This window comes from Castanea sativa, chromosome 12 (assembly GCF_040712315.1).
Source record: "Castanea sativa cultivar Marrone di Chiusa Pesio chromosome 12, ASM4071231v1".
Taxonomy (NCBI): Eukaryota; Viridiplantae; Streptophyta; class Magnoliopsida; order Fagales; family Fagaceae; genus Castanea; species Castanea sativa.
This window is the reverse complement of record NC_134024.1, coordinates 17,551,421-17,620,696: the sequence shown is the minus strand read 5'-3', so window position 1 is coordinate 17,620,696 and position 69,276 is coordinate 17,551,421. Positions and strand designations below refer to the sequence as shown.

Genomic DNA, 69,276 nt, shown 5'->3' with positions numbered 1-69,276 from the left:
CCGCAGGAGAGAAAGGATTTCAGGTCGGACAGGTACCACAATAACAAGCCGAGGAGAGATTACGTTGGGCAGTCCGGCTCGGCAGCACCTCAGGCCGTGAGCACTGTGTTCCGAGAACCAGTACATCAGTTGCTGGAGAAATTTTGTAAGGAGCTCTTCTTTAAATGGCCTGGTAAGATGTCAGGGGACCCTGCGAAGAGGAATCAGAACCTCTTTTGTCAGTACCATCAGGATGCGAGTCACACTACCGAGAATTGTCGGACCCTTTGGAACCACTTGGAGCAGCTTGTCAGTAAAGGAAAATTGAAGCAGCACTTGTGTCAGCACAGGTGGACGGGGCGGTCAATGCGAGTTCGAATAACCGGAGGAACGGTTCATCTCGGCCGGCGTTAGGAACAATAAATGTTATTTTTGCTTGCCCACACAGACCGGCTCGGGTCCCGCGAGAATGATGGCGAGTTTCACATCCTCGGGCCAAGGAACCAAGGCGCCAGGCCGAAGAGGTTGAAAGTGACCTTGCCCATCTTGGGATTTTCGGAGGAAGATAAGGTTGGTACCATTCAACCCCATGACGATGCTCTTGTGGTCACTCTTAGAATAGGGAGTTATGATGTGAAAAGAGTGATGATTGATCGAGAGCGGCGGTGCGGATATCATGTACCTTTGATTTATTTAAGGGAGCTAAGGGCGACGTTGGAAGATCTTACTCCTTATGACTCGCCACTCATAAGCTTCGAAGGAAGGGCGTTGTGCTTAAGAATGGACGGATTCGTTTGCCGTCCAATGCGGCTCGAAAACGGTTGAGGTGGATTTCATTGTGGTCGACGCGTACTCCCCATATACACCATCCTCGCCGAGGCCATGGCTGCATACTCTGAGGCTTGTCTCCTCTACCTTGCACGTTAAGGTTAAATTCCCCTCGGGAGAGTACGTTGAGGAAATCCTCGGCGACGAATAGTGGCCGAAGTAATGCATATCGGCCGCGGTGCTTCGGCCGGTCGAAGGCCGAGTCATCAACTTTGCCCATCCAAGAGTCATAGCAATTAACGGCTCCGGATGCATGCGGAGCGATGACGAGAGATGAAATTTGTTTGTGAGGAGTTAGAAGTTTGTAATAGCGGATGACCCGGAGAGGTTCTTCTAAGTTGGCATACGTTTGCCACACGTGAGAAGATGGAGTTGTTGGAATTTACGAAGAACAATATAGATGTTTTTGCGTGGGACCCCTATGAGGCTCCGGGCGTAGATCAGAGCTTCATCGTCATCATTTAAACGTCAATCACTGCCATTGTGCCGAGAAGGCGACCACCTCGGCGTTCTTCCAAAGAACATTCCGAAGGCTGAAGCAAGAGGTGCTCGAGCTCGAGAGGGCTGGAGCTATTAAAGAAGTTTTTACCTTGAATGGTTAGCGCATACGGTTGTGGTTAAAAAGAAGAACGGCACATGGAGTATGTGTGGACTTCACGGATTTGAACAAGGCCTGCCCCAAGGATTCGTTCCCAATGCCTCGTATTGATCAACTGGTGGATGCCACTGTCGGACATCCTCGAATGAGTTTTTTGGACGCCTTCCAGGGTTACCACCAGATTTCCTTGGCATTGGAGGATCAAGAGAAAACTGCTTTCATTACTCCAACCGGGAACTATCATTATAAGGTTATGCCATTTGGGTTGAAAAATGCTGGGGCTACTTACCAAAGAATGATGACCCGAATGTTCGAACAGCAACTGGGGAAGACCATTGAAGTATACGTGGATGATATGGTAGTGAAGAGTAAGACAATACCTTCACACATGAAAGATCTGGCCGACACCTTCCAAATGCTAAGAAAGTATAAGTTGCGCCTTAACGCCTCAAAGTGCTCTTTTGGCGTGGGGTCTGGAAAGTTCTTGGGATATATGATTACTCATAGAGGCATAGAGGTAAACCCAGTGCAGGTTAAGGCTATTCAGGATTTGCAGCCGCCTCGGAACCCAAAAGAGATCCAGAAATTGACTGGGATGATTGCCGCATTGAATAGGTTTATCTCTCGGTCTGCTGACCGATACCGTCCTTTCTTCCGGTTGTTGAATAGGTGGAGAGGGTTTCAATGGACTGAGGACTGCGTGTTAGCTTTCCAACAGCTTAAGCAATATCTTTCTCGGCCACCCATTTTGTCTCGCCCCGAGGTGGACGAGGTTTTGTTCGCTTATCTGGCAGTGGCTATCCACGCGGTGAGCCTAGTCCTTATAAGGAATGAAAGTGGGGTGCAAAGACCGGTCTACTACGTTAGTAAGTCTTTGAATGAGGCCGAGGTGCGCTATCTGCCCTTGGAAAAAGTGCTTCTGGCCGTAGTCCACGCCACGCGCAAACTTCCTCATTATTTCCAGTCTCATACTGTGGTGGTCCTGACCCAATTGCCTCTCAAGGCGGTGTTACGCAGTGCTGATTACTATGGTAGGGTGGCAAAATGGGGAACCATTTTGGGAGCCTTTGATGTTAAGTACAAGCCTCGCACCTCGGTGAAGGGCCAAGTCCTCGTTGACTTGGTGGCAGAGTTTACCGAACCATTGCTGAAAGAACTCCAAAAGAAGCACACATGGATGAAAAATCAATTGGTGTGATCACGTGCAATGCCTCGATTTGGAAAGTGTATGTGGATGGGGCGGCTAATCGAGAGAGGTGCAGTGTTGGACTTGTTCTAACGTCCCTTGAGGGAATTGTCTTCGAAAAATCTTTGAGATTGGCATTCTCGGCTACTAACAATGAGGCCGAATATGAAGCAGTCTTGGTAGGCATGCAGATGGTACGTAGGATGGGTGGAAAGGAAATCCATGTGTTCTCGGACTCTCAATTAGTGGTTGGCCAAGTGATGGGGACCATGGAGGCTAGAGACCCCAGAATGCAGGAATATTTGGTCCAGGTCAAGCGTCAGCAAGCTGAATTTAACTCCTTCGTCTTAGCTCATATCCCTAGGAGTGCAAACATCCATGCAGATTCTTTGACTACGTTGGCGACATCCTCGGCTCAGGACTTGCCCAGGGTTATCCTCGTGGAGGATTTGTTGGAGCCAACTCTTACCGTCGCTAGTACAGTTCACATTCATCTGATAAGGCCTGGACCTAGTTGGATCAACCCGGTTATAGCTTTTCTTAGGAATGATATCCTTCCTGAGGACAAATCTGAAGCAGAAAAGATACGTCGAAAGGCGCCACGTTTCTGGTTGTCCGAGGGACGAGAAGGCTGGCAAACGCTTGATCCTTCTCGACCGTGCTTAGCGTGTGTGCACCGAATCAACGGAAGCATTGCGGAGGAACTGCAGAATTTGTGGAAGCCACACTAGGGGAAGGTCCTTAGCCCATAGAGCTCGACTGCGGGTTATTGGTGGCCCAATATGCAGAGAGGCTCGGGGACTATGCCGAAAATGTGATCAATGTCGGAGGTTCGCCCCTAATATTCATCAACTTTGGTGGGGTTCTTAACCCTCTCTCCGAGTCCTTGGCCCTTTGCCCGATGGGGATTGGATATAGTGGGGCCATTTCGAGAGGCTGGGAAACAAAAGATGGCTTCTTGTGGGAACGAGTTATTTTACTAAATGGGTTGAGGCCGAGCCCTTAGCAAATATCGGAGATGTTGATTCCAAGAAATTTATCTGGAAAAATATTGTCACCAGATTCGGTATACCACACACACTTGTCTCAGACAATGGCGTTCAATTTGACAGCAAGGCCTTTAGGCAATATTGTGGTGACATGGGTATCATAAATAGATACTCCACCCCAGCTTATCCATAGGGAAATGGGCAGGCCGAGGCCGTTAATAAGGTCATAGTTAGTGGGCTTAAGAAAAGGTTGGACGATGCAAAAGGCAGATGGGTAGAAGAACTCCCTCATGTTCTGTGGACGTATCGGACCACACCGCGCAGGTCCACGGGAGAAACGCCATTCTCTATGACTTATGGAGCCGAGGCGGTGATACCTCTGGAATCTGGTTTTCCCACCCTAAAGACGAGCTCTTTTAGCTCGGAGAATAACAATGGACTTCTGGAGAAAAGTCTTGATTTACTCGAGGAACGACGCGAGGCAGCCATGGTCCAAATGACTTATTATCAACAGAAGCTAAAGCGGGGATATGATGCCCATGTGAAGCTAAGGCCACTAGCGCCTGGGGATCTTGTATTAAGAAAGGTTGTGGGCATTTCAAGGAACCCAGCGTGGGGTAAGCTCGGACCAAACTGGGAAGGCCCCTATCGAATTGTTTCAGTAGCAGGTATAGGGTCGTATTGGCTAGCTGATTTAGATGAAAGAATTGTACCACGCCCATGGAATGTAAATAACCTGCGAATGTATTATTATTAATAAAGTGTGTTTTTGTTTGTAATCAGTTCAAAGTTGTAAATACCGCAGGAGTTTCCAATTACTACTCTTAAGAATCAAACAGAAACTTGGTTAAGTGTAATCCTCGGACCACAAACCTTGTGGAAATTGATATCTTTTCATTTGTTAAAGAGAACCTTAGTTATGCCGGGTCCTCGGACCTCCTACTTTGGGAAAATTAACATTTGAAGTTACTACTCTTAAGAATCAAACAGAAACTTGGTTAAGTGTAGTCCTCGGACCCCCAGCAACCTTGTGGAAATTGATATCTTTTCATTTGTTAAACGAACCTTAGTTATGCGGGTCCTCGGACCTCCTACTTTGGGAAAATTAACATTTGAAGTTACTACTCTTAAGAATCAAAACGAAACTTGGTTAAGTGTAGTCCTCGGACCACAAACCTTGTGGAAATTGATATCTTTTCATTTGTTAAACGAAGGAACCTTAGTTATCTTAGGGTCCTCGGACCTCCTACTTTGGGAAAATTAACATTTGAAGTTACTACTCTTAAGAATCAAACACGAAACTTGGTTAAGTGTAGTCCTCGGACCACGAAACCTTGTGGAAATTGATATCTTTTCAGTTGGTAAACAGAACCTTAGTTATGACGGGTCCTCGGACCTCCTAGGTTGGGAAAAAATTCATTTGAAGTTACAAGCTGTTAAGAATCAAACAGGAACTTGTCTAAGTACAGTCCTCGGGCCGCAAATCTTGTCACTGTTCTTATTCTTATCACATGTTATAGGGAAATTATTATCTCTCCATTCGTTAATTTGGATCTTAAGTTCTTCATTTTTGAGTGACAAATCAATTCTTGTGAGGAATGGTCTTTGGACCTTACGCCCTACTGAAAGTAACACGTCAGGTTACAAAGGTTTAACATCTAAGGTTATGTGAGTTATCTACACTGTGACATTATTTAATATCTAAGGTTATGTGGCAATTTAGAAGTCCTAATGGTTTGCATGGTGGAGTTATATTTATTATATTTTCCCTGTCAACTATTTGTTATTGTGAACTTTCGTGGCAAACACAAGAAGAATAAAGCAAAACAAAGGCAACAATATTGAAAGCCAAATAAAAATGTTTTTCATTAATTATATACAAGGAAGGGGAGTACAAAAAAATTCCTAGACTAGGCCCTAAACTAGGGAAGGGGGGTCTTGAGTGGGGCTGTTGCCGGCCTCGGTACTCTTCAATTCCGGCTCGAAGGTGGACAAGACTTGTTTCCCTTTGTCGTTGAAGGAATGAGGGCTCACGCTCTGGATGCGCTCCTTCTCGGCACCACCGCACTCGTCCTTCTCTTTATGGGAACCTTCGAGTTTTGTAGGAGCGAGACGAGCTCTTCCACCACGGGGAGGAAGGGCGGGAGGCGACACGGGAGGGTCTTCAATTTCACCGTATGTCTAGGGGAAACCAAATGTTCTCGGGCTTCCTCGGTTCGGAAACTTGAGGAACCCCTGCTTGCATTCATGGCCTCCCACCGGACCCTGCGACGGTACTCGACGCACTGAGCCGCAAAAGCCTCTGTCAGCTCCTCTTGCGTTTTGATAACCCCCTCCTGATAACTGGCCTTCTTCTCGGCCTCCAGGGCGTGCTTGTGGGCGTGAGCTTCCTCTTTCGCCCGTGTAAGCTCATTTTCCAAGTCGGAGCGTGCCTGTTGGACTTGGGCAAGCTCGTCATCCTTTTGACGGAGGAGCTTATGCTGCCCCTCTACTTGACTCCCCATCGTCTTCAAGCTGGCCTTGTCGCCGTCTCTCTCTCTTTTCAGGTCGGCCAGCTGTGAAGTGAGCTTCCCTTTCTCTGCTAGGGCCTGGTCCAGAGACCTTTCTGCCTCTTGTCTTAACTCCTGCTCCATCCCAGCGCGCTTTCGAGAATCCTCCATGAACTTCTCGGCCGCAAAAACCTCTTGGATGGACTGCAAAAATGTTAGGAGGGTCAATGCAGTAAAGTGTTTATAAATGAATACAGAATATAAGTGCGAGGTGGAACTTACCAGAGCTAAACCCCTTTTCAGTGAGAGGAGCAGTGCCGGGCGGGCCATCTTCTCCAAGGATTCCATATCCTTGGGCAACGAGAGGACGCTCCCAACACCTCGGCTAGATGGTGGGCGTGGCCTTGTTGGACTGCCACGATCTTTGGAGTGGCGAGGAATAGGGCGCGCGTCTAGCCTCGAGTCGGGAGACCGGTTGGGCGGGTGCTCGTCGCACCTCGGCCACTTCCACGATCTCCCCACTCTCAGCGAGCGGGCACGCCACTGCCTTTGTCCGACACATTTGTTGGGCCGGCGGCGGTTCTTTGTTTTAGTTTCTTTGCTTTCTCCCCACCGGCCCCCTCGGCGTCCACCTTTCTCTTCTTCTTAGAATCATCTGTGGGAGGTTTTGTCTTGGCTGGAGGAGGGGGTGGTGGCAAAGCAGGGGGAGCTTGGGCCCCTTTTGCTCCTTTCTTTGCCACTCGGGCACCTCTATCGGTCATGAGATCCTTAAGCTTGTCCATCTCTTCTTCGATTGAACTGTCGTCTGGACGCGCTATCACTAGACCCGCGATCCCAGAGGCCTCGGCTTCTTCTTCCTCCTCGTCGGAGAGGATAACAAATGGGTTTCCGTGAGGTCGTGTAGAGTCCTCGAGCTGGAAATGTTCTATCTCCTCGTCCAAAGTGTTTGAAGAGGACACTCGCTCCTCTAGGACAGCAATGCCCTGAGAGTGCACGGTGAGAGGGATCGCCGCTATGGGCTGTGTGTACAAAACGGTGTGAGGTGCGTCAGGGAGATCGTGGTCGTCCAAAAAGTGGGGTCGGGCTAGGTTTATCTTCTTTCGCCTTCGGTCACCCGCGATTATGGCGTTTTCTATCTCCTGGAAGTCCGAAGAAATGGGATCGTACCCTAGAATCAGATGAGCAGCCCTGAGTTGTAGGTCCTCACTGACAAACACCTCGGAGTGCAGTACTCGGTTTAGATCTGCAACGTTGCAGTGGCTCAAGCGTGGGCGCACGTGTTGCTTATCTGCAAAGAAAGACATCAAAGCAAACGAACATGGTCAGATTCACACAACATATAATAAACTTAAATAAACATGAATACATGTGAATACGCATTTTTATGAGTGTTAGAGGACGTTGTGCGGTGGGGAGGTTAATCCTAAGGTGTCGCACCTGGATCTCCCCACTCAACTGGGCAGTGGAGGCCGTCGTGCCAGTTCCTAGAGACGATCAGGTAGTCATCCTTCATGCCTTTGTTGGATTTGGGCAGACAGGAGATTAGCCTAACGACGCTGGAGCGGGATTTAATGTAGTAACCTACATTGGTGAGTTTATGGCACTCGTACAGAAAAACGACATCGTGCCGAGTGAGGTTTAGACCAATTTGCTCGTTTAGAGCATCGACGCTACCCAAAACTCTAAAAACATTTGAGGTGCAGCGATCGGGACACAACGGTGGTTGCGGAGGTACTCCACAGCTACGGGCTTCATTGGGAGGGTCATCCCCCACCTCTGCAAAGGCTACCATTGGGATGATAACCTCTCCAGCCTTTCTAGAGCCGGCCACGGCTTCCGCCGGAGCAATATTTTAAACCTACATCGCCGGGAATGTGATACTTGGCTGCGAAGCCTTCCATTCCGGCGGCGGTATCAACTAGACACTTAAATTTTCCCATCAGAGAGGGACGAAAGACTAAAATCTAAAAGGGAAAATGTCTACAAGGATAGCCGAGGACAAGATCCGAGGAGAAAAGGTTAAGAAAAAAAGAATCAAAAACTTACGAATCTCAAGTTGTGCAAATTTCCACGGTTTTCTGCGGGTAAAGTATGTTTACTGATGTTTTGATGGGATTAGTCCCTGATGAATTAAATGAAGGCGCAGGTTCCCGAAGCGTCACGGTGTGCGAAAAGCGGCCTCGAAATTTTATTTGTCCCGCCCAAATTTTCGTGAAATAACGAGGACCGTTGGATGCCCATCTCACCGTTGAACGTGGGGGACAAGGTGTAACTTATAGTAATAAATGCGCGCGTTTTTGAAAATAAAACCACCAAGTGGCGTCTTCTGGAACGCGAAACGGTTTCCGCACGTGCAATCATTCACAAAGTATGCAGAGTTAGTTCTCATCGGATCAAAACCCTATTTTTCTCCTCGGATGTTGAAAATTAGAGTTTTGAGGGGCTATTGTGGGGAGTAAAAGGACCCAAGTGGGCATATGGGCCTTTGGGCTGTAACATGGAGGGCCGACCTGCTCCAGGATTAAACTCTATGAGTTGGCCCATGCGAGGGAATCGAGAATACGGTAGGAGAGTTTCACCTCGGACAGATCCGAGAGAACTCAAGATTTCATTATAAAGGTCAAGGCACAACTCTGGAAAGACTAATGGTTAAAAGGGGACATCCTGAATCTTCTAGATGCACCAGTATTAAAGAAAATATCAAGGGCAAAAGCTACCACCTCCGCATTAAAGGCTCTGCACCTACCTCCCTGGCCGCATTAATGAGGAGGTGACCCCTGAACAGTGAGGTGGAAACTTCTAGTCACTGTTCAAAAAGTATCAGGGAAGGAAGTATAAAAGGGGGGTAAAGGCCAAAAAGAAAGGGGGATCGAAACAAAGAAAGGAAATTAAGAAATTGTAATATTTAAGGAAGAAAGAGAAATAATAAAGAAGTAGTCCTCGGCTAGAGTCCGAGGAGATCCATTTGCAATTATCGTTTGTTAGTTACCTGTATTTGTTTCTAAAAGCCTGTTAACAAGCTCCCAGTACTTCAAACCTAGGTTTCAAGCCCACACTCTACAAATTTTATTGTTTAAGGCTCATTGGGCTTGAGCCCGTGATTGTTTTTGGGTCCAAGTGCAATTGTGCACTTACATAAGTTTGCAATTATTTCATAAAGTTTATTGTTATGTATGAGATTTGGATCATTGAAGTGAGTAATTTATTTAAGTGCAATTTAGGTTTTTTTTGCACTTATCATGTTGTGAAATATTATTTCATATCAATTTTGGGTGCATGTTGTCATGATCAACATGATGATTTGTTGATCTTTATGATGCTCTTTTAAGTAGTGAATATCAAAATGATATGGGAGTGACCATACAGGGCCGGCCCTTCCACTAGGCTAATAAGGTCATTGCCTAAGGCCCCCAAGTGGAAGGAGGGCCCCAAAATTTTGGAAAAGACAATTTTAGATGAAACTCAAAAAATCTAATACATTTAGGGTTGGCTCTTCCACTAGGCCAATTAAGCCATTGCCTAAGGCCTTCAAGTAAAAAGGAGCCCCAAAATTTTGGAAAATGAGTAGTAGGGAAAAATAAATTTTAGTTCCAGATGAAACTAAAAAAATCTGGTACATGATCATCAGCTAAATCAAATCAACCTCTACCATGATCGTGAATATCTCAAAAAGCCAGGGAATGAGTCCTAAAGTTGTTGCTGCTATGAAGGACTGTGTGGAGGAGCTTTAGTGATTCAGTGTACGAGCTGAACAAGTCTATAAGAGAGATGAACGATGTTAAGGGCTCTAACTTTCAGCTTATGATAAATGATATACAGACTTGGGTTAGTGCTGCTTTGACGGATGAGACTACGTGCACTGATGGGTTTCAAGGGAAAACCATGTGTGGTGGAACGTGAAAACCCCTTGTGAGGGGCAGGATTGTGAACGTTGCACAATTGACTAGCAATGCCTTGGCTTTGATTAATCGATATGCCTCTCTTCATGGTTAATTAGCTTACCTTAAGTGTGATTATATCATTTTATTTTTGCATAATATAGACCCGAAAAAACAAAAAACCATAGGACTCGATGCCTATGCAATATCATATTTGGTGTTGTACCCACGTATGAAACTGGTTGATGTATGGTGTAAGTTGCGATCGGTGGAGCTAAGAGCTTGAGATTATTTGTGTTAGAAAGTCGCATTAAAATAGTGACTAGTGAGTTCTTCTCTGCTTAATATCTGTGAACAAGTTGTAAATTGCAACTTTTGCTATTGTAAAATGCAAAATCCAGTAATGGAGATTCCTTTGTAGTTTGTACAATTGATCATATATTTTTTAATTGGGTTCAAAATTGACGCATATCTGTGGGGGAGAGTAACAGAGACAGAGAGGACAGGAAATGCAAACATTTCACATTCTCTACCCAAGAATATGCAAATGGGGATCTTTTAGCCCAAAAAAAAAAGTGGGGATCTTTGGTATTTTATGTTTCTTCAATGAAACCATGTGAAATTATCCAAAGGGCTTCACATTTATATTCTTTTTCTATTGATTTTTCATTTGATAAGTCCACTCATCTTGACTTGTGCCAAACTGTTTAATTCCCTACCTGGTGTTTACATCTTTTTACAATAAGTTGAGGAAGGCAAATATTGGATGTGGCTCTCTCTTAAAGCAATACTAATGCACCTTCATTTTCATTTACCATTTAAGTTTATAGCTTGCAAGGATAATGCCAATTGTTGATAATAGTGTGCCAATTGCAAATTGCTAGGACAGCGCCGATTGGTGCCATGTTCTTATGGTGCAATGCAGTTGCTAATAAATAGACTTTGACAAAACAATGGTGGCCTAATTGAACCCTTTTCCTAGAATCTATTAGGGCTACACACACATCACTAAGAAATATTACAGGAGGTCCCTAATTTATGCGAATTAATACAATGGAGCTAAAGTCATTATTACATCCTAAACCTGAAACATATACATTTTTGTTTCCTGGCTAGCTCTGCTCTTGGTCCCAAAATATACCAACTTCATTAGTTAAGCAAAATAATCCTAGCATCATCATGATTATTACTATCAAAGAGCTTTTCAACATTTGACTTGTATTCATGTTGAGATCTCTAGGTAGCAAGTACCATACCCTGCAACAAGGTGCAACCAAGGTTGGTTGCCTGCAATTGCAGTCACTGTCATATTCCCCCTAGGTGCATAATGCTTTTAGGATTTTGAATAATAAAGCATTAAATATATCTTAAATTGAACTGTTGACAAAGTCCCTAATATATTAATCCTGAACAACAAAGTGTTTTAACTTGAACTTGATGGCTATACTGCCACCACTACCATTTTCCATTAAGCTCTTAGGCCAAAAACAAAATGGAATCAAGGATAAACACAATGAAGAGAAATCAGGCCGTTAGACAAGTTAAGATGTTTTAGCCCATTATCAAGATAGGGGCTACACTTGGCCTGTTGCCTAGGATACTTAAACCTACTACCATACCCACACGAGTGTATGACATCACTTATTAAGGGTTTATCCCATTACCTACCAATAGGATTCAGATTAGTTGACTATGGCAGTACCTTGAGCATAAGCTACGAAATGAAATATTCATTCTAATTATGGGGCTCAGCAGGCTAATAATCAAAAAAGTAAAATGAAGGAATCAGTCTTTCTTAATTTATATAATTTATGAAGCACTCAAAAAAAAATTTCTTTCAGCCGTTGACATGGAGAGTTTGTTCTAGGTAAGAAGTGGTTAAGAGGCCCTTTTGGGAGGAGACATGTTACCAATAAGAGAAATTGTTGTTCCAATTGTAAATATTTGTATCAGCAATCCTGTGAAAGTTCAATGAAAGGAGATGAAACAAGCAATCCAAAATGAAAAATAAACATCACACTTACAATCGGCATAAAAAGATAAATAACTCACCAATTAGAATGCGAGCAGTCTCCAAAAGTTCAAACTTATATTTTTCCCAGTTACTTGGATCTTGGATAACCTACTCAGTAATTAAAAATAACAATCAGGAAAATTTCAGAGGAATAATATGGAAGCTCCAAGAGTAAGTAATTGGTTCCCACTACATATATAAAATCCTGTAAGGACATCCATCATTGAGTTCTTGTGCTTAGTAACTATTTTACAAGTGATTAAATGCCTGGACATACGAGAAGGGAAGATTTTACCACAGGATAGATCTGATAAGTCACAAGTCAAGTTTGAATAGATTCTATACAATTACAAAATATTAGCATCTTGGAAACATGACAACATGCAGCACATGTCTTATACATATTTTGTTAATAGTTACACAATCATTAAAGTAAAATTAAATATAAAGTACAACTACTGGCATTTATACACACTAACACCTATCTAAGTAATTAAGTAGAAACTAGCACATTGCAAACAGACATCAAGCATCTAACATAAGATGAAACAGTCATGTATTCAATTACATAAAAGGTTATAATGATAAATGAGTTGCAGCAGTTTTGAGTTTCTTGCTTAAAGAATTTTATTTTTACTGGAAAAATTCAAATAGGAAAGAATTATATTAAGGTAACAGAGACAGGGCTTGCTCAAGTTACGGGGTTTGTAGGGCATAATATGGAGAGGATTTATCTAAATTATGACTGAGTGGACATCCACTTGGTCAGTGACTGAGGTCAATCAAACTAGAACACTTTAGTTTAGTTGATTGAAGAAAAGTACAAAAATATGGGGTTATCTACCATTAGCTTCAATTTCCTTTGTTGACCTCAAAAATTCAGATAATGAAACAGTTAATTAGTGTTGACAAGAAGTATATTTGTTTAAAAACACATGTCAAGGACTTTGACTAAAAGCTAATACCAAAAAGGAGACTTCCTTCAATCTATAAGTAGATTTAAAGTGGAATAGTTTTTTTTTTTTTTTTTATTTATAATTCCCCAAGTAAACTTTGAAGACCTACACAACATCACTAACAGCTACATTAAGGCAATGTTTACAGAATCAAAAGCCTATGACTATGAACACATTCTCCATTATAAAGAGGCTGCACAATACTAGCAGGGTCTACTTGCTTCAGCAAACACGCTGTGGGTGGGATCAGCTAGGGTTCTTCCAGCTCAATCGGAGTCCACTGCATTGGGGATTTCCTTTTCATTCCTTACCCCAAAAACAGAGAGTGGGTTGGGGGAAGAAAACTATATGATGCTGCAATATATAGATCAATCATAGGCAATAACAGAAGAAGAGGAAGAGAAGTGAGCCAGTCAAATGGCTAAGGAGCATTCAGAATATGAGAAGCTCGAGATAGGTGAAAGTCACATAAACTAAAGAAAAATTTGATAGGAAGAAAACAAAGAGGTGAAGATGGGGATCATTACGGAATTGGGACTTAAAGAAAACTTTATCATTTTTACTGTATTATGTGTTACATTATAAATATGAGAGGATGCACAAGTTGAAGCATTCATTTTCTTCTTAATAAGGAAGATAATTTTATTGAGATAGAGGAGATGTTATGCACACAAGGTGTACACATATACTCCTAAAAAATAAAAACAAAATTTGAAGCTTTCATGACCAAAGGATATTGAAAAGCTAAATACTTTAATTAGATTCACTGGCTCAAATCTAAAATCTCCTTGAGCTAAATAGAATTCAGACAGCGTGATGAAGAGCCTGATTTTCAGCAAAGCTCTAATCATTAACACACAAGTTTAGCAACTAAAATAAGTCATCTAGCTTTTACTAAATAGAAACAAGAACACCTACCAAATCACTTTGTTCCTATCTAGCACCATACTAGATCTGGTGAAATCATCAACTATAAACACTCAACACAACCATCCTCAAAAATAACAAACTGCAGAAGACTTTCAGCAATATAGGGATTTTTTTTTTCCTTAAGCGATACTGGGTGAAACGAAAGGTATAATTTTAGGAAAAACAAATTCTAAATTTGTTAAACATATATCGTGGAGTCAATTTTAGCAAAGAAATTAATTTTTGTCTGTAGTTCCTCTTCAAACAAGTTCAATTTTTTGCAACAAGACATGTAAGTATATAATATGTGTTATCTATAAATCCACTGTGAACTTGGATTTCTATGCCAATGACTTCAGGAATTATTAACTTTCTTTTTATGAATTACTCAAGGTTTTAATTAAAGAACTTCATCAGATCATCAAACACTCGTTTGCAATTATTTAGGGGGTCTCTATCTTGTTTCTCTAAGCTTATTTTGCTTGATTTTTTTTTTTTTTTTTTGGAGAATCAAATATTCTTATTTATCTTCCATGATTGCTTTTGAAGTTCTCAATGATAATCAACTTTGAAAAAAAAAAAATCAACCTTCTTACCTCTAATGCAAAATTGCTCTTAGCTACATAAGCAATCCAGAGAAGTGTTGCTGCAGTAGATGCAACAATGTAAACTTTTAAGAAACTCACTCGGCTACGTCTTCGACCTTCAAAACAACAAGCACATAGATACAGTAATTGGAAACATATGCACAAGTACACAGTAGCTCGAAAAAGACGCATAGAGTTTGATTAGATACCTAATTCCCCTATTATGAAAGAAAGAAAACCAATGACGATAGTTGAAATAGCAAGTCTATCAGGACCCTCCTTTAATGTTGTCAGAAATGTGTATACAGCTCCAATTGAATGAATGACCGCCTGTAGTAAACATTGCCAAAAAAAAACATCAACATAAATTACAACAGCAACCACTTGAGATAAAAGCTGTTGGATACAAAACTATACTTCATGAAAGAAAATGATAAAAGTTATCACGGCCAATGAGCTCTAGCTCAAATGGCACCTCCTCCCCTTGCACGAATAAGGCAGAGAGTGGGCTCTTGGCTTCAAGAACCAATGCGTGTGTGTGATGACCAATAATAAAAAATGATAGAAGTAATCACTTACATATTGGGCTATTTTGATTTACGCTACTACCATTATCAGTACCATCTCAATTGAAATAACCCCGAAAATCATGCTTTGCTAATCTAACAATTCTAAATGTTTAAAAACCTAGACCACCTGAACAGATCCATCCTTTACCAACATTCCACCAGGCAGAACTTTCCCCAACTCAAATTTTACTAGCCAGAAGCAATAACTTAACACAACTTTGGTGACAATGTTCATTTACCACAATAGACTATGTCAAATTCTTCACAATTCTTTCCAGTAAAAATCGGATTCTACTAGAGCAACCACTACCTTATAACTCACACCGTGCAGGAAAGAAACGAAAAACAGCTGAAAATAGAGTTCGAAAATACCATCTTTTCTTGCTTAGATAAGTTCAAACATATAATCTTATAATTGACTAACTATTGGTTCTTTAAAATGGTTCCCTATATGATCAAAAATAATTAAATTGACTATCTAAATTATGCAAAACTTAGATACAAGTTCTCACATGCAGAGAAATAAGACACATAAAAATTCAATTATTAAAAATAAAATTTGCTTTCCTATATACATTTAAAAACTCAGGACAATAAAAATACATGCAAAATATAGAACAAAAGAAATACATTATCAAAAATGGTAATTGGCTATATATAGATTTGAGAGAGAGAGAGAGAAATGTATGAACCTGAATGAAAATCAGAGCGTAGAGACGAGACTTCCCTTTTGCTACCTTTTGATACCCTAAAATTTAAGGAAAGAAAGCATTAGGATGAAGAACCCAAATACTCTGTGTTTGGTCGCAGAGAAAATGCGAGAGAAAGTAGTAGTTCAAGAGAATTTTCAAATCTTAAAGACACAAATTTCCTTTCCATGACTTTCTCGGGAACCAAACAGAGAATAAGAAAAAAAACAAAGACTTTGGGGAAATTGAATTGAGAGTGAAGCTTACGTGAATCGACGACCATACGATAGGAGAAATCTGAGCCGTCCGTCCCAGAAGGTCTTCCAAATGCTGATTTTCTCTGCTGCATCTTGTTCTAATCTCAACTTCTTCTTCGTCTTCGAATTTTCTTTTTTTAGACCACTGTTCAGCTGTGAAATCTTTGAGATTTATGGGGCATTAAAATCTATATAATGAGGGCGTTTGGATTCACGTCCAGCCCACGTCCACGTTTTGGAGATTTTTTTTTTTTTTTTTTAAAGCAGCCGCACATATTGACTTTTAACTATGAACAGTATACAAAATTACTGTTCATGAGTCCCACAAATTTCACTTTTCATCAACTTTTTCATTAAAAATGGGTCCTACAATACTATTCACACATTTAAAAATTATTTTACTACAGTGTTTTCAGTTTTCATTTTTCAGTTTCAGCAAAATAAGTTCTATCCAAACAGACCCAATATGCAAATCTAGCTGGCCCAGTCAGAATTTGCCACATCAATTAAAAATTTTGATAGCCACCTAATCGTCTATCATCCATCATGTACGGATGTACCCAAAATAATATATAATATATATATAGCAGAAATAAATTCATTATACAAAACAACCATATATTTCAAAATCTTTATTAACAAGATTTATTACTCTTAATTGACTTTGGTAAATAGGGGTTTCAATAGGTGAAAAATCAGATCCAGAAGGAGCATTAGATTTTGCATCATCTTCTCCTTCATTAACATTTCTGTTAATGTTAGAGAGAGATTCAACTTTAGCTGAATAAAAAGCAATGCTAACTTGGGAGTTGTTGCTCGCAACTCCTTTTAGCCTTAAATCAAGTTTAACATATTGTAATATTATAAAATCTGTTCACATGTTGACTAAAAGTGAAGAACAAGATAACTTGTTGTTAACTATAATCACTGAATTGCAAAAAGAATATATTTGCAAGTTTAAGCAAAACTTAACAAAGGATGAAAAGGTTAAAAAACTTAAATCTAAAATAAGTTTTAAAGAAACTTTAGAAAAATTTAATAAAAATATAACCAAAGATATAACTATTAACGACCTTCAACATGAAATTGCTACTGTTAAATATATATATATATATATATATATATATATACACACACACATTTTCCCCCTCTGAAACAAAAATATCATCATATGCTATAATAGCAGTTAACCCATTCTTGGGGTGGCAAATGGGCAGCTTGGGTGTGTAATTACCCATTTATTCATTTATGACCTATTTACATATAAATTAATTATCTATTACTAACTCAATCCATTTAATTAGTAACCCACCCATTTAACTCAATACGATCCAAATACCTTTAAAACTACTTGAATACCCTTTTGACCTCCAAAATTACCAAAATGCCCTTAAATACCTAAAATGACGCAAATACCCCTACACAACCAAAATTACCAATATACCCTTGGACATCCAAAATATCTCCAAAATCTCTAAAATGAGCAAAATATCGCCAAAATCTCTAAAATGAGCAAAATACTTATGAAACCTCTAAAATAACCAAAATACCGCGATATCTCTAAAATTATCAAATATGCTCAAAAACCACTAAAATGACCAATATATCTCCAAATTCTCTAAAATGAGCAAAATACCCATGAAACCTCTAAAATGACCAAAATACCCCCAATATCTCTAAAATCACCGAATATGCTTAAAAGCCACTAAAATGACCAAAATACCTCCAAAATATCTAAAATGATAAAAATACCCTACAAAACCTCTAAAATGTCCAAAATATCCCAAAAACCTACAAAATGACCAAAATATCTCAAAAACTAAAAAATGACCAAAATACCCATAAAACCTAAAAAATGACCGAAATCCCCCTAAACCTAAAAAATGACCTAAGTACCTCTGAAACCTTAAAATTACCAAAAATACCCTTGAAACTTGAAAACAAATTACCAAATTACCCCCGTAACCTAAAAAATGACCAAAATACCCTCAAAACCTAAAAATTACCAAAATACCCCCTAAATTAAAAAAATGACCAAAATACCCCAAACCTATAAAATGACCAAATACCCCCCAAAACTTAAAAATGACTGAAATACCCTCGAAACCTAAAAATTACCAAAATACACCCTAAACCTAAAAAATTACCAAAATACCCCCTAAACCTAAAAAATGACCAAAATACCTCTGAAACCTAAAAAATGACCAAAATACCTTCAAAATATAAAAAATTACCAAAATATCCTAAAACCTAAAAAATGATCGAAATACCCCAAAGCCTAAAAAAATGACTAAAATAACCCCAAAACCTAAAAAATGACTAAAATAACCCCAAAACCTAAAAAATGACTAAAATAACCCCAAAACCTAAGAAAATGACCAAAATACCCCCGAAACCTAAAAATTACCAAAATACACCCTAAACCTGAAAAATGACCAAAATACCCTCTAAACCTAAAAACTAACCGAAATACATCTGAAACCTAAAAAATGACTGATATACCCCCAAAACCTAAAGAATTTCCAAAATACCTTAAAACCTAAAAAATGATCGAAATACCCCCAAAACCTAAAAAATCACCAAAATAACCCCAAAACCTAAAAATGATCAATAAAAACCCTTGAAACCTAGATTATGACAAAAATACCCCTAAACATGTAAGATGACCAAAATACACCTGAAACGTCTAAAATTACAGAAATAAAGGTTTGGGGTATTTTGAATGTTTCAAGGATATTTTCTACAAATTAAAGGTTCTAAGAGTATTTCAGTCATTTTATAGGTTTCGAGGGAATTTCGGTAATTTTTTAGGTTCGAGGTTATTTTGATCATTTTGTAGATTCTAAGGGTATTTTAGTCACATTTAAGGTTATGAGGGCATTTCTGTCATCTTTTAGGTTTTAGGGGTATTTCAATAATTTTTATATTTTTTGGTTATTTCGGTAAATTTCTAGGGTTCAGAAGTATTTTTGTAATTTTTAGGTTTTGGGGTATTTCGGTAAGTTTCAGGGGTATTTTGCTCATTTTTGGGGTTTTATGGGTGTTCAGGTCAATTTTTGGGTTTGGGGGTATTTTGGTAATTTTTGGGTTTTGGAGATATTTTGGTCATTTTCTAGAAATTTAGATTTTATGTTGTTTATTTAAATTCTAGATGGGTTTTAGTAGGTATTAGTGGGTTTATCCATGAAGACCCACATAATTAATTTACCTAATGGGTCTTTTACCCATTAACCCAAATATTCAAATGGGTTGGGTTAAGACTTATCTAAATTAGGTGGGTAATGAGTGGGTTCATAAATATGGATAAAAATTGTCACCCTTATATGTTTTTGGCTTAGAGCATCCACATTGATGGAGCCATAAATTTAGCACTACAAATATTTATTTTATTTTTTTTACCAACTCACTTTACAAAACACACAACATTAGTAGTTTTAATAACACAATAAAACAATATAAATAGTCTAAAATAAAATCATTTTCAACATAAATGCATGACGTATATATAAATTGAAAATTATAATACAAACTCAAAATAAATAAAATATGAAATCTTAGAAGGACACACCAAAGGGACTTAGTGTAGTGGTTAGTTAGTCTGTAGGTACTGACTACCTTAAAAGAAGGAGCTCTCAGTTTCTATACTTCTATCCCTAGTCTCATCTGTTTCTATATATATATATATATATCAATTTTTTTATCCAATACTACTTATATCACATTAATAATTTGTAATTTCCTTTTTGAGAAACTAATAACTTGTAATATTTTTTGGTTCTTGTATGGCTAATATTTGACATCAATTTTTTTTACTCAATAATCACTTGTGGCATAAGTAATTTGTAAAAAAATATTATTACTCATGGTATAACTGTATAAGTAAAATATTGCAGAGTATCATTTTCCTCGTCGATAAAAATATTATTATTTTTTGCTTCAAATTCATTCAAAACAAGGCCAACGGCAAATGAAGCGAAACCTGCAAAATTACAAGAAATCACCCATTTCAGCCTCTCTTTTTTACCCAAATAAAGCATATAGACAAAGAAGTTGAAATGGCAGATATTTTCCACCCGGGTCCTTCAATAGTCCATGATGATGCCTCAAGTGGTTGAGAGAAATAATAAATTGAGGACGTATACCTTAGTGGCTTTAGCAGCTGTATTTTACCTTTCAGGGGGAACACTCTCCTATCCACAGTTTTGTTTTATGGCATGAAAAGATTAAAAACAGTATATTTTCATCTTTCAAGTACTCTCCTCTATGTATTTTTCGAGATTGGTGCATATCGGATTCTATCCTATCCCAATCGCTGGTACCAAACAGTAAAGCTCAACGATGACCAATCAATTTATCAAGTCCGTTTGGATTGGCGTCTGCATATTGCGTCTCCGCGTTTTTGCCTTTTTTTTAACCAGTGCTTCTTGCACTGTTTATAGGACATGAACAATACATTAAAGCAAGTAAACAGTGTTTTCTTATGTGAACAGTAACCCAGAAATTATATTATTTTCAACAATAAGTTTTTAGTTTTCAGCACAATAAGTGGGTATCCAAACACACACAAAGTAGAACAAGAATCCACTTTAGTATATATAGTTGTTTTTTAACTTATTGTTGATAGTTTTCCAAATATCAGTGCACGTTGGGAAATAGTTTTATTTTGTTTTATATAAACATTGTAGCTTGATATTTTAATTGATGAGTTGGTTTCACTGCTGATACAAAGATTGTTGATTCATTTATATCTAATGTTGGCATGTGTATCAAGTTGCTAAAACGAGCATTCCAACCAAAAAGAAAAAAAAAAAGTTGCTAAAATGAGAAAAATATTAGTTCCTTATTACCTATTATATAAGCATATAATTCCAATGCTTACATTTGGTGTATGCATTTCAAAACTCGTAACAAAGCCTTTCACGATTATTTTAAGCCACATGTCTATATATTTATATTCTGTTAATATATTATTTTTTGGTGATTGTGCTACTTTATATACCCACCAAAAGCTTTGTAAACTTTCTTTGTGAGGTAAGTCTAAATCACCAGCCCACTTCCTTCCTTCCATAGCACAATCTATTATCTACACAACATTTTTTTAACTAAAATTATTACGCGAGAATATGCAACAAATGAGAATAAGATCACTATTAGATCCCAGATTTGTTCATAAACTAAATTTCATGGCCACGTCATAGTAAATTTATCAAGTTGAATGAGTTAGTAGACTTGTAGGTGCTCATGTTTGTGGACGACTTGTAAGTTAAAATTATCTGCAAGTGCCCATTAGATATATGTTATATGACCCATGAGACTTGAGGTCATAGTAACTTTTAGTGGGAGTTTGCCATGCCGTGCTATTCTAGCAGTTGCGATGCACGAAAGAAAACTATTATGTATGAAGATAAACAAACTATCCGTTTGTATTTTAAACACTTAATATTATTATTTTGCAATAGTGGCAAAGTCCTCATGTTTGGATAGGCGAGACAAATTCAAGTTAATTTAGTCAGTTGGACTGCTAGAGCTCTAAGTTATATGGTTGGAGTATCACAATTACCAGTGAGCCAAGTTGGGATGTAAGAATTATGCTCTAAGTTATTATTATTATTTTTTTATTAGTAAGGTTTAGACCCAAGGAAGGTGGATTGGAGATTCAAACTTCTGACCTCACTTCAAGAGTCACTTCAAGAGGTTCCCAACTGACTGTGGTATCCCTTGGGGTTAACTCACTATCAAAGATCTTATTATAACCTCATCAAATAATTACCTACCAAAAGGTATTTACAATCACTACAATTATCTCAAACAATCAAAATCAGCATGAGAACAAAAGCATTGCAAATTTTCAAACTAGGCTTTTATGTTAAATTATTAAAAGCAAATTACAATTCTTAATTTATAACCTTGGTGCTAATTCTTGTATTAGATTCTTTATTTGAGCGGGAGCATTTCACAACTAGTTGACATGGTTAATATCATGGTCATATTAAAGTGAATGTCACTTATTAAGTTATTTAAATATCATGTGAGCCAAGTAGGAGAATGTAAGATTTTAAAAAGACTTTTTGTGGCCCACATTTAAGTGATAAATGAAAATTCATGTCATAAGGATTTTATTTTGAAAGACACTATGGTGATTAACAATTTTTAGGTAACTTTCAATTGGTGTATTCCCTTTGATTAATAAACACCTTGAAGTTATAAGTTTCAAACTCCTTGATGAAAGGAGGGTTATGGAACAAATCTTAATAGCAAGTTTTCTTTTTCTCTAAACACTAAAACAACTATGACTGGAAGTATGGAAGTATGTTTATATTTGTTTGGTTTCCACCACACTCTAAATTTTATTATTCTTACAATGAGGTCCAAAATCCGAATTTATAGTCACTACTAAATACAAGGGATAGTGTTAGCGAATCATTAAAGGTTTCAAAAATCTCATGATTTGCCTGTTAAATCCTTGCTTCTAGTTACTCTGAAAATTGGATTCCACAAAACCTTATAATTGGTTAAAGAGAAAGTAAACAGAAAATAGTGTAACATTGCTGCTCTTTTGTCAGGAAGTTTATTTTAATACCTCCAATGATGGTTCACATATACAGCAAGACTCTAGGTACAGGACAAGAAATGGTACATAACATAAGATTAAAGAAAACTCTAGAAGCTGCAACAAAGGAAGAAATAGACGCTCAATGATGGCCCCTTTCATGGTCATCATCCATCTCATCAGCATCCTCAAATCGTTGATCGTTGATTTGAAGCTGTAGTGGAACAAAATAAAATCAATCAAACATGCTTTAAAAGTGTAAAAGTAACCAGGATTGGAAGATACTGCAAATATTCGGATTTTTGAAGGCAATCAGATAGATATATACAGTATATCATCAAATCATCATTACTGCATTAGCCAAACCTACCAGCAATAAGTAATCAATAACCAATATCAAAGCAAATTATAAATGGCGTGGTCGACTAAATGAAAGATCTCGACAAAATATGTGGTTTCTCAATGATCATGATATTAAATGCAAATATCTACCTATCACTTTGTTGAGAATAAAAAATATATCTTCAGAATATACGGTTGCAACACCTCGCACACCCCCGCCCCCCCTCCCCAAAAAAAAAATCAATTACCAAGTTCTTGCAAAGCCTTCAGAAGATTCTTGCACTCAAACAGCAGCCTAAGATACTAAGCACGTTGCACATTGCTTTATTTGATCTATGGTCTAACAAGTTTTTATCTAGCCCCCACCAGTTAGAGGCCTACCCAGATCATATGAAACTCTAATCCTCAATCCCATACCAAAAATTTGAAGAAATCAAGTACATATTAAGAGAGAGAGAGAGAGAGAGAGAGAGAGAGAGAACTCATGAATATCATAGGACATACAATGGTGAATATGGCTATTATTTCATATGGCACTAAAAGTAGGTGCACCAAGACAACATAAAAGATGCACCAACAGGCCTACCTCAAGCACCGTACGAGCTAGGTCATGATCCCCATTTGAATGACCAATTGAGTTGGTTGGATCTTGAGAGAAATGATCGCCTTCCTCTGAAAATACAAACATGTTAAAAAGGTGTATATTAATAACACAAACACACGAGCATCAATTTTAACTGTCCACCCAATACCTGCTACTTCATCTACCATTTGATCAGCACTAAAAATCCAATTGTGCTCCTCTTCTTCTCCTGAAGAAAGCATACACAAAAAATTAAAAGATATGCAGCTAAAGAAGAAAACGAGATTAATACAACATCAAGAAAAATCAGAAATTCAAAACAATGTCCAATTCAGTATAAAAGAATGATACTCACCATCAATTGGTTCAGGATTGAGCTCAGCACATTCACAGAATATATCAAACAGAGTATCCACTATCACACAAGCAACATGGATATTAGTTACCCTTTACCAATATCAAGAAGAAAAATAAAACTGTAAAATGTAAAATGGCATTATTGTTCTCACAAAAAAAAAGGGCATTGCAGTTATTTTAGCATTAAGCTGCAGGACGAAGTAGAGAAGATGGAAGAATACATTGGCTTGGATCTGATGGAATGAGCCTCATCTCTGTGATCTTGGATAAATCCAAGGTATCGCTACTTTCTGAATCCGAGCCCTCAGACTCGTCTTCATCAGCTTCTGTTTCAATCTTCAAACAAAAAACACAAGCAATGTCATAAATCAAAAGGGGATAAAGTTGAAAATTTCTATAATGGAGAAAGACAAATGGAGGTCTAGTAATTTTAGACGGGACAGAATTGATGCAATGATTAACTCAATGTACACAAGTAACACAACTATACTGAGAAATTCTTACTAAAAAAGGAAAAAATATAAGGAAAAGTTTAGATGTGCCCAATCTATAAGGAAACGTTCCAGGTATGATTTGCTTATGGGAATTGATTAGCATGTAACCTGTACGTTAATTTATGAATTTCATTATTGATCAGAATTATCTCTTTGCATCGAAGCTCAATGACATGACAACCAGAACTGATTTGAAATTTCTTTTTTGATACAAAGTTTTTTTGACATTAAAGATTGTTTTGGGTTTTATTGAAGACAAGGGACATGGGCAAGACTTGAAAGTTATTTTGAGATCTTCTTGGAACCTTAGAGAGTCTTAGCCCCTTAGGTGTGCCCTTTTTTTTGGTGCTAGACAGATTGGGTTCAGTTTGAGTTAGGGGAAACTCCTAAACTCTCGTCTGTGTAAAATAGATCTAGTGCATATTAAAAAATGCAACCTAATTTGATGGTCATTTAGTAAACTCAGTATATCTACTAGTAACGTGATGTTGTGATGTGGACTCATTACAATCCCAAGGAATGAAGGATCAGAATAGCCAAGCTCTTGATTACCGAGATTCTGTAGAATAATTTTAAACAGATAAAGTTCTATCACATAGGTCAAAAGTAGCGGAGATCATAGGTCAGCTGGACTTGGGTTGAGAGTCAACCTATCACTTGACCAGAACATAATAAATGAAGGGAGCGAACAACAGATGCCTACCAACACGTTTGGAGAAGTTGACCTTAGATAGGGTGCATAATCAACTCATGATCAACATCCCATCAAATACGGATCATGAGTTCAAGAAAAGATGGTACGCGCTAAACTCTAAGCCAAGAGTCACTAGCATATGCAAAGATGAAATACTTCAGAGTTTATTACAACTTAAAAGACACCTTGATGTTTCACCCAAAAAGTAGAGCATTGGCAATCAAGCCTGAAATGCTTAGTTTCAAAGCTATATTGGGCTATAGTCATGGTACATCATGATCAATAATCAATTGTTGAATTTTATAAATTGGTAACCACATTCCCCAAAATTAAAAAAATAAAACAATAATTTTTTAAACCCAATTTATTGACAATAAACATTTCAACCTAGATAAGACATTTTGAACAAGATAAACCCGAAGCATAATCATCAAATAATCATTGATGACTCAGTAAATTGATGGAGTTAAACAATATCATACCTGCGTATATATGCAAGGAGAGGGATAGGCCTCGGGGTCCCTTGAAACCGCATGCAACGACAGAGACAAGAAATCAACTGCATAACCTTTGGTCTTATCCACATCACTCAACCACACAACTTTCCTGCAAAACCCCATCAACACGTTGAAGCATTCAACACACTGCATAAAATCTTTTCATTAACACAAGCAAGTAGAGTACCCTACCTACTTCCTAAGCCAACCAAAGACTACCACTAGGCCTACATTGGTTTCAGTGATTCTCCTTTTAGACTCTATTGACTGGCAAAATTGAGGAAATTTTATCACATATCATTAACTAGCTTAGCACCTCCACACCAAGAGCATCGTCAACTAAGAAGCTAGGAAGCACAAACATTTCATTTAGGTGCCGTACCCGTGCCATACTAGTGTCATACCGGCCATTTCATGTTATAATTTTTCAGAAATGGCTTGTGTTGGTGTGTCATACTGTACCCAAGTCCGTGCAGTTTTTATTTATTATTAAAACTAAAAAAAAAAAAGTGTATCCCAACGTATTTCAATAATTGCAGTGTCCATGCTTCATAGATTGCAGCTCACCCATATTCATGAAATCTAAAGTAATTTACATCAAAATTAGCGTTTTTAGGTGTCCAATAGGAACACATAAAATCCTCAATTTTCTTCTCCATCCCCAATTTCTTTTTACTAGTGCAAAAAGTAGTGGATTCACACAACATATATACATACATATTCACAGAGAGAGAGAGAGAGAGAGTACTTGGTGGAGATGTAGAGAGTGCCAGGGGAAACAGGAACGCGATTCCCGAGAACGATGGCGACAGAGTGCTGTACGTGCATGAGCTCCTCGCCGTTATCGGAGTCCAGAACGGGTTCTCCGGCACCGTCTCCGACTCTCTCTGTGAATTCTCTTAACCCTAACACCATTTTCGCTTTTTTCCTCTCTCTCTCTCTCTCTCTCTCTCTCTGTGTCTCTGTGTCTGTGTCTGTGTCTGTGAATAAGGGCTAGGGTTAGTGGAGTGGTGGTTCAGTTCTGGTTCTGGGTTTCCTAGGGTTTTGGGGGATTTTGGTAAAAGCGCCAAATTGTATTGCAAAACGTATGAAGGCGACGACGACCATATGGGCTTCAAATCAACCGTCTGTGTGTGAAAAGCCCAATTCCAGACCATGACGACCCAAAACGCCGCGTATTGACTTTTTTTTTTTTTTTAATAACTCATAATAATAATATTATGGTAGCTGGTTAGGATAAAGTTTCTCTCCAAATTAGTTTAGAGAGAAACCCTACAAACTCATTATATATATTTATATTGAGTATGAATTTTGAAAATCTAACCGTTAGATTGCATGTTCTTATTACATCCTTAATGCTTACAAAATTTCAAGAAAATCAAATATTAATTGCTATGTCATCAAATAAATGTTATAATTTTAAGTTTTTGCAATCTAAAGTTGTATATAAAAAATAAGTTAATTGATCAAATAGTAAATAATAATCTGATTTGAACGAAATTTGATATGCACCTTAAGAACATGAAAAACATAAAATTCAATGGTTAGATTTTTAAATTTCACACCCAAAAAAGAAATATATTAGAAGTTTGAAGAGTTTTTCTCCAAACGAATTTGGAGAGAAACTTTGTTCAGCTAGTTAGAGAATGTCAATGAGATATAGAAGATTACTTGAAGACATAGACTAGAACGGAAGATTAGATAAAACAAACTAACTAGATATTATTAGATTGAACAAGTATTTTACATATAAGAGAGTAAGAATTTTTAAAGTTAAGTTATGTCTTCCTTAAATATTGAGTGACTATTTATAGGTCACAGAATTTAAACAAAATTCAACATTTTTGGTTAGCTAATGGCTATTTATAGGTGATGATGCGAGGAAAATCAGTAGGCTGGATGCTTCGGACTGGAAAGGACTACTGGATCTTTCTACGGCCTGAAAAAGAAAGAAAAGCGTATCAAAGGCGACCGGGGCTGCCGGCCAAAAGTCCTCCGATGGCAAAGTTAGTTTTTTCCTCTAAGTTATTTGAGTTCCAACTTTTTTGGAGTAAAAACTGAACATACCTTGGCCTTGTCTGAAGCAGCCTTTATATAGTGTTCTTGTAGACGGTTATTGAGACAGGAACCTCTCCTGGATTCAAGGAGGCTTAACGTAACTGCCATAACCGTTTAGGAGTTACACTTCTATTCCACAACGGGTACATGACCGTTATGCGTGGGATAAGGGATTGTCACATTATATTCGGAGATTCTCCTAAGTATGATACCCTCGTCCTGGAATTCCTTCATCGAGCGCGCCTGTTAATTCTAAGTGTAACATCCTAGTCCACGAATCTTTATATGGACGAGTCCTCATAAGGTAGGCTGTGCGCATCCCATGGACGAGGGATGTAGCTTCGCTATCACCCTCTGGACGTCCTTGTCCGTTACTCTCGTCTTGAGGATAACTTCTGGATGGCTGTGAAGGTGGCGACCGTCCAAGGACGGGTTGAGTGTTTTCATCCCACATCAATAGGTAGTCGGTATAACCACCGTTAATAGTATGGACAGAGTTTCTGCAGAGAATAATAAAAGCTTCTGACGGCTATGGATAAAAAAAGTAAAAGCTTCTGTAAAGAATAATGGAAGCTACTAATAGATATGATTTTTTCATTTTATAATAAGATCCCAACACTCCTTATTTATATTAAAAACAAAAAATCGCCCACAAATTTTTTCATAATTTGTTCCAATATATTAAGGCCAAAATTTTTCTTAATTTGTTCCAATTTATTAAGGTCAAGTTGAAGTTGTCATCGAAGTAACTTTACTTTTACATTAGGAAAATGCTGGAACCACAGAAAATGGCACAACCTTGTGCCACAACTCGCCACGTGGCAAGTTGTGATTGACGAAAGTGTGTCCTCACATGGCCCACATACACTCCTTCACCAGTCACAACTCGCTACATGACGAGTTATGGCACAAAGTTATGTAATATTTGATGGTCCTAACACATCTCTTTACATTATGCTTAAGTTGTGTAATATTTGGTGGTACTAGCACATCTCTTTACATTATGCTTTTTACATGATGCTATTAGAATCGCTCTTCCCTTGTCAACAATGAAAACTGCCATGTTAATATTTGTGGAAAAAGAGTTACTAAAAATTTGTTCTTAAAATAAATAAATAAATAAATAAATATATATATATATATATTCAAAGTTACTCAATGAAACTACTGGGCATAATTAGACTTTTTCTACGTGGTATCAAATTATCATTTATGCGTTTGATTTAAGTTATATAGTGTTGAACTTGCATAACTTGTATTTGATTGACATCTACTCTAGAAGAGAACTTGATTTCGAGTCCCTATCCCACTTAGCTTGATTTCAAATTTTATCCAATGATCATTTGCAAAACTACCAGAACAAACTTGCCGATCAGATGAGCTCAAGTCATTATGGGCCTGTTTGGTAGAATGGTTCAAACTCATTCTACCAAAAAATTACAAATAACTCAACTCAAACTTCTCTACCAAAAGAGCCCATAGATAAGCCATCCGAACCCACCTCTAGTTACTAAAACAATCCAGTTATTAGTTTCAATAACAAAAATAAAAAAATTAGGGCACAGACAAATTAGGGCTTTAAAAACTGCGACTCTTTCCTTTAAACAAAATTTACCCAAAAAACCTAAAAGTACAAAACCAAAAATACAAATATTTCAATTCAGTTTTTAACCTTTAAAAAGGTGTATTAGAGCATCCACACCAGCTCCTCTATTTTACACATTCACTTTTACACTAAAAACCCACTTTTTCTATTTTACACATTTAATTTTACAAAACCTCAACATCAGTTCATCTATCTTACCATCCTTTTTAATTAAATAATTAATTTTCTTTAATATTTTATTATTTTACACCAACTAACTCTTAAATTACCGCTCTCTCTCTCTCTACCAGCTCATTTCTCACTTTTGCTCTCTCTCTCCAAATCCATCTCTCAGACTCTCCCTCTCCCTCTCCCTCTCCATCAACTACCTCTCGGATCACCACCTCAGATCAGCGTCCGCGAGTCCGATCGGCGAGCTCAGATCACCAACCGCGAGCTCCGATCGGCGATCCGAGAGCGATCGGAGCTCGCGGATCGGCGATCGGGGCTCTTGGATCGACGATCCGCGCTCCGCGATCGGGGCTCTCGGATCGGCGATCCGCGCTCCGCGATCGGGGCTCTCGGATCGGCGATCCGCGAGCTCCGATCGGCGATCCGCGAGCTCCGGTCGCCTGTCCACCAGCTCCGATCGCCGATCCGCCAGCTCCGATCCAGCGTCCGCCAGCTTCGATCCACGACAAGACCCACGAGCTCCGACCAGTCAAACACCGATCCATGTTTGTTTGTGTATGTCTGTGTTTTTTTTTTTTGAGCAAAGTTTATATCTGTATATTCTGTATTGTGAAAAAGATGAGAGGATGAGTCTGTTGCAAACGGATCAGAGAGAGAAAAAAAGGAGCGAAGGAAAATCATAAAATATTGTATAAACGAGCTACAGTAACCGTGTATATTTACACGGTACTGTAGCTCGGAGATGGGTTTACACTATTTTAGCCAGTTTTAGCTCTACTGATGTAGCTCAAAATGTGTAAAATTGAAAAAAATTTGTATTATACATGATTTTAGATACACTGATGTGGATGCTCTTAGAATGGCCCCTACGCCAATTCCTCACACCTGAATTACGCACAGAAATTGGGACAAATGTTTAACTAAGCCCAAAATTTAGAGCCTGGAGTGGTTCAAACTTCAAACCCCCCTCAACCAAATTTTAAACAATCTTATTACACATTTTCACACTTTTTCCCCCACACGTATTTTAAAAAACTACAAATAACATTACTCAAACTCTTCTACCAAACACCTCCTTAATATCCAAAGATATTGGGAGTGTTTGTTAAAGAACAGTTTTTTTTTTTTTTAATGTATAAACATTACACGTATTTTCACATTTTTTCCCCCACAGGTATTTCCTACAAAACATTACTAGAAATTTCTTACCAAATGGGTCCATAATATTCCAATGGCCCAATTTTTAACTTCAGCCATGGAAATATTCTACAAAAAATAGCCAAGTATGCCTTCACAGATGGCCTAACAAATAATTTTAAATTAAAATTTAAGCCTTCAGCTCCGTTTCACAGAGAAACTAACAAATAATTGTAAATTAAAATTGAAGCAAAATTAAGGATTTATATATCTCTAAAACCAGAAGGTTTAAAATTAAAAACTACTAGACCACAAAAGTTAAAAATGGAAGTACAAAAACACAACTAAATAAACAACGACAGCCAAATACAAAATCTTTGGTTCAACTTTCACTACTATTATAGAAGAAGCACAAACAAAATCTTCTGACAGTTATAAATTGTCTGGACAAATCTTTCTGGAATTTGAAGACCCATCTTGCCAACACAGAATACCCATACCTTCCAAGGACAACTAAAAATATGCTGAGCTACATACTTCATTTAAGCAACAAGGGTACTGGCGGTGGTTGACTCGCTGCATAAATAACAGGTTGGTTAGTGACGCAGTTCTTTAGGTCCACAAGAAAAAATCAGCAGGGAAGATGGAGTAAAATAAGAAAACACAACTGTGCACCAGATTCACATCCAACCAATATGCAATTTCAATCCACAGTAAGAATAGAATAAATAAAATCTGATGGCATGTAACACACTAAAATAACGGTATCTAATTTTTAATAATCTTTCGTTGGATAACTTGAACAAAGTCAACAGAGTTAAAATTCCACTAGCTATAAATATGCTTTAATCTTTCCCCAAAGGAAAACCAATAAATAAATCACCACCACCTAATGAACGACATCACAGCCATAGGCAGCATATTCATACATGATACAAATATAATTTCTCAAGACCACTCCTCTACCCAAACCAAGCCCTTCAACCCCACAAAATAATAAGGAAATAAATGCATTGGAACATGCAACAACAACACAAGATTTCAATTTCTTTTATGCACAAGCCTTCAATGATAACCTTTACAATAAGATTCATACAATTTGAAGCTCCCAAAGCACAGATCAGATCTCCAACATAAGCAGCCATAGAGAAAATTGAAAAAGAAAATTTTCAGTAATTTTAGCTTTCAATTAAATTAAAGATTCAAAGAGAAAAAACCCAAGATAATCAACTACTCACTTATAAATTAATCATTTAACTATACCCTGAGTATCTAGAGAACTGTTGACATATTACAAGAAGACTTACTATTTCCAGACTGGAGGAAGCTTCTTTGTTTTCTTGTAGTAGCGAGCAAGCCTGTGAATCCTGCTCTCAACAAGAATCAACCTGAACTTTGAATCCTTATCCTTCCTATTCCTCTCCAAATGCTTACGAATTGACACAGCCTTCTTGATGAGATGGTACAGGTCCTCTGGAATTTCTGGTGCAAGACCTAACCAAAATGAAAGAAAAAAACCACTTAAAAAACCACAAAAACCAAAACTCAACATTTCAAAATAGAGATGGTATCTTGTATAACAGTATATGCACCAACACTTTCACATGCATGAGGGATCCACACACGAGGGACCCACTTATATTGAGAAGATCACTACAAATACCAATTATTTGAAATAATTTTTTGCCTGAAACTTGAATCAAATGACAAATGCTACATACATTCTAATTCGCAAACCCAACAAGTGATTAAAAAAATACATTGATAGCTAGCTCATATTAGATTCCAACATCTGGAGTTCATCAAATAGTTTCTTTAAATTCCAAGATAACCAATTTTGAACTGAATAAGAATTAAAAAAAATTATATCCTCGTCTCAAGCGAGCTCAATTTCAATTCCAACATATGGGCTTCATCAATTAATTCCTTATAATCTCAGCATTTTCATATACAAACACCAACAGTTAATGAATAAAAAAAACCCACAACTCAAGTTAGCTCTAATGCGATCTCAACATTCTTTGGTTTCATCTAATAACCCCTTTTCTTCAACTACACAAATACAGAAAACACATAAAACTCTTCTTCACATCTAACAACTCTTCCACTCTTCACATATAGTTACAATTTTTTTTTAAATTCAGCTAATAAATAACAGCAATATCTATCAATAACCATGTTCTTATATAGATCAATGATAACTTCTCTTTGGTGTTCAACTACTCATTTGCTTAAATACTATTAATCGGAATTCTGTTTCTTTCATTCTACGGTACACATATTATCACAGTACCTAATGGTCTCACACTAAATTTTCTCTCCTAAACCAAACAAAATTTTCTCAGAAACCAAACAGCAGCTAATCGTAACTGTTGATCTTTTATTATAAAACATATAATTTCTCCTCATATTCACAATGACAACTACATTTTCTCACCTAAACCAAACGAAAATTTCTCAGAATCTAAACACAGCTCAAATGTTACACCAAAAATAGAAAAAAAAAGAAAGAAAAGAAAAGCAGAGAAAACGCACCGTGAGCCTTGAGAACACGGAGGATCTTGCTTCCGGTGACGCTCTTAACCTGAGCGATACCGTGAGAGTCACGAAGAATCACACCGATCTGTGATGGTGTCAAACCCTTCTTGGCGAACTTGCATATGTTCTCCTCCACCTATATATATATTTCCACCACAATTAAAACTCGATCAGAAATGACACACAAATACACAAATCACATATAGAGAGAGAGAGAGAGAGAGAGAGAGAGAGAGAGAGCGAGAATTAGGGTTTTGAAAAGTACATCTTGAGGAGAGATCTTGAGCCAACTCGGTGGAGTTCTCTTGTATGGCAATGCTGAGGCTGAAATACCCTTACTGAAAAAATCACAGAAACCACAAATCACATTCAAATCCAAACACACACACACACACACACACACACACACATATATATAGAGAGAGAGAGAGAGAAGGAGGTACCCGCGGCTGTGCATGCGACCCATGGTGGCGTGGCGGCGGCGGAGGAAGTGGAGCTCTGTTGTAAGGTTCTTCTGGTGAGGAAGTGGAGCTGCGGAAACCCTAGACTTATAGTTTGAAGGAAGATGAGGATTGCTAGGGTTTATATAGTGAGTTTAGATTATGGTTTTTGTCCTTAGCATTTTATATATTGACGGAGGTGTCCTTGGGCGAATGCATTTTGGGCTGGGCAAGGGTTCGGTTTGGGCCCATATGAATTTCGATTAATGTAGGCACACAAAGAGTATGAGAGTACTGACAATGAAACTAAACTAATAAACTAGAAAAAGTAAAAAATATTAATTTTACAATGTGTAATGCATGCATATATTGAGTTACTTGGCGCAAGCACGATGTGTAATGCATGCATAAATTGTACTATATTAAAAATAAAAATGAAATATATAATCAAAATAGTTAGAATAAATTATTAATCTTTGTTTTAACTTATTGGAAACTTTTTGTAATCAAATTTTAAATTTTTTGAAACTTTGATAATAGAGTTTTATACAAAGTATATGGATACTTTTGGTAATTGAATTTTAGTTAAAATTAAATTCAAAACTTCATGAAACTTAATAAGTAAAATTTATTTCAAGTAAACTATTGGCATAAAGTATATTTTGTGAATAAAAAAAAGAAAAAAACTGTGTGTAGACACTTGTCTCTTAGAGAAGATAGTCATTTGATGCGGCCATGACATCTTGGACCCAACTTTTATTATATTTGCTTCTCCAAAAAAAAAAAAAAAACTTTTATTATATTTGTTACGATATATTATGAGATTCATATTTTGTTCAGAATCCAAACACAGGCTTATGAAACGTTATTTAATATAATAGTTTTCTCCAAACCAAACAATCATTTTCTTTTCTTTTCTTATGTAATGGAAGGTTTTTTTTTAGAGGAAATTTGTACTTTGTTATCATATTTGTTATAATATAATGTGAAATGCATATTTTGTTGAGATTCCAAACTTAGGCGTACAAACACTATTAAGTAAACCTTTTCCTTTTATGCTTCATATAAAAGTTTTTTTTTCACCAAAAGGCCTTATAGTTGAATTGGCACCTTCCCATGCACAAAGTGCTTGGCGGTCTAGGGGGAAAGGGTTCAAGCTGCAGGGTTAGCAGCATGTTGTAATTATCTCTCTAAAAAAAAAAAGTTTTTTGAACCTAACAAAAAATTTGGTTTTTTTATAGAAGAATTGATTTTTTATTTATTTTATAGATCAATTGTTGGGGGTGGGGGATTTTAACTCTAAATGTCTCTATTTGAAATACCGAGTGATGCTTAACTAGTTGAAGTACAAAACTCTTGTATTTTTCGAGATTAACCTAATAATGAAAGTGTTTTTTAGAAGACTCTTGGTAATGAGTGTTAAGTTCAAAAGTATATGGTTAATCCTTAAGGTTTGTATGTTTTAACTAAAAATGTTAATTTATTTTTATTGCCAATTTATTTATAAATTTTTAAGATAAAATAATGCTTTTTGTAAGACTTAATTTTTAAAAACAAAATAAGTTTACGATAATAACACAACTAAAAACATTGTAGTTGAGATATTGTTCGAATCATACTGAGAGGTCCACTAGAGATCATAAGCTGTTAAAAAAGAACAAGATGTTTCTGTTGTAACTTCCAAGCTATTGGAAAATAAAGAAATAGTTAATATATTCAACATAATAATTTATTTACAAAATATCATCTCAATTCATTCTAGTTCACTCGATCTAGGATGTGATATAGTTTTGAAGGATGAGCTCGATATGGATAATTCCAATAAGATTTAATTTTTGAACAAAATTATATTTTTTGATTTATTTCGTGACTAAACAGGAAAGGGTACATGTTACACCATGATTTTTAATCAAAAGAGGAATTTCAAGAAATGGAGAATATATTCACTCTATCAATAATCAAGCCAAATCTATTGTATCATAAGGGATTTACCTTTTTTTATTTATTCCTGTGAATTGCTCTTTTTGGTAATTCAAGTAGGAAAAAGAAGAACAACAAATGATGAAAAAATAAATTGCTATGGTAATTTGAAAAAAAAAAAAAGAGAGGATGTGATATAGTTCCAAAGGGCGAACTAGTTATGGACAATTCCAATATGATTTATCTTTGAATAAAAATCAGTTTTCTGATTTATTTTGTGATCGGAAACAGGAATGAGACATTACACCACAATATTGAATCAAAAGAGAGATTTTAATAAATGATAGACATATTTATTCTATCAATAATTGAATTAGATCTGTCGTATCATAAGGGATTTTACATTTTCTATTGATTCCTGCAGATTGCATTTTTTGGTAATTTGAGCAAGAATAAAAAATAACAACAAATGATAGGGAAAGAAGAGAAAAAAAAAAAGAACAAATGAAAAAAGGGGAACCAAATTATTGGTAACTCGAATAAGAAGAAGAATGAATATATATAACAACAGATGACAGGGGAAAAAAAAAAGAGAGGGAGAGAGAAAAAAAAGAAAAAAAGAGAGGAACAAGTGATATTGTGCGAGTATCTACAGGACCTAAATTGTCAACAGGTTCTCCAAGCACGTTGAAAATTCATCCTAAAGTCGCTCTACTGACTGGAACGCTTAAAGGAGCTCCAGTGTCAATCACTTCCATTCCTCTCATTAGACCATTTGAAGCACACATAGCTACAACTCTAACTCAATTATTTCCTAATAATTGTTGTACTTCACAAGTCACATTAATTTGTTGATTGATAGTATCTCAACCCTTAACTACCAGAGCGTTGTAAATATTAGGCATTTTTTCGGGGGGTGGAGGGGGGGGGGGAAGTTACATCCAGTACCGGACTGATGATTTGAGCTATACGTCTCATTTTTTTTTTTCAAGTGCGGAAATCCCAGGATCAGAAGAAGTTGGATTTATTCTCATAATAAAATATAATATGTCGATTTTTTTTTTTTGTGAAAATTATTGAAATAAAAAAATGTTCGATAGGAAAGCAAGTTAATCGATTAATTCAATAATAATGGGGTTTCTCACTGCACTAGATTTTGTTGGTACCATCTAATCCAATTCAATTGTTTATTTATTCAATTTCAATGAGTTAATTTTCAAGTTCAAAATCTCAATCGGATCAATAAAAGTCTTGAGAACCAAATTATTGGTAATTAATTTTATTTATTCAATTTCAGTGAGTTAATTTTCACGTTCAAAATCTCAATCGGATCAATAAAAGTATTGAGAACCAAATTATTGGTAATTAATATATATATATATATATATATATATATATAACAGGAATATTGGTAATTAACATATATAACAAATGGGGTTAATTCAATAAAAAAAAATGTTTGATAGAAAAACAAGTTGATTGGTTAATTCAATAATAATTCCATAATAAATGGGATTTCTTAGTGCACTAGATTTCGTTGGTACCATCCAATCCAATTCAATTGTTTATTTATTCAATTTCAATGAGTTAATTTTCAAGTTCAAAATCTCAATGGGTCAATAAAAGTCTTGAGAACCAAATTATTGGTAATTAATATATATAACAAGAATATTTTTTGACAGAAATATATAACAAGAATATTGGTAATTAGTCGCTAACCCATGCTATGCACTGGAACTTACCTATTTGTGAGGTAGACTAAAATAATTTTACAAAATCTTAAATTGATTAAGAAACTACACCATTGCATGATTTGCTCTTGTATAATTTCAATTTGTGTTACAAATTGATGAAGAAGCCATTGCTTGAACGTGCAATGACTTACAAAAAATTTGTCAGACAATTTCAGATACTACAAAAAAATAACTCAAAAATTCAAATATTAAAACTTTTGAAAAACCAAAAAATATTAAAGAAAAATTATCAATGTTTGAGTTTGAGTTTAAGTTGGACTTGTTTGAGAGATAGAGTTTCACTCCTTGTTAAATTTAGATTAACCAAAAATAATTTTGTTTGAAAAAAAATTATGAGTTTGAGTTTAAGTTGGACTTGTCAGAGTAATAGAGTTTTACTCCTTATTAAGTTTGGATTAAACAAAAATAATTTAAAAAAAAAAAATGATGAGTTTGAGTTTAAGTTGGATTTGTTAGAAAGATATAGTTTCACTTATTGTTAAGTTTGGACTAAATAAAAATAATTTTATTTAAAAAAAATGATGAGTTTGAGTTTAAGTTAGGCTTGTTAGAGAAATAGAGTTTCACTTTTTATTAAGTTTGGACCAAATAAAAATAATTTTAGTCGCTAACCTGTGCTATGCACGGAAACCTACCTATTTATGAGGTAAACTAAAATAATTTTATAAAATCTTAAATTGATTAAGAAATTACACCACTGTATGATTTGTTCTTGTATGACTTCAATTTGTGTTACAATTTGATGAAAAACCCATTACTTCAACTTGCAATAGCTTACAAAAAATTTGTCTGTTTCAGATACTGCAAAAAAATAACTTAAAAATTCAAATATTAAAACTTCTGAAAGACCAAAAAATATTAAAGGATTAGATGATTCATTGCTTAGAAATTATTGAAACAAAACGTAATATATATGACTGAACAATAGAAAAATATAAGAGAAAAATGAGTTACATTTAAAAGATAATCCATGACTATAACTATTAAAAGAAATCAAAAGATTCAGAGCTTACAAATTATAGATAATCAAAAGATTCAGAGCTATAACCATAATTGCACCGCACTTTATTTTTGCAGTCACATGTGCAGTGCAGTGTGGTGCGGTGCAGATATGGTTTTGGCTAAACTTTAAACCGCACCGCACCGCACCGCACCTCACTTTTGCGGTCACATATGCGGTACGGTGTATAAGATGCGGTTTGAATAATTTGAAATTAGTATATTTATCAAATTTTGGGCTTTTTCTACCCAGCCCAAAACTAATTTTTCCCTTTGTTTTGGTCCAAGTTTTAAACTATTAAGTTAGTTTTTCTTTATTTTTGGTTGGTTTTCCTAATCAACACTTGCTAGGGTTATCAAACTAATTTTTTTTTGAAAACTAGGGTTATTAAATTATTAATAATATATTTAATATTAAAAATACTTAAATATATTAATATACAGAGAGGGTGCGGTGCAGTGCGGTTTGTGTGGTTTTCTTATTGTAAAACTGCAAACCGCACTGCACCATGCGGTATGGTGCACTATTACTTGTGGTGTGGTGTAGTTATGCCATTTTGCGGGCGGATTTGGTGTGGTTTGTGCGGTTTATGTGGTTTGGTGAACACTCCTAGGTCTAAACTTTAAACGAACCTTATCAACATGTGGCTCATGCTAAAAAAATGTGGAGATTAACATACTTATACCATATTCTCTCCACGTCACAATGATTCTAATTATCATCCGAACAATTTTATATAGCAATCATTAGGTGGAAGGCACCAGAGCTTATCTACTTGGATGAATGCTTATACATAGATCATATACATTGCGGACAATCAATTCTTGTCATGTAATGGGGCCTTGTTCTTTGTCATATTATGAGGGGAAGGGGGGAGACCAGACCATTGTTTAAAAACTAAAAATAGGATGCTTCAGTTGATGGAGGAGATCGGATATGTAGTTACGGATCGCAAGTACATTAAACAAACCAAATTGTTATCTTCTCTCTTTATAACTCGCATATTTAGAGATAAATTATATCAACGTTTGAGTTTGAGTTTTGAGTTTAAGTTGAATTTTTTAGAGAAATAGAGTTTCATTTATTGTTAAGTTTGGTTTAAAGAAAATAATTTTATTTAAAAAAATGATAATTATGAGTTTGAGTTTAAAATTGGACTTGTTAGAGAGATAGTGTTTCACTTTTTGTTAAATTTAGAATAAATAAAAATAATTTTATTTAAATATTATGAATTATGAGCGTTTTTAGAGTACTTGATTATGATTATGATTATATATATATATATATATATAACAAGAATTCGAACAAGGGGCGTAGAGCAACAGGCCCGGCCCGATGAACCATATATGTATAATAAGAAAAGCTGTTTGTGGGGAAAGGGAGTAGAGCTAAAGGCCCGGCCTGATGAACCAGCGGGGCTCGTGAGACTTGGTGTGCCAATAAAGGACACTCGTTGCTCTGACAAGCCAACAAGATCGACGCCTCCCACTCCGAAACAACTGGAAATGAGCGACCGTTTACAGAGGAATCTTTTCTTCTCTGTAACTCCGTCCAATTTACACACCTCACCATCGCACTCCAGATCGGGGTACGGAAGAAGCCCACGAAGAGCGAAACACCCCATGGTCTTTGGGCCAAAGTGGCAGCCACGAACTGAACTCCAGAGCCCAATCCCTCCGAAACAGCTTAATGCCCCCACTTGGGTTACAAGCCCGCGTCACAGAGCTCAGCAATGTTCTGTTCTGTGTGAGTGTATATGAATAACCAATCTGATTCCTACGCAACCGGTGTGGGACTAAATATTACAGCATTTTCAAGACTCACTCACACAACCTGGACAATGGAAAAACCACAAATCATCAAAGAATGAAGATAATTAGCAATTTTTTTTATTGAAATAATTAGCCAATATTAAGCTAATTAAGTCTATACTTTTGATTTAAAAATAGAGCTTGACTATATATCATTGAGATATACATAATCTGGGTGTGACCAATTACAAATAGAGAGTAAGAATAAAGGAAATCATAGTAAGCTAACCATTTTATGACCATGTATAGTATAAGTGATAACAAAACCTGCAGATATATGTGATACACATGCAATAAGGATAAGTTTATTGCAACCAGAATGGGAATTTCAAATATTTGATAGTCAAATTACCTCATAAATAAATATATAAATAATTGAAAGATAACATCAAACTGCAAACATCAGAATTACAGCTTCAACTTTGGCCAGGAAGCTTTATATAAATATTCTTCGATTGTTAAGTTTAGGCGTGAACCAAATTTGATGAAAACCTATATTAGCCATTCCAGAGGGTAGTAGTTTAATGCTTCCGTCTTTGAGTGACAAGACAACTTTACAATCATACCAGTTCTGCAAGAATAGACTATAGTATATAACTATAAATGACTCCCTTTTAGTCCCAGATAATTTCGCATTGCAAGACATAAAGAACAACCATAAGAAACTACTTACAATCAACCACTTCAGCAATAGTAAAATTGTCACTCACAATCAAGTCAACCTCTTCAGAAATAGTAAAATTTAGTGTGAAAAAAATGTTGTGCCATGGTATTATTGTTTTAATTTTCATTTTTCAACATGGCACACATAATTGCTCTTTGGTATTTGAATATACATAAAATAAGAGAAAAATGAGAACCAAATTAGTATTGCTCTTTTGGTATTACAAGTGGGGAAAGGAAAACAAAAATAAAAACTGTTTTAATTTCAACATGGCACGGAGAACCAAATTGGTGGTTTTTTGTTCAGCATCAATCTTGATAAGTCGAGATCAGTAATTCTCAATCAATTGGGCTGGTATCAAGAATGTAGAAACTCCAATTCTTCTTGAGCTTTAAACTTGATCTTGTCTTGGACTTGAAATAGACTTCAAAGTTCAAACACTCAAAACATATGAAAGACACTTATAACATGATTACATTTGTTCACAATTTGCCAACCAAGTATACCATAAAGTATAAACTCAATAAAATTTATCAAGTATAGGTTGGATGATTTTCATAGAATATCGACTTTGGGCAAACTCTAACAATAGTGAAATTTATTTTGCTGGAATTTCAGATGAGGTTATTAGGAAAATTCTTACTGTTATGAAGTTGAAATAAGGATCATTTCCTATCTAGTTCCTCTGACTCTGAGTGCCTTCTGTCAATGCTGCTTTAAGCGTTTCTGCTAAGTTTTAAACTTTTGGACAACTAGGCTTTTTTGTCATCTGTTAGAAGTGTTCACTTGATTAAGTTAGTATAGTTTGAATTCAAGTTTATTAGACTAGCATGTTCATATTACCTTCTAAAATCATCAAACAAATTGGAAGTCTCTTCTGAAAGAGGGAATTTTTTTTTCAAAGTCTAGTAGAATAGATTTTGCATTGGGAGAATAGGTAGGCCATGTTTGCAAATTTATGATTCTCTTGGTCAATTCTGCGTATGTTAGCAAATAACTATCATTAGTGATGCAGTTTTGGTTACACCCAATTCTCATATCAAAATCACTATGGGCATGTATGTCAGAAAATTAGTTGTCTGTGATGCTCTCTTGGTATTGATTATATAAAATTTAATTTCCATTATATACATATATTAAAAATAAAATAAAAAATTATTTACTTGGCTTTCAAGATATTATTCTAAAATTATAAACCAGTAAATGAATAGAAGATACTGAAAAATATTCCAAAGAATGCTCCTTCTTGAGGCTGAATTCAATACTCTCTCTCTCTCTTTTTTTCCCCCGCTCCCCCTAACGAAAGTACACTTAACTTAAAGGAACAAATATTAAACGAAAAAAAAAGTAGTTGTTATTTCAATTTCAAGGATTCTTTTTTGCTTAAAACAAGAGAAATGAACAAAGACTACAAAGTTATACCATATTAATTACATGATATAGTTCCAAAGGGTGAACTAGATATGGACAATTTCAATAAGATTTCTCTTTGAACAAATCATTTTTCTGATTTATTTTGTGATCGGAAACAAGAATGAGACATTACACCACAATATTGAATCAAAAGAGATATTTTAATAAATGATAGACATATGAACAAATCTAGTTTTTTTAAGTATACACACTTGATGAAAGAAGGTTTTGATGTGTTGAATTTGTAAAATAGCAATTTGGGAGGTTTTACATCTCCCAATGCTGACACTCTTACTGGTCTGTATTTTGTTGCAAATTGTGTTGTCCCCTCTGGATTCAAAGAAATTCTCAAGTTTATGGCGGTGAAAATTTAGGCACGTAATTAAGATACCACTGAAACTAGCACAAAAATGGATTGAAGGGAAGAGAAGAGAAGGAAAAGCAAAAGTTGGCAGTGGGGGATGGGAAGCGAGCCTACAGTGCGGACCAGCAGGGCTTGTGACACACTCTTGTGCTAAAGATCTTCTCGTTGCTCTGATAAGCCAACAAGTTCGCCTACAACACAACGCTGAACGTTGAAGACAGGTCACAAAGAGCGTATCTCTCTGAGCCCAGATCTTTTTATAAGCGCACAACTATATCTGCGCCACCTATGGTGCGCGTGAAGTCCACAATTGGACGACACTGTCAACAAACCAAGCTTGAAACCGGGTTGAGGCTTTAAGCCCAAATTTCCCCTTCCTAAAACCAACTTAATGCCCCCACTTGGGTCACAAGCCCACGTCACAGAGCCCGGCGCGGGTTTCTTTTACGTGAGAGGATATAAATAACTCTTATCGTTGTTATGCAAGCAGTGTGGGACTAGATATTGTTGGGCAAAGTTAGACTACAAACATTATTCAAGGCTTATTAAAACTCAACGTTCTTGACAATGGAAACCGTGATCATCATTAAAGAGTGAAGAAAAATCACCAAATATAAAACTAAGTCTTCACTTTTGTCATTTAAAATAGAGCACAACTATATATCATTAAAATATAGTCATGGGTGCTCCCAAATTAACCATACAAAAGTAAGAAAAAAAAAGTGTTTAGTAAGCTAACCATTCTGCATGAAAGTAAGATAAAAACCTGCAAATGTATAGTTATACACACACGAAATAGGAAATTCAGAGGGTGAAAAACTCTTTTTAAATATATGGATATTATTAGTTTATATTGTATTATCAATGTAAGATTTATGTTACGGACTAAAAAAATGTGTGCAAAATTGTACACTTTTATGCCAATGTGTACTAATGTACTATACACGATACGCGGCAATGGAAGTTGTCTATCTTGTGGGCTTAGTAGCAATAGTGCCGGGTCTACACTATAAGTAATTAATGTGATCACCTAAGGCCCTAAGTAGAAAAAATGCCTCAAATTTCAATATTTTTACAACAAATCTTAAGTCACAAATTGTTATAAGCTATTATTGATAGCAAAAAAAATTATTTCAATGGTGGGTTCAAATTAGAACCAGTAACAACTTAACTCCTAAGTTTTGTTGTGAAAAATATTGTAAATGTAGCACTTCTAAAAAAAAAAAAAAAGAGCGATACACAAAAAAAATCCACAAAATCTTTCACAATAGTTGAGTTGGCAAATTTGACTAGTTCTCAAATTGGTTCACGACTAACATCACTCTTTTACTTACCACTATCAATCTATCATGTCAACAAGTGTGAAAAGTTTTATAAATTTTTTTGTCTATAGACTTTCTAAAAAAAATTTCTACTCAATTCATATTAATTACTAATAATTTTGTATCTAAAATAAGATAATAGAATTTAAGTAATATTTAATTTTTTTTAAATTATATTTAAATAAATAAAATGCCTCAATTTCAGTTTTTGCCTTAGTGCTTCAAATGCATCAAGCGCCCTGAATAGCAAGGGATCTTGTTACAAACACCAAAGCTTCGTGAGAGCTCTGTTGGTCCATACCGTACGCTAGTATATCCCCATTCCCACTACTAACTTTTTTAATTTACCAGAAGAGCAAGTATATGTATAAGTTATAACCAAAAAAAGAAAAGAAAAACCCAAATACCTAAAGCTCTCATACAAACTAATGGTCAACATTCAGATTGAAAGATGTGATTTCAGGTAGTTTAATGTGTGGTGAATTATATAAATGAAATAGTGATAATATTTTGATTCATGATTGAAAAATTTTGAAGTCTTTCTATTCCAATTATTGTGTCTCAGATAATTTGGTCTTTTCTGTACTTGGTGTACTGTAGTTTTGCTGTTTTTGGTGTTTGCTTCAGATTGCTAATAGGCTAATAGCTAGCTCTGCTATCTGTTGGATTCAAGGGCTCTCAAATGTGTAACTTCCTTTGTGTTTGCAATTTGAGGAGACTGTACTGTAATTCATGGTAAACATTTAGATTGAAAGATATGATTTTAGGTAGTTTGTGTTTGAATTATATAATTGAAACAGTGATAACTATAACTAAATGCATATTAAGTATTTTGCTTCATGAATAAAATCTTTGAAGTCTTTCTATTCCAACCATTGTGTTTAAGATAATTTAGTCTTTTATGTAGGGTGCTAATAATTCTAATCTCTATTGGACTCAGAAGGCAGTGGGCTCTCAAATATGGTGTTAGACAAGCTTTGGGGACGGCTCCAACAAGAGCAAGATCTCTTGGAATTTGGCAATGGTTTTAGAAGACATTCAGTAAAGATGTAACTACTGAAGTTCTGTCCCATGTATATTGGTAATTAGGCTTAACCTCCAAATTCCCTTATAATCTCTCTTTTCCATGCTTCCGCTTTTAAAATAATTTTCTCTTTCATTTTAATTTCAATAATGCTATAAACAAATTATTTTTCACAATAACTTACCCAATCGTTGAAGTGGTTGATTGTGAGCGACAAACACAATTGATACTCATGGACCTTATATCTCATGGTCGATCAATTTAGCCATTACAAAATTTGTTTTTAAAAAAAAAGTTCTATATATTCCAACCAAATTGGTATTGCTCTTGGTATTAGAACTATTTTTCACAATAACTTACACAGTCGTTGAAGTGGTTGATTGTGAGCGATAAACACAACTGATACTCATGGATCTTACATCTCATGGTCGATCAATTTAGCCATTGCAAAATTTGTTTTTTTAAAAAAAGTTCAATATATTCCAACCAAATTGGTATTGCTCTTGGTATTAGAACTAGGGGAAAGAAAATAACAATAACAAAATTTTGTTTAATTTCAACATTGCACAAGCATAATTGATCTTTGTTATTTGAAAATAAAAATAAAAAAACAAAGCAAAAGAGCTGGGTAGTGGGGATGAGAAGCGAGGACCAATACGGGGCTCGGTGACTCGTAGAGAGTAGAAGAACCTAACGATGATGCAGCCCGCTGCTCTGGTAAGCCAGCGACCGTTCCACCTAACACAGAAACAAGGATAAAACCAACTCTCTGAGCAGACCGAACTAAGCAAATAGTCGTTCACCCACTCTTTAAATCAACGAGCCCACGACAACTCACAATGGTTCCTAAACATTAATCCCTCCAAATACAACCAACTTAACGCCCCCACATTGGGTTCCAAGCCCACGTAACAGAGCTCGGCATTTGTCTAACTTACTTGAGATCTTGTCAACAACCCATCTGCTTTGTGCTTAACCGGTGTGGGACAAAATTCTGTCCTACAAATTAGTTTCTAGGCTTACAAAATAGAGAACGACTGTCTATATATTATAGAGATATAATCAAGGGTTTAAACTAAAGACCAATTAACCATACACAAATTAACCAAAAACGAAAATCATTATAAGCTAAAAATTCTACTTATAATATATACACACATGTGCATGCAATTAATAGGGGTGTTTTATTAAATAACTGAAAGTTTACATTAAGTGTGCGTGTGGGTTAGGATGAAAAATTAAAATTATTTCACTATTCAGCTTATTTTAGTTACTATTCATGGGCCCCACTATATTTTTTGGCACTATTTATAGGCTTACTGTACTATTTTAACTAACTTTTACCTTTGTCTACAGTACTTTTAACAATAATTTTTTAGATTAAGTAAAATAAGCGGTATCTAAACATACCCTAAAAATATCAGGATTCTAGCATCAGCTTCAGTTAGAGAACTTAACTTGCATTATCCAAGTAAAGTGTAGGTGTTTGCCAAATTGGATCAAAGTCTAGATTAGCTATTCAAGACTCCAGAGGGCAATGGATTAATGCTTTCATCTTTGAGTGAAAAGACGAGGTAAGGAACAATCACAACCCAAAAATAACACTTGATCATCCAAACTTTTCACGACTCAAATGTGTGTTTTTTTGATGCACTTAGGAAGGAGACCAAGAATTTTGAGTAGTTACTATCCAATGTAATAGAAGTTTTTTTTTTTTTTTGGGGGGGGGGGGGGGGGGGGGTGTGTCAAAATACTTCAAGAGTTGTAGTTTTTGTTGGGCAAAGAGATGCAAAATGGGGTTAGCCCGTAGCCCATACTATGTGTAAAGCTGCCATCCACGCTTTGGCCCCTTTCTATTGTAACACAATTAACCTCTTAACTCCTGTTTTGGAAAGTTTGGAGGCATGATGCTATTTTGAGTAGCGCTACTTGAATTTTCTCACCTTAATTATCATAGATCATGGCACACACACAATTAGTAGCTCTTTAGTATTTGAACTTAACTAAAATAGGAGAAAGGATAACCAAATTGGTATTGCTCTTTTGGCATTCGAAAAAACCTAAGTTTCCTCAAATCTAACTTATTGCATTTTGCACAATACACATATTGTCTTTGACAAAAGCATTTATGGATGACAAAATGTTATTAAGTATCCAAGTTTATTTTATAGTGGCATTAATCAACTTCAACAAAATAACTAGTTATGAGTTTAGATTGATTTTCAAGTTAATTACCAAAGAGTAGCAGACACCATATGAAAAACAATAAACAACCAAACAAAGAACACAACATTTGGTGACATAGAGAAAACCAATAGAAAAAACTATTCCAAAGGGAAAACCACTGTGAGGATTTATCCACCAACGTACCCCAAGGAAACAAAATCTACTGGGTGAATTCCAAGTTTATACAATAAACTTAATGTTATATCTATTGCTACCTCATGGACTATTTATGGATGTGACCACACTCAGCTCTAAACCCATTGACTCTTCAAGCATAGATATTTTCACACGAACTCCCTTTGTGATTTATATAACCTCTTGAAATTTTGATTTTTGTAACAAAACTTGGGATGACTTTATGAACTAATGAAAGATGTTATAAAAGAGGGAAAATCCTAGAACTTGTAGGATGTGTGTTGAGGTCTAAAATATCACAAACATTGTATCAAGGCCCAAAACATTACAAAATTAAAATTAAAAAAACAAAAAAAACCATTCGGGCCTTCAAAGAAGGGACAAGGCCCAAATGGGCCAATTAAGGGCCACTTTTTTTTTTTTTGATAAGCTGCAATTTAAAATAAAACTAAGAGGGGAAAATACAAGGGTGCGCATTTTCCTTACAAGCATCTACCAGACAAGGGGGAAGGTTGCCCAAATTAAAGAAACAAGACTCCTTAGAATTCATAGCAAACTTTGCTGTAGCATGGGCAGTAGAGTTGCAGCTTCTACTAACCCAAAAGAAATTACAAGATAAAAAAGATAGTGCTAAATCACGAATATCGTCGACTATATGGGCGATAGACCAAGCTGGGCAATCACTATTGGAGAGAATGGCCTCGAAACAAACTTTGGAGTCACCTTCAAATTAGACGTGGTTCCATTGCTCCCGTCTTGCAAGCTGTACTAGCCAAAGAAGAGCTAAGGCTTCAGCTTGGAGAGGAGAATGTTTGGGGGCAAATCTAGCCCAGACCTTAATGACAGCACCATTATAGTCCCTGGCAATAACAACATGTGCAGAGCTGGAATCTGAAATAGCTGCATCAGTATTGAGTTTAACAAAGCCCAAAGGAGGGGGAGTCCACTTGGGAGAAGGCAGCTTAGTTATGGAAGGTTCAGTATGTGAGAAAATCAGAGCGCATTCACGAAACTTGTTGTGGATGTTCTTTATGGATGAGTGAAGATCAATGGAGCCAGGAAGATGGAGCTCTAAGTTTCGGGTTCGCCAGATTTCTTAAAGTGTTATAGCCATATTAAGGGAGACTAGACATTGGTCTTAAGCTTGGCACATTGCAGGAGGAGGGTTGAGGATCAGCTTGATAATGTCAACGTGGGAGTTTAAAGGAACCTCATTGGACTTAAAACCCCAGCACAATAGGCATGTAGGGTATCAAGAGTGATCAGGACCCTACACTTCCGTTCCTCGAATGGATTTTCCAGAACCCGGCGTATAAAAACCTCCTGCTCGTTAGTTATACGCGGACGAACACTGGCTGAAAAAGAAAACGACGGCGTTAAATACTTAGCAAATAAACAGAGAAAGAAATAAAAGGAAAACTGACGACACTAAACCTGAATTTTTGACAATACCCCAAGTATTGTCGAAGCCATGAGGCATTGTAACCCACTCTTCTGGACGGCATACCCAATCCGTCCCTTGGACGAAAAAGTACCTGCCCTTCCATTTTCTATTGGAGTCAGGCATGTCCGACACTAGCCTAAGCGCTTTCTTCCTAGCTGCAAAGTGATATATCCCTTGAGACAAGACAATGTGCTAGGGCCTATAACACCAAAAGAACTCGTCCAATGTAAATTAACGATCCCACCACTTAGACGACCCCAGAGGATATCAGCTCCAATGAATATCCTCCAAGCATTGGGAGTGATTTGGCTGACGGATAGTCCTAAAAAATTGGCCAACTGACCGTGTAATGCTGTTAGTGGCAACCTCAGTCCAGCTGCGAAGTTGGCGTCATACATACCAATGTCAACGGTCCTCCCTGAATAACACTTTTCAAACTTTTCAGGGAGACAGATTGGGGTATGGTTAGGAATCTGGTAACGGTCCTGTAAATTCTTAAAGATGTTTGTCATCATCGTTGGCTTGAAGTCATTGATGGTCCAAATCTTGGGGAGAATAAAGGGACGAGTGTATCCATCACCGGGGCTTCCAGAGCTTCTTGCCTCTGGAGCTCCCTCGTCACCTTCACCCTCGCCCCCGTCATCTTCTCCCACGTCCTTTTCAACCTCTCCTCCCTCATCACCATCGTCATTGTCCTCTACTTCCTCACCTTCCTCTCCAACATGACTCTCCACTTCATCGTTAGGAGAATGGGCAGACAACTCCCTCTCTGACGACCAGGAAAGGCCCTCTTTGTTCACTCATCGCTTCTTTACCACCTGACATCTATTCACCTACAAGCGACGGAGTAAACTAAGAACCTACTTTGACGGGTCTCTAGCATAAGTGACGACTAAACTACGAAAGCCAGAGCAAAAAGAAAATGGAAAGGAAAAGTGGACTTACAGGTAGAAGTGACGATTTTGGAGCTAACAAGATCCATAAATTGGCAAAACAAGCAGGATGACGTGATCCGCAAAGTGACGACAGCAAGGCAACGGGTGACAACTTTCTTTCTCCTAAAGTTTGCAAGGATGAAATAAGGAGAAATGTGGGGAAGAAGTGAGGTATTCATAGGACGAAAATACACGGGAAACAAAACGACGTTTTGTTCAGAAGCGGAGCCAACCAGCCTATGCTACGTGTCCTAAGCATTAAATGATGGCTGCTCGAGGAACTATTAATGAACGCGCCATTTTTCGAACAAATGAAGAGGTGCAAATCAAACTCCATACCCCGTCAGCTAAAGTTGACGAAGCCATGGAGTAAGGGGCAGATGATAATGGTAATTTTGAAAAGATGTCAAACTCGTCAGCTATGTTATACTTTTAACAAAGCGGACGACGTCTACATACCCAAAGTCGACGACTTTGACCTTGACTCGTCGACTCTTCTTCCAAGCAGACAGCATTTTGAACCTAACGACTTGAATGTCCGTATAGGATGGGGATCTGACAGGAATAAGTTGACGGGAACAAAGAAGCTTTTGACGGACCTAACATGACTTTGCTTGGACTCCATGAATTGGTATAAATGGAAACATCTTGTGCTCCACGAATAAATCTCAACATGGAAAGAGTCCCATGAGATACGCACATTAATAAGAATCTCCTCTACAAGGAAAGATCTTTTCTGCCAAGGAATGAATGTCAACTAAACGCTACTATAAAAACCCCAAAGCCCTCACAAACTAAGGTACACATAATTCACCCCAGCTCAGACACTCTAGAATTGTGAGAAATTCTCTAACTTGACCGTCGGAGGGTATTTAGCCGGTACCACACCGGTACTCTTCGTAGGGTCTTCTTCTTCTTCTCTTTGTGTTGTGCATGTCTTGCTTAGAGCATGAGGACCGTGTAGCTTACTAGCAATTATCAGCATCATCAATGTTGTATGCGTATGAGGAACGGGGAGACTATTGATCAATTACTGCTACATTGCCCCTTAGCTCAAGAGTTGTGGACTAGGAAGCATAGAAACTTCATTTGCGGTGCCATACTTGTGTTGTACCCGCCATATCATGTTATAATTTTTAAGGAATTGCTCATATCCTTGAATAGTTACCATATCTGTGTCCATGATTCCTAGATTGTTGAATAAGGTGTGTTCACTGTTTGGGGTTCATTGGGTCATGCCACCTGGTGTTATGGAACTTTCAACTAGTTGGTCAGGCAAGTTCAATAGACACAAAACTAAGGTGCTTTGGAGTATGGTCCCTCATTTTCTCATGTGGGTTATCTAGAGGGAAATGAATGCACGTACCTTTGAAGGTAATAAAAGATTGATTCATGAGTTGAAGCTTTCCTTCTTTGAGACTTTTTTTGAATGAGCAGATGCTTCGAGTGTTCTTACTTTTATTTCTATGCCTGATTTGCTTGATTTTTGTACTTCCATTTTCTATTGTCTCTATAACACACTGCCTATGTGCCTTGTTTTCATTGTATTGTTTTTGATAGGTATGTCTTGTTTTCATTGTAATTTCTAATTTCAATTTTCAATGACATTTTTTACTTATCAAAAAAACCCAAAAAATAAAGGAAAAAGTGTATAGTCTATACGAGGTAGGTAGACCACTCACAAATTAACATCAATGATAGTTCTAGATCTAGTCCAAGAAAAACAACTAAAAGGGGATCTATTGAAAGCACTGAATTTTTGATATGATAAAGTAGTTCCTGTTTGGAATTCAATCCTAATTGCATAAATGGAGCACACAAAGGAGCCAAAGCAAGTGGATGTCCATCACAAACTAGATAAAAACAAAATACAAGAGAAGCCTAGTAAAGAAAATTATCAAACCTAAATGGTCCATTCAAAACGAGAATTTATAGGTTGACTTTCATGCAAACCTAATGTTCTTTAGCTCAATGTTGGGCTTATTATTACTTGGCAAGTTTACTCCCATGGTAAAAGAATTAATGCACATGATGAATGTGATTTTTCTACCTCGCCATCCATGTACCCTTACAAAGGAATAAGGTGCCATTTAAGCTCCTGCCAGACGTTTTTGAAATACAAATTTCCCCTTCGCATTAATTTTGAAAAATATAAACATTTTTCTTGATAGGTAACAAATATAAACATATTTTTCTTTTCATTTATTTTTGCTTTCAGTATATCCATCGCCACAAAGATTAATAAAAGACTTCAACATTCTCGGATAAGAGGTTAAACCAACTCTTCCTTTCTACAATCACATAAAAATGGAACAAGCCCCCAATGACCTTTAAGTCAAATGGCATTTTCTAGTGTTTCTAACAGAGATAATCCAGGGTACAAATCCCCCTTCCCCACTTACAATGTGTCAATATTTGTGTGTGTGTCATTTATCTCCAGTTCTTAAAGACTACTCCCTACCTTACAATTTTCTCTTTCATTTACTTGTTTTTTATAAAATCTTTTACATGCAACCAAGATAGAGTGTGAATATGATTGTATCTAATCCATAACTATAAATAATACTATAATGAAGTTAATTCTCCGATATAGACTGCATTGATGTAAGAGTGTCAAGGGCTCTGTGTTGCTTACTTGCTTTACTTATGGAGGGTTTCAAATTTTTTAGGGTGTGCGCGGTTCGGTCGGTGTGGTTTTTTCCCAAATTTATCACCGAATCGATAAGCATCGGTTTTTTCCTAATTGAACCGATGCACACCGCCTAGGGTCGATTTTTTGACCTATAGAAGTGTGATTTTTTGCAGTTGGTTTAGACAGTTTGATTGGTTTAAAATATTTTTTAAAAAAAACTTTTTTTTTAATAATAAAAAAATTAGGCTTTCAAGCCCAATATTATATCAATATATCAACCTGTTCAAGATTTCAACTAAATACAAATTGTTTTTTTTATTTAGTAAGCCATCAAAAATCTAGTCACATATAAAACAGAAGCAAAAACAAAGTCAGATTAAAAAATAAAAATAAAAGTAAAAATGCCAAATAATATTTTTCTGCGATCAGCCAACACACAAAAGCATATTCTAACACATACTTAGAGCATCCACAGCAGTGGAGCTAAAAATTTAGCAATTTAGCTTCACCAAAAGTTACTTTATCTATTTTACCTACACACATGCTGCAGCAGTAGATCTATTTTAGCTTTCAATACAATAAAATAATATAAACATCACAATAAAATAATATATCTACCACAATAAAATAATACATCTCACTACAATAAAAACACCACAATAAAAAGGTAATGTGAACACAAAATAAAAAATTAATTTTTTTTTAACTTATGAACAGTACATCTATCTATAGATGCGCGGTTGAAAAATGAGATAAAAAATATAAATTTATTTAAATGCTTTTTTTTAAAATAATATAGCTATTTAGCTCCACTGCTGCAAGTGCTCTTATACCATAATTACTCATTGCTCAATCAGACACTAACAATATACATTACTCAATCTCAATATATATCAACTCAATAGAGAGGCAGAACCTAAACAACTAAAATCAGAATGTAATGCAAATAAAATTAATATCGATTTCCACGTAGAAAATTACCTAAAAATTATGACCACTCTCTTATTAATTATCAAATTATTGTACCGACTTATAAATTAGATTCTCAAAATAAATATTATATATAAAATAAAAATACAGCCAAATATGTGTATATATTAGGAATAGAACAGGACTACAGCATTAACATATCGGTTCGGCACAAATATCGGTAATCGGAATTGATTTCCGACTGCATCACCGCACTGGCGTCGTAAAGACCACTAGTCTCCGTGGTCGGCTTCAGGTGCGGTGCGGTTTCTCATCTCACTCCGCAACTCCCTCTCTCTCTCTCTCTCTTCCCAATTTCATTTCCATCTCCACTGCCAACCTCCGCCCCTATTATTATTTCTTTCCCCCCTACTTGCACAGCCAAAGCTCCCTCCCACCACACTCACACACACACACACACACACACAGAAAGATGGCTGTAATTAAATCAAATCCTTCAATTTGGGAAGAAATCGAGCGCTCCGAGAGGTAATTTGGTTTAACTTCTTTTTGTTTTTTTTTTTATATTCAAATTTCTTCAACAATTCCTTTCTTCAAAGCAATTAAATATTTGTTTTTTCTTGGGTTCTGTTTGTATTTGAAAATTTTAAGAATTGAAAAACACTGACATAAGTTTTGATATCGCTGTGTTGTGTTGGGTTGGGTTGGGAATGGCAGCTACCTTGTTTGCTCAATGTATTCGGAGGCAGAATCATTAGCTTCGTCCATATTGAAGCGTGTTTGTAACGATGATGCTAAAAGCCTTGTTGAAGTTGGAGAAGATGATGTTGGATTCCGTGACATGTTGGAGTCGACCGGTATGGTGTTGGTCCAATCCTTGAAGGCACTAGGAAGGTATCTTTCATTAAACTCTTTACATTTGTTTTGAGAGAGAGATATGAATTTCATTGAATATATGTTACTTTTTAAGACTTACTGTTATTATGTTTTGGAAGTTTTTATAAAAAGATGGAATAGGGTACGGTAGGGTAGGATAGAAAAATGCCTTCTGGGCACGAGGATAAATTGCTTAGCCCATCAGGGGTGAAAAGGCACTTGGGTTACCCACAAACTGGTTCTAGCAAGTGAGGTCAGTTGCCTATGGGAGTTTAATTAACAATAAGTATTGTACAATATTTTCTGCACCGTGCAACTAATTTGAGTGAAAATTCTCCTGCATCATACCAAAAAAAAAAAAAAAATTATTAAAGATTGTATTTTACTAGATAAAAAGGTCATACTAGTGTGCAATGCTCTCAATTAATGTAGGGAATGCAACATTCTGCTCACTTGTAAGTAGAACATGGATATGGAAATGGATGTTTCATTGGATGGGTTTATTAGACATGTATGGGTTTCTTCTTTTTCTTAAGGACCCAAGTTCTTCTATGAGTTTTTATTTATTTATTTTGTAGATTTGAAGGTTTTCTTGGCTTTTGATTTGTTATTTAATGGTTTTGGAAATGCTTGGGGGATTCATTAAATGTTTTGATATCGAGCATTTTTGAATGAATGAATGGTGTTTGGGCCTTCCAGTGTAAACAAAATGGTTTCCAGAATTCTTTGGGATCTGCCGTGATAAAGAGTCTGTTGGTGGCAGGGGGATGATTTATTCTATTCCATTAAATGGAGTTGGGCATGATAAGATGTGCTGGAAACCTGCTAAGAGTATGGGTTTTTTCAGTGCATGGGTATTATAGTGTTTTGACCTTTCTAATGATATGTCTTTCCTATGGAAGAGCAGTTGGTAGTTGAAAATCATGCTCATAGTAACTTTCTTTTCTTGGATAGCAGCATCAGGGAGAAATTTGACCATTGAAAACTTGTTTAAGAGGAACATTTGGGTCTTGGATTAGTACTATATGTGCAAAGGTAATGGGGAAATGGTGGATCGCTTATTTCTTCATTCTCTTGTTGCTATGGAGTTGTGGTTGATGGTGTTAGACTTGTTAGGAGTGGTCTAGGTCATGCCAAAGACACTGGTAGAATTACTTGCTTCTTGACAAGGGCTCTTTGGTTGTCATAAGAATGGAATTGTTTGAAAAGCCGTTCCACACTGTTTGATGTGGTGTATTTAGGGTGAGTGGAATGCCTAAAGCTTTAAGGATGTTGAATGGAATATGCCGGACATCAAATTGTTCTTCTTTAGGACTTCGTTGGATTAGATGTCAATTGTAGATTGATATTTGTAATTTACGTGATTGATTGAACTGTCCCCATTTGTGTACATCCTGTATACTTGGGTGACTGTTTTATTTGATATCAATAAAGTTTTCATTATTGATAAATAAATAAAAACTTTTGATGCCCCTTTATCTTATAAAAGAATTATATTTGGGAGGATTTCTTTATAACTCATTTTGGGAGATGGTAATTTAATTCTTCTCCTTTCCCATCTTCCAAATGATATAATTAGATCATTTTATTTTTCTCTGTTTTGTTCCCAAACTCATCAACTTGTTATAATAGACGTTATTTTTTGGCTAGGCAACTGGAATGTGTTATGGTAATCTTGAAAATTTTACTCATAACTTCTTCTGGGTGCATGCAGGACATCAGAAATTCTGAATCAACTTAAACTACTATACGTGTCTGTTACAGCTATCCCTGTTCAAGTTCTACTTATTGGGTACCTTTATCTTTTGCACATCATACTTTCTGTTTATTTCAGTTTTGCCATGTGATTTGAATTTGAAAAAGAATATATGAAGGGTTATAATCTAATGTTTTGTTGTCTGACCTTAAATTTAATAAAAATAAGCTGAACCCTTAAAAGTTTATTTTGTCAAAACAGCCATGATATGGATAGAATGTCCATAATTGGTCTTGTTTGATAGTATTTTTTTGGTATGTAAAGTAGCCTATTAATATAAACAAGGCCAAAGGAGTTTTTAGGATACGTCAATTGTCTATTACCCCAGTTGTTCAAGGGATTCTGACCCTCCCTCTCTTCTCTCAATTTATTGGCTTTGGGGATGGATTTCCTTAAATCATCAGAATTTAAAGTAAATAATCTTCAATTATTATTTGAAATGCTTAGGTTGCACAACTACTTTACTTTTCTCAAATAACTAATACAAGTTGGGACTTTTGTTTGCATGCAAAAGGCCAGGGAATAGCTTTTTCTTTTAAAAAAGAAATAATTCTTCATAGAGAGCGAAGAGGGACTAAGGCATGTTGATGCATACAATAGCGTAAAAGGCTTAGAGGAGAATAGGGATCAATGAATTCAGGAAGAACTGTCCTTTTGGCATCCCAAAGTCTTTCACACTGAAGGTCCCCTGTTCGATCCTGGGCAGCATCATCATTCCATTTTTATTATTCATTAATATGTTTTTTCCCTCTTGCTTTTAATCCTTTTACCTATCCAAAAAAAAAAATCCCAAAGTGAGGAGAGCACCAAAGGAATAGAGATTGATGAAGAACATCATGAGTTTTAGCCAAGGAGAACTTCTAATTCATGTTGTGTTTCCATCACTTTTTTTTCTCCAAGCACATGCCTAAGAAGACAACGTAGCCACTCTCCAGAAACTTTTATTGAAGCCCCTTTTTTTTCTCCCTATTAACTACTTGCCATGGGGGTTCAAGCTATGGCTTAAAGCATGTGTAAGTTTAGTCTAATCCACAAAACGTAGAACATGGGACATGGTTATCCTGTGTATTTATCTGCTTCTTTTTAGCATTATCATTCCATTTTTATTATTCATTAATATGTTTTTTCCCTCTTGCTTTTAATCCTTTTACCTATCCCCCCAAAAAAAAAAAAAATCCCAAAGTGAGGAGAGCACCAAAGGAATAGAGATTGATGAAGAACATCATGAGTTTAGCCAAGGAGAACTTCTAATTCATGTTGTATTTCCATCACTTTTTTTTACTCCAAGCACATGCCTAAGAAGACAACGTAGCCACTCTCCAGAAACTTTTATTGAAGCCCCTTTTTTTTCTCCCTATTAACTACTTTCTATGGGGGTTCAAGCTATGGCTTAAAGCATGTGTAAGTTTAATCTAATCCACAAAACGTAGAACCTGGGACATGGTTATCCTGTGGATTTATCTGCTTCTTTTCATTGTTTGCATGTTGGGCAAACTGAAGGGTCCATGCAGTGTAGCATCATTATTGAAGTATTCCTATAACAGTGAAGGATCAACAAACCAATATTTTGTTTGATTCATGCTTGTTATAAATGTCTTGATGAGTAAGCATGTGGGATTTAAATGCATAATATAGTCTAGAAGATGTGGGAAACTTAACAATGGAAAGAAGACGTGGGTAATTCAGTCTTTCTATTTTGTCCATGTAACATAGGCTTTGCAAACATGTTCTTGGAAGGGGTATTCTCTATACTTCTAAAGGAGTGGTTGTAAAATTAGAAGACATGGGTAATTCAGTCTATTTCTTGGAAGGGTGGTTGTAAAATTTTTATCATTGTTTGTCAGGGCTTGTTTTCAGATATCAGATGGTTCTTCTTTTGGTGTTCGAGAATTTCTTGAGGAGTTCCTTTGCAAGTGGAATTGTGTGGATGAACAATACTATGTTCTTGTTGGTGCAGAAGCAAATGTAGATTGTATGGCAAGATCTGAGAGGCATTTTATCTTGGGAGTTGATGAATATGTGGAAGTTGTTGAGGTCTATGCTGTGACGCTACTTGCAACAGTTTTACAAGATATGCAACTTGCTATCTCGTGGGTTGAGAAAGCTGCACTACCTGAGGAAAAACGACAGGTATATATATATTATGTGGTACATCTAAGTTGGAATCATGCATTCATGCTTTATTATAATCAGTTGAGACTGTTCTTGGATTTGGCAGTACATGTACTGTTCAAGACCTTACTGATTTTGTGATATTTGATATCATTTTTGGACTAAGTTATAAAATGATGATTGCTGATTCACATTATGCTCTACGTTATATAACATATCAAAATGATGATTGTAAACTTGATTGATTTTATTGATAGATGAAAAGAATATTCTTTCTTCTTATATTCTTCCATCTCCTTTCTTCTAGGTACTTTTGAGGAAATTGCACTCCCTGCATTCTCTTAAAGCGACCAACTTGTTACAAGGGTCCTCACCTCTGCTAGCAGATAACCATGATGGCCATTTATCTTCACAGAAAGAACTGAATGTGTCTAAGGGTTCTCAAAAAGCCTTAAAAGCCAATTACCCACCTAATCAAGGGAATGTTACAAAACAAGCAGTTTTAAAATTGTCTGAACGAATGGAGCCATATTTCTGGTGGTTTCGTACCATCACTTTGAAGTTTGGTAATGCTCGATTGGTCATATCTAAGGGAAAGATTATGCTGGGCTGTTTGATCCTGCTCATGTTTTATGTTCTCCGAAGGAAAAAAGCTGCTTTGAAGAGGTAATGTATTTTTATTCTCTCTGATCTACCATGACTTCAAATTCAAAGCCTCAGGTCAAAATCTATTCTTTTTTCTTTAGGTTCAAATCTTATTTGGTTCCCGGTTCATTTTGCTTGCTCTCAGTATGGAGTGCTCTAAAATAAAAACTGTTTAAAATGCCCTTTATTTATCTAGCTGAAATGTCATCTCTTTGTCCTAGTTATCATAAACTTAATTAACAATTGATGGTGAATTGGAGGAGAATTGGGCTTTATAAATAGGTTATTTAGATCCACATATGTTAATTGCTGCATTCTAATATTCCACACAGTTATATTTTTATTGTTACTATTGAGTTCCAAACTAATATTTATCTGGTTGACTAATGTCATGAGTGGCCCCCCACCATTTCTCCCACCTCCTCCACTGCCCTCGCAGTGAACCCTATTCCACAACACACAACTACTTTTCTCATGTTTTCCTGTCAATTCCCCCGCCAACACCAGGAAACTCCAAACTATTCCCCTCATGAACTGGACCTAACATATTTCATGGAATCACTTTGTTGAAACAAGTCATGTAAAGCAGTACAAATACTTAATGGAATTGAAAGTTTGAGGGCCAGTGGTGGAGAAGTTAATTATTGTATGTAAGAGATATGATGTTTTCATAAAATATTTTTGTTTCAGGACTGTTACAAGACAAGCGCTGTTCTTGAAAGGAGCTCTGGTAGATTTGTGGAAGCTCGCATTTTCATACCAAGTGAATCCTCTAGCTGCTGTTCAACCTCTGGCTCCTGCAACACGAGGACAGTGACATATATTTTTAATCATTTTGCTCTTTAGGTGTCCAATACAGGTATAAATACAGATATCTTCTCAAGAACAGCCTCTATTCTAAAGAGGCAATGTTGTTTTAGTATGGATCTTGTATTTCCTCGTCAAAAATGTCATGCTATTGTAACCATGATTCATGAATCATGAACTGATATGAATTAAATATTTAACAAACAGGTGCAATTTCTATGATTTACTGTTTGTTGCGAGGAACTAGATATATCATGTGAATTGTGATGCACATTTACCGCAAAACCTCATTGTTCTATGTACATTTTCATGGTTATAATGAATAAACAAAGTGAGAATACAATAATTCATGCCCCACGATGCATTCAATATTAAGTGATTATTTGTTTGCTGAGAAAGAGGAGATCCAATGGGGCAAGAGGGGCAAAATGTTGGGCCACTGCGAATAGAGTCTATAGACACGTTTGGAATTTTGTTAAAAATTAAAATAGCGATGATTTCTTTGCGACTTCTATGCGTCATTCTATTAACTTTTGAATCAACCTACTCTTTAGGTGTAGATTACATACACACTATAATTCGTACGTATGGATTTGTATTTTGTTTTTCAGTCAAAATTATGGCTGTGTATAAAAGAAGCTTACATTATCTAACATATTTGCATTGGGTCTGTATCATTGCCCATGACATGGTCTTGGCATGATCACGACTGTACACAAGGATGTTCTATTGCCGAACATGATAATGTTTGACGTGACAAATGTTGGATTTTGAAAACAAGTTGTTAGTTGTATAAACAAAACCATGCATTTGGGATTGCACTAAGCAGTAGAGTATAAGTTCTAGAGTAAAATTAATATCTCCTGCCGTAATCCCAAACTGATTCTAAAACTCGATCTTAGCTACCTCAAAGTTCTTTTAGGGAATTCCTAACACAACGCCAGACAAGTCTACAATCATGCTTGAAAAAACTTAAGATCATGATTATTCTTTCTTGTACGATTGTTTCGCAATGCTGCTATTTCAAGTTAGTGTGTGGGGGGAGGGGGTGGTTATAAACAATTCTCTATCTACAGTTCACAAACTTTGAAAAAGAATAATCAAAAGTTTAAAACCCTATCAAATAGAATATTTTCTCGTTTAACACATAACACGACAATTCAAGTAATTATTAACGTGATTTTTTATTTGTTGAGAAAATTAACGTGATCTATTTAATGTTGCTAAATACGCGATTGGACATTTCATATAATAGGTTATGTGTGGAGTTTTATATTTATTTATTATAGAAGGAATGGAATGGATAATTATTATATCATACACATTTTATTTGTTTTCCCCTCTAAATAAGGATACAATTGGTTTTTCACCTTTATTTCATTAATGAATAAGTGCTCTTTTGGGAGAAATTCTTACGAGGGAATGGAGTCATTTTATTCATTTCCATTAAAATTCTAAATAGAGAATAGATGAAATATTCTTAAAATAATCAATTCATTTTTCTCTTGGTATCTATTGTTTTTTATGCATGCAATATTCCATTCATATTATATGGGTCTCATAGGTGGATGAGATCCATATGCTATGAGTGTGATTTGCATGCATTCGAAACATAAGATATTACATATGAGATTATATATTGTGAGTGTGACATTGTATGCATTCGAGACATTATATTAGATACTTTTTCCTCCTAAAGGGAATGTAACTTTGGAATCACATTGGATTTTGTAACCTTCAAATAAGATTATAAATGAACCAATATATTTACAAATAGCTCGGGTTCGACTCGAGAAATTAAGCTTGTTTATAATCGTTTATTTAGGAAATGAACGAAGCTCAAGCCTAACTTTAGGTTTGAATATGAAAAAGCCGAGTATAAAAATAATTATATTTAAATCTGGCTCAAGCCTATCTTTAGGCTTAATTAATAAACAAGCCAAACTCAAATATAATAATATACTCATGAACAAGCTCAAGATTTAAGGTTTGATTAAAATAAAAATAAAAACATTATGTATTTATATATAGAGAGATGGGTTCAAGTTACACCTAGTGTAACTCATCTAGAGTTACATTTTTTTTAACCATTGATTTCAATTAGATCTAATGGCTAAAAAAACACTATTGTCCACATCAGCTTGCCTAATTAAGAATATATTTTCTCTCTCTTTCGTTATTAAATTCCAAACCTCTTTAGTGCAGTGAGAGAAAATTAATTTTCTTAGTTTTATACTTTTTCAGTTTTTCTCACTCTCTCTCTCTCTCTCTCTCTCTCTCCTCACATTCTTCTCCAACTTACGGCTTCTCTCCTCCCTTCTTTCTTTTGCCAATCTCCATAGATCTCCATAGCCAGCCAATATCCACATATTTTCTTTTGTTTGTTTGTTCTTTTGCTTAGTTTCCAATATTGGATTTTAACATAAGAACTATATTAGACGTATTCTCACTTAAGAGAAACCAAATAAAAGGACTCTTTAGTGACAAGATTCAAGAAATATAGATAATTTTTTTTTTCGATTACTAAATTGACATTTAGATCAAAACTATCTCACTTCATTGCCAAGGGACAAGACTCTAACTAGTCTGACCGGTAAAATATTTAAATTTTTGGCCTCAATTGGTTTTACATTGATATCTAAAACCAGATTATACATCTAGATTTAACAACCTAAATTCTACATATAGCTCCAGTGAGTTGTGTGGGTCAGTGGAGGAGAAGGACGTGAGTGGTCTAGAGAGAGAAGAAGAAGAAGATTGGAAAGGTGGAAAGAGCTAATGATTTTTTTAACAAGAGAATTAATGACTTTTAATGCATTAGATTACTTATTTCTAGAAGTTGATGACATGGCAGCTTGTGTGTTATTAACCATTAGATATAATTGAAATCAATGGTTAAAAAAATGTGTAACTCTAGATGAGTTACACCTTTTCTAAACCATTAGATTAAATAGATCTAACGATAAAAAAAATGCACTTGTGCGCGCCAAATGTGGAGCGGATGGGCCTACCCACTCTTGGGCTCACAATCTATTTATAAGGTGGGCTTTGGATTTCCTATTGTGGGTGATTCGAAATACTGTAGATCCAAGATGGGTATTTCCCCCTCAAACAGACACTATTCTCCCTCACCACTCTTTTTTGTTATCTCCTTTACCCCCCTTTCTCTCGCCCCATTTTCTTACCCCTCTTCTTCTATTTATAGCCTAATGACTGACTATGTCATGATTACTTTGGCCATTAGTGGTATTAGAGGTCCAATGCTATTGAGGCAAAGTGGTTGTTTTTAGTGGGGAGTGAAATATGGTGAGAGTGGCATTGGGAATAGCTTCCCACTTCAGGATGATTGTCCAATGGCGATACCAACAAGGTAATACCGAGTAATTGGGATATTATGTCCTCGGCCGATCATGCTCTCGCTCGGGGAGCGTTTCTGGCCAGACCGCCTTGCGGGTATATGAACGGTGGTATGTGCGCACGGCTATGGCTCGTTCCTCGGCTTGTGGGCTCAATGAGATGGTATGGGGATTGCATCCATAGTTTCATTCGGTTTGGGGTTAGACACCCAAATAGGAGGGTTGGGCCCTCATAGGTTGTGTGTCGGGCTGGAGGCATGGGCCCAAGGTACAAGTGGGCTTGGGGAGGTCCGTGCTGTATAGCACTCATTAATGCTGATATTCTGATAAGGATCTCATTTATTATCCTTATTTATAACATTCTATAGCTATCTTTAATCCCAAAAATAGGTATTTTTCTCTCTGCTCTCTCTTTCTCATCCACTACACATTTCTCTCTCCTCCATTGCTCTTCTACCTCCATTTTCATAAGGTTCCACCTCCACAGTCACATAGAATCTGATACAAAAAATTTGTGGCTGTGGAGGTGGAACCTTATGACAATTATGAGGATTAACACTCATAAAGCTATCTTCACAAACACGTGGCATGCTACAATCATTAACAACCAAAGAAGCATACAAATCACTATCCATGACAAAAAGCAGAAGGGGTCAAGGATCACACTTAGGGTTCGTTTGGTTAGAGAAGTGAAAAAGTGGGAGAATAGAAAATTGTGGGAAGATGAAAAATATTTAGTTTTCCCTCTTGTGTGTTCGGTTGGAGGGGTGGAAAAGTGGGAGGGTGGAAAACTCTTTTGTTTGGTCGGAGAGAAAAAGAGAATGATGGAAAATGTAATTTATATAAGTTGACTATTATACCCTTGTTATATAATATGTAAGAAATGGATTTATTTGTATTCATTACATAATATAAAATTTATTACATCATATATATAAATTTATATTATTATAATGTAAAAATTATAATAGTGTACATATAAATTTAATTGGGCAAAGGATTTTGTAACCAATAAAAAGGTGATTACAAAATCAGGTCATGTTGAAAAAAAAATGTTGAATAGATCAGGTCACGTTGAAAAAAAAAAAAAAAAAAAAGAAGACAAGAGAGTGTTGAAAAAAACGATCAAGTCATGTTGAAGAAAAAAAAAAGAGAGAGAAGAGAACGTTGAAAAAAAAAAAAAGTGGGAAGAAGGCATTTTTGTAAAAGTGCTACTATAGCACTTTTCTCCCCAGATTTTCCTCCCGATTTGGGAGGGAAAAAAATGTGGGTCTGGAGAGAAAACTTTCTCCCGAGTTTTTTCCCTTTCTTATTTTCCTTCCCCTAACGAACAGTGGAAAACAACATTTTCCATCTTATTTTCTTCTCTCTATTTTTCATTTTTCCTATTTTCACCCCAAACGGACGGACCCTTAGGTATTTAAACCACAACAAGTGTACTCGTTTTGATACCAATTGAAATGTTCAATTAGTGTATAAAACACCAATGAATGTTTAGATCCCCAAATACAAAATTATCAACACAAGCTTATACATAAACAATATATGTGCGGAAAGATGAATATAAGCTAAACCCAAATTGGGAAAACACTCTAAACCAAAATCAATCACAAACACATCAGTAATTAAAAGGTAAAGAGTAAGGGAAGAGAGATGCAAACACAAAGATAACATGGCGATGTGTTATCGAAGAGGAAACCGAAGTACTCGGCGTAAAACCTCTCCGCTGCCCTCCAAGCGATCAAATAATCTACTAGAGAATGAAGTTGAGATATATGAATAGCAATAGACCCCTCAAGCCTAATCGACCCAGTGCACTTAAGCCCTCTAAGTTTCTTGCTCCAACATGATTACGCCGAACCTTGTCTTCTCTAGCTTATCGAATCCCGCAATAAGCCCATTGCATCTGCCATCCTTGACATCGTCCAATGCTTCCCAAGCTTCAAAAACACTCAACACTCTAAATGAGTGTGAGAGAGAATGAGAAGAGACTACAAAGATTTCTCTCTAAGATTGAGTAGCTCTCTCTAATAGGGTGGGTATGTTGTAGAAACCTTTCTTAGGGTTTTTCTCTCAATAGGCTCCTCTTTCAGCACATTACATTTCGTGGGTATAAGGATATTTATAGTAGAGTATGAGATGGAATGTGAAAAGTCAGTTTTCATCCATACAAGGCATTTTGGCGACTTGGCCTCGCGACTAGAACGAGCTGCGAGTTTGAGTCACAAGATGACTTCCAGGCTAGACTGTACTTTTTGCCTTATAGTGTTCCAGCTGTTGTGATCCTTCAGCTCCCTGCATGCTTCACACGTGTGCCACTTTGGCGACTTGCCAGTCGCGAGTCAGTCGCAAGATCCAATCATGAGACTCCTCTTGAAAACACACAATTTGCATTTCTTCACACTGTTTCATGCACAACCCTTACATAATTTCCACCTAAATACAAGATTTCTACATGCTGAATTACAAACAAATTTGGCATAGAATAAAGCTAACACATGGTTGATTAAATTCAACCTTATAGATAGGAAGGAGTGCACAACTCATTTATGTTTTTTCTTTAAAAAAAATATCATCCATCCAACCGATTTTTGGGCCTTTTTATAATGGGTGCTACGGGATTAGAGCCAACCCTATAGAAACAAGATGGATAGATCAAACTCTACTCCTCAATGAACAAGTTTGTTCCATCCAAGCTAAACAAGGTCACCAAAAAAAAAAAAAAAAGCAAAGAAACTAGCATCCTCTTATTGAATTTGTGGGGCTAATTAGCTTCTCTATTGATTTTTGTTTGGGGAAAATAATCAAGCAAACTATTCTATTATGCAAATCAGAAGTAATGGAATAAACAATTGTACCCAAAAAAAAAAAAATAATAATAATCTTTATGGAAGAAGATAACGACCTCGGTGAGAAAAAATCTTAAAAGATGCCTCTTTATACTTTTTAGTAGATGTGGCCATGCTTAAAAATATGTGATGTATTACAAAGAATGTGTTAAAAAAAATCAGCTAAGTCATTTTATAAGAAAGAGATGCCTTGTCACCTGACAAAGAAATCAGAAAGAAACAAAAAGCTTCAAAAGGATTGAGGCAGGAGAAACAAAAATCTAAAATATATTATGGCACCTAAAAAGTTAGATTAATTTAAATAATAAGAAACAAATCCAACCACAGGCTTGGCTAGAAAAAGTTAATCCACATGCTACTTGAATTTTCTCAACTTAATTATCAAAGATCATGGCACACACATAATTGGTAGCTCTGTAGTATTTGAACAGCTCTAAAATAGGATAACCAAATTGATATTGCTCTTTTGGCATTCGAAAAAACCTTAATTTTCAGACTCAAATCAGGGCACACACATAATTGGTAGCTCTTTGGTTTTTGAACATAAATAAAATAATAGAGAACGGATAACCAAATTGGTATTGTACTTTTGGTGTTCGAAAAAAAAAAGGGTGTGTGACCAATTAGCCATACACGAAGTAATGAAAAATGAAAATCGTAGTAAGCTAACAATTCTATATAGTTTTTTGTTTTTTTGAGAAAAAAAAAATTTATATAGCTATTAAATAAAAACAAAAATCTGCAAATATAAATCATGCCCCATGTGAGGAAATAACGCATCATTGATTGATTATAAAATAATTGAGGAAGTTCTGCAATTCATGGTCTACATCCAGATTGAGAGATATGATTTAAGGTAGCTTTTTGTGGTGAATTATATAAATGAAATAGTGATAATTATTACTGAATGCATATCAAGCATTTTGCTTCATGAATGAAAATTTTGAAGTCTTTCTATTCCAGCCATTGGGTTCTAGATAATTTGGTCTTTTCTGTACTTGAAGTATTGTAGTTCTGATGCTTGCTGCAGATTGCTAATAGCTCTGCTATCTATTTGACTCAGGGTCCATTAAGCTCTCGAATGTGTAACTTGCCTCTGTGTTTGCAATAAAAAACTAACTGGTTCAATAAATAAATAAATAAAAACCATTTCATGCATACATATGGCCCAATTGCAAGTCTAAAATTGCATAATATTTTGAGTGGTTAACTATAGTTGATATAGATAAAAGGTTGTCCCAGATTCTTTGCCTTGATTTTGCTGGTTTCTTGCCCTCATGTTGCTCACTAGGGTGTTCTGGTGTGGACACAAGGTACAAGCCCCCAATTATACGCATGTATGGGAGGAAGAGCAAAAAGAAGACGGCCTAACCTGTGTCCTTATGGATGGAGCCTGTTAATTATTGGGCTTGAAACTAAGCAAGCCCAAGCATTTAATAATTAGGGTTTCTTTATGCATTTTATTGTAGCTATTTAAACATTTTTTCTGATTATTATAAGATAGTTTTGAGAATAATAAAAAAAATGTGTGTTTTTTTTAAACTGGTGCTGACTCCAGTTTTTGCTTGGTACTGACTCCTAGGGTTTATTTTCTCTGTTTATTTGTTCCATTGAAATACTATGGTTGTCCTACGTCAGTTTTGGTATCAGAGCCCAACTTGACCACCCCTTTCAGCAACCCAAATTCACGACTAACAACCTAGAGCCATACTCACCATCTAAAAATAAATCAGCCGCCAGACATGCCATTGCTCAAATACTTACCCCACCAGATTTGCAAACCACAGCAACCCAATTTCTTACCTCACGAGATCTACAAACCAGAAGTTGAACCAATTCGTACCATATATCCCCTTTAGCCACATGAGTTTTTCATCCCCAAACCAACAGAGAAGCCAGCGGCCTCTTCCAAGCCAATGACCTCCATCCGTGCCTGCCTCTGATCATGGAACCCACAAGCCACCAAAAAAGAAAAAGAGAGAGAGCGACCCACGCAAGCCCATCAGCCACCAGACCAGAGGCAGAGGAGTTTGAAAGCCAACGAGAGCCGCCGATGTCAATACTAGATTCGCGCCGTAGAGAACCACCTACACCAACTCGCCGTCAACATCGCTCCACCGTGCTGGTTCCATCATTGCGGACTGACGAGTGAGCTCTGATTTGCACCATCAAGCACCGCTGACCATGACGTCGATAAGCCCAGACCGCCTCGCCGTCGTTGATGCCAGGCCACCTCGTACTTGCTCCGCCGCTCCTTTTCTCTTTTAGTTTCTGTTGTCTTTCCTTTTTTTTTTTTTTTTTTTAAGTTTGTGGTTTGAGTTTCTCTTTTAAAGCCTGCCGTTTAAATTTCTTTTAAAGCCTGTAGTCCCTTAAGCCCATCATAGCAGTGTATTTTTATTATTTTGCGAACAAAAAAAAAATTCAAATCAAAAGGAAGGAAAAGAAAGAAATTATTGTTGCTGTTAGGCCTTGAATTGTTCTCCACAGGTCCACTCTGTCCAAGTCAGATCCACTCACTTGGGGAGCCAAGCCCGTGACTATCTAGTGCAATAAGTTAGCCACTGACCAGGGTACAACTCTTACTTTCTTTTGGTGGGTTCAATTTTGTCTCATTAAAAAAAATATTATCTTTATATTTTTTATGTGCATATCCCACCATACCCCACAAGCCTACCCATTTTGTGCTCAAGTTAGCTTTTTTATTATGTGTGCTTTCTTTCAGTATCCACTCTAAAAATTCCAAAAAAAAAAAGAAAAAGACATAACCCAATTTCTTTGAAATATCTGATTCTCATTATTAACTGTGGAGCTTATTGGAATTTGACTTTTATTTGGGCTATTTCTCAATATTGTGAACGCTGTCACTACTTGACTGCAATTTATTCCTTTGATTCATTGATCTAGTCTCTATTTGTACTCTTGTTTGATCTTAATTTTACAATGAGAATTGGTTACTTGAATTTTTGGGAATCTCAACTGCATTCATAAATATAGTATTACATGCATCTACGTAGTGGTCGCATCACGTCAAACCTTGAACATCAATCCACTTTGGAGTCTAGGCCCTCCTTAGAGCAAACCATAGGAGACCTAGCAAAAAGTGTCCAAGCTTTACTGGATAGGATAAAGCGAATTGAAGCATCTCAAAGAGAGACTATTAGCCATGAAGGAGATAACATGCTTAGGCAAAATAACCACGGTTACTTTGATAGGACTCCAAACTTTGAACACAATCACTATAATCACAATGGCCCTAGGGATTATGATGATAGGAGGTCCAAGAAAAAGATAGAAGCACCCACCTTTGATGACTGCCTAGACCCATGGGTTTTCACAGATTAGTTACGTCAAACGGAGAAATTCTTTGACTATTACCATTGGGCTGAGAATAAGAAAGTGAGGTATACCAGGGTGAAGCTAATTGAAAGAGTCGATCTTTTCTAGGAGGACCTTGAGGAAACCCTTAGGCGACGACGTGAGCCCTCCATTATTGATTGGCTTGAGACGAAGGATGCACTCTTGAGGAATTATCTTCCTCCAACTTATAGGAGCTCCCTCCTTGAGGAATGGGATCGCCTAAAACAAGGCACTGCTCTTGTGGCTGAATATATAGAGAAATTCAAGGAATTCAAGAGGCGAATTCGAATGGTCGAGGAAGAGATTGTCACACTCAATAGGTTCAAGAATGGTTTAAATGCTAACCTACTAGGCGAGATTATCACCAGAGGAGTCACTACCTTAGGAGAAGCATATGACCTTGCTAGGAATTGTGAGTTAGCATCCAAATCTATCTTTTGGCGACGTTCTGAGCTTCGAAGTGTTCCTACCAACCCTCAATCTTTTGGTAGCAAATCTAGACTTGTCTTACCCCCTAAGGTCAACCCCAATAGCATCCCAATAGATAAA

General features: G+C 36.4%; 4 protein-coding genes across 5 annotated transcripts; 1 reads left to right on the top strand and 3 right to left on the bottom strand.

Moving 5' to 3' along the window:
- Positions 1–11,721: 11,721 nt before the first annotated feature.
- LOC142618945 (uncharacterized) lies at positions 11,722–16,116 on the bottom strand. Its single transcript, XM_075792006.1, has 6 exons — positions 15,939–16,116; positions 15,675–15,730; positions 14,623–14,743; positions 14,423–14,529; positions 12,000–12,069; positions 11,722–11,905 (listed from the first exon to the last, which is right to left on the bottom strand). Exons 1-6 carry the CDS (start codon positions 16,018–16,020, stop codon positions 11,826–11,828), a joined length of 516 nt encoding a protein of 171 aa, XP_075648121.1. The 5' UTR covers positions 16,021–16,116; the 3' UTR covers positions 11,722–11,825.
- Positions 16,117–22,413: 6,297 nt separating this feature from the next.
- LOC142618442 (chloride conductance regulatory protein ICln) lies at positions 22,414–26,534 on the bottom strand. Its single transcript, XM_075791383.1, has 7 exons — positions 26,194–26,534; positions 25,431–25,554; positions 23,982–24,096; positions 23,759–23,818; positions 23,573–23,632; positions 23,407–23,492; positions 22,414–22,692 (listed from the first exon to the last, which is right to left on the bottom strand). The coding sequence occupies exons 1-7, from the start codon at positions 26,358–26,360 to the stop codon at positions 22,621–22,623; spliced, it is 684 nt and encodes a 227-aa protein (XP_075647498.1). The 5' UTR covers positions 26,361–26,534; the 3' UTR covers positions 22,414–22,620.
- A 4,127-nt stretch (positions 26,535–30,661) lies between these two features.
- LOC142619682 (small ribosomal subunit protein uS15) lies at positions 30,662–33,547 on the bottom strand. The gene is made up of 5 exons (XM_075792893.1): positions 33,399–33,547; positions 33,221–33,293; positions 32,953–33,091; positions 31,725–31,911; positions 30,662–30,993 (listed from the first exon to the last, which is right to left on the bottom strand). Exons 1-5 carry the CDS (start codon positions 33,419–33,421, stop codon positions 30,960–30,962), a joined length of 456 nt encoding a protein of 151 aa, XP_075649008.1. The 5' UTR covers positions 33,422–33,547; the 3' UTR covers positions 30,662–30,959.
- A 19,611-nt stretch (positions 33,548–53,158) lies between these two features.
- LOC142618285 (protein APEM9-like) lies at positions 53,159–59,508 on the top strand. Of its 2 annotated transcripts, XM_075791192.1 has the most exons (6): positions 53,159–53,497; positions 53,687–53,863; positions 55,560–55,637; positions 57,446–57,731; positions 58,021–58,379; positions 59,049–59,508. In XM_075791192.1, exons 1-6 carry the CDS (start codon positions 53,442–53,444, stop codon positions 59,173–59,175), a joined length of 1,083 nt encoding a protein of 360 aa, XP_075647307.1. In that variant the 5' UTR covers positions 53,159–53,441; the 3' UTR covers positions 59,176–59,508. The 2 variants fall into 2 exon arrangements, with proteins under 2 accessions (XP_075647307.1, XP_075647308.1); XM_075791193.1 differs by lacking the exon at positions 55,560–55,637.
- The last annotated feature ends 9,768 nt before the right edge of the window (positions 59,509–69,276 follow it).

Excerpts from the sequence above, each read along its gene's own strand:
- LOC142618945 (XM_075792006.1), bottom strand. The coding sequence starts at position 16,020 with ATGCAGCAGAGAAAATCAGCATTTGGAAGACCTTCTGGGACGGACGGC. Across the intron at positions 14,744-15,674 it reads ACGCTCTGATTTTCATTCAG|GCGGTCATTCATTCAATTGG; the intron begins GTTCATACATTT and ends TGTTTACTACAG. Across the intron at positions 14,530-14,622 it reads TTTCATAATAGGGGAATTAG|GTCGAAGACGTAGCCGAGTG; the intron begins GTATCTAATCAA and ends GTTGTTTTGAAG.
- LOC142618442 (XM_075791383.1), bottom strand. The coding sequence starts at position 26,360 with ATGGTGTTAGGGTTAAGAGAATTCACAGAGAGAGTCGGAGACGGTGCC. Across the intron at positions 24,097-25,430 it reads CTCCTTGCATATATACGCAG|ATTGAAACAGAAGCTGATGA; the intron begins GTATGATATTGT and ends TTTTGTTTGAAG. Across the intron at positions 23,819-23,981 it reads TCCATCAGATCCAAGCCAAT|TGGATACTCTGTTTGATATA; the intron begins GTATTCTTCCAT and ends CTTGTGTGATAG.
- LOC142619682 (XM_075792893.1), bottom strand. The coding sequence starts at position 33,421 with ATGGGTCGCATGCACAGCCGCGG. Across the intron at positions 33,294-33,398 it reads GGTCGCATGCACAGCCGCGG|TAAGGGTATTTCAGCCTCAG; the intron begins GTACCTCCTTCT and ends TGATTTTTTCAG. Across the intron at positions 31,912-32,952 it reads CCGTGTTCTCAAGGCTCACG|GTCTTGCACCAGAAATTCCA; the intron begins GTGCGTTTTCTC and ends CATTTTGGTTAG.
- LOC142618285 (XM_075791192.1), top strand. The coding sequence starts at position 53,442 with ATGGCTGTAATTAAATCAAATCCTTCAATTTGGGAAGAAATCGAGCGC. Across the intron at positions 53,498-53,686 it reads GAAATCGAGCGCTCCGAGAG|CTACCTTGTTTGCTCAATGT; the intron begins GTAATTTGGTTT and ends TGGGAATGGCAG. Across the intron at positions 55,638-57,445 it reads GTTCAAGTTCTACTTATTGG|GGCTTGTTTTCAGATATCAG; the intron begins GTACCTTTATCT and ends ATTGTTTGTCAG.